Below are 71,298 nucleotides of genomic sequence, written 5' to 3'. Positions count from 1 at the left end.
ATGTTTTTACATGTTTAATATAAAATTCATTGGTTCTGTTAAAAGTAATTCTTTCTTCGCAAACATAGATTTTAAACTTGTATAATAAAAATACTAACGTAGATGTTTTCTTTGAACCTATTCTTTTCGCCGCCACTTACACTTAGTGAGCGTAAAATAAATTTCTAGTCCAACAAAGAATGATAGCGTGGGTTAATTGTTATCAAAGTTGAAGATTTTATTTTTATTATATATGTGGAAAAATACCAAAGTTATCGTAGAATAATATTTGTTCTTATTTTTATTATATTTATAATTATTTTTAGTATTTATATTAGTTTTTAAGACTTTCAATCATTTATTTGCGTGTAGTGGAATCTATTAAAATATATTTAAATGAAATAAAAAGCAGTGCAATTATCTTTTCATTATTTTTGATCCGCTTTAGATGGGAAAGATATAAATATTCTATCAATCGCTACGTGTATTATATAAATCGTGCTGTGACTCTTTTTCGAACGAAAAACACGAGATGAAGAATATTGTTCCATAATAATAAATGCAAATATTTTTTTCAATTTACATATTATTATATTTTCCCTCCGAAACACTTTGAAGCACACTTTAGAGATGCTACGAGGTATATACACTCTGGATAAGTATTAAATTCTGATTTGATTTAAGCATGTCCGTCTGTCTGGTTGCCAGTTTATCGTCTGTATAATGTCCGCTGTAAGCATTCTTCTCTCTACAAAGATGAAAACTATCAGCTTCAGATTTGACAGAAACGTTGAAAGTATTCAAAACACCCGCAACGTAGCGTTATATCGAAGCACCTTTGTTTTTGAAAGCAAGAAAGTGGATATCTTATTCATAACTCATAAAATGCAACAACAAATAATTGCATATTCCATACTATTAGTTAAATAACAATTTCGTTTAAAAACTCACAAATAAAATAAAAGTGAAATCAATTTTGATTTTTGTCGTATATTAGAAAATTAAGGATAAGACGCTTAAAGTAAAAAAGTTAAAAATATATTTATAAATCTATTTTAAAAGCTAAATAAATATATTTATAATATAATTGATAAATATTCTACAAAAACGTAATAATGGTCTTAACAATTTGATGAGTTAAGTGACTTTGTGATAGGTAATATATATTATTTTTTCCACGGATTGTCTAAACAAAGTTTTTGCTTCATTTAATTCATAAAACGCAGATTTTTCAGAACATGCAAAAGAGAAAAAATACTTTTATCCGAAATCAAGTTTCCTAAAATACTTTGTGCCGATCATGAGAATCTACTATCAAGAGAGAGTGAGCACATTGCGTGAGATTTACTATATCAGTGACGTTTTTGTCGCACTCTATATAGACTTCGGATGAAGAATTCGACAAAGACGAATTAGTGTAGATATGACCCGGCTCGGTTTGTAACTCGGTTTCACGGTGGTAGCCTTCTCATTTTTTCATTTACTCCAGATAAATTTGTAAATAAATTTAGAGTTATATTAATTAAAGTTTTTATATATTTCCTAAAGTTTCTCAATTTGTAGAATTTCCCCCTTTTGTTGGTTTTTTTTGGCATACTTAGCTTTACAGGCGCCGAACATGTACCTCTAAATTCGGTTCATTCTTTTTTTTTATTATTAAGTAAGCGCAATCTTTTTCTCTCAATGTTGAGCGGAAATATTCTTCTTCTATTCCTCATAGGGTTTTTGAAAGGAAATTGATAACGCATAAGCAGAACCGTTAACAGAGCATGGCAACCTAATGTAAATATGTATGTAAACAACAGCAATGCAAGCTGACAATTTGTTTTTACCTTCTTCTTCAATTTATATGCATTATAAAAATAGAAGAAATATATTTATAAATTTCATTTTATTTACATATCTTTATAGAGATTGTTATATCGAGTAAAAGTTGTTTATATATGTGTACCTAAAATTTGTACAGAAGTCCATGTGACAACAATGGCTTGTGAAGTAAAAATTTTCGGAAATATAACAAATTTTCGTAAAGTGCAAGAATACTTTGGTCTTGGTCACGGTATATATGCATTTATTAACAATTCGTGTTAAATTTGTACTATTCTTACTCTTGTTGCTTTAGATGACAATTGGCTAAATGCTGTTAATTGCTCGATTTCCCCACTGGGAGAATTAATCGCTTTGGCTCAAGGTGAAAAAATTGCATTGTTAAATTCTTGTTGGAACGACAAATCGCCGGTGGTCGCCTATTCGTTAGGTAAGTTCGAATTTACCTTTATTTAGCTACATGCAGCTATTTTAAAACACGGCAAACGTACCGCATTAGGGTGGTGTGGGGAGTTAGACGATCCCAATGAAATAATAACCTCGGTTCTATGCCTGCCCATGTTTGGAAGCAACGTTAGTTCTGGAGCTGAATGGACTTGCATAGTTTTTGGATTAAGTTCAGGAAAAATAGTCTTCTACACAGATGGCGGTATTAAAATCTTTTCACAAAGGTAAACCATTATCAATGGAGCATTTATTGTTTATTAGCGTCAAGTTTGTATTTACGCAGTTTCCATGAAGGTCCAGTTCTCAATCTGAAGGCCTACAGTCCTCCCCGTGGATCTGAAGCCGAACCATTTGTTTACTTTACTTATGAAGGTTGCTTATGTTTCATGAAGGGCTTGGATTTTGTACCACATCTAAATAATTTACGTTACAATTTAAATCGTACGATGAGACATAACAACTTCTCTTCGGTTAACGCTGAGGCAGCAGTAAAAATTGCTGATCTTCTGACATACCAAAAATTGCATTTTCCCCTTGAACATCGTACGATGATAAACGATGCCGCTATCTCTGCTTTTTATGCACCCAAAATCTTTGATCACTGCATAGACCAATGCTTGAACAGTGGTTATTATACACGCATTACCGAGAATCCCGCACAAAGCTCTACAGTTCTTGGCGTGGGAAATGCACCTTACCTTGGCTTTTACAGTGCCGAAGAAGGCTATAAAATTATTTCTTTAGGTGAAGTAGCGAAAGATGTGATAGGCGTAGCTTATCGCAACATTTTCGGGAATATTTTTGGACGCTCCCCTACAACCGCTTTTGAAGCTGAAAATCAAGCGTCTACAACGGCAGCCAAAGATATACAAATGCGTTCAAAATTTCAATTTTTCGACGACAAAAGAGACGCTTATAGCATTGCCATTGCACCAAATGGCCGTTTAGCGGCAATAGTCGACAATTTAGAGCGAGTTATGCTCGTGGATTGCCAGAAATCAATCATTTTAAGAGTATGGAAAGGATATCGAGAAGCACAGTGTGGCTTTATTGTAGTCAAAGAAAAGACTCTGAAAAATATACAAACCTCACGTAGAAAAGCAATGTTTCTGGTTATATACGCTCCCCGATTGGGATGCTTGGAAATTTGGCCTTTACAGTATGGTCCTAAAGTTTCAGCGTTCACAGTCAGTAAAAATGGTCAACTAATCTACAACACACACGGTTTGATAGGTGAGTAATGTTTAAAGCGTAATGGCAACGTCCACTCTATTAAACAAGTTGTCTTTCAGGCCTCAGCAAAGATGTTAAGAAAACTCGTGCCCATAATTATTCCTGCTTATTCCTAGACCCTAATGATGGCTGCGTCAAGGAAATACAAATACCGTTTCATTATGCTCTGAGTGCTACGAATTCTGCCACATCACGCGATATTCATTTGTTGAGACGTTTGAAAAATATGCTTCGTTCCACTGAGCCTTTCAATTTAAGTGTCGAAGAATTGGAATGTTTTGCAGCCGAATTTCAGACGGTAGAAGTCAGACAACAGTGTTTGGAAACATTGTTAAAAAGCAGACAATTGCATGCCTCCACATTTCAAATATTCACAAATGCCTTTACCACAACTCTAGCGCAACAAATTAAAAATCCCAAAGATATCACCGATCTTGAAAGCTTTCAAGACTTCTATATTACAGTTCAAAATTACCGGAGACTTTGCGATTTCTACTTAAGCATAAAAAGATCCGTTAAATCAGAACAAGTGGAATTGCTGCAATTTTCCGATAATTATTTAGTAATTATACAACAATTGCTCCTCCATCTAAGCGATGTTTTAGTAAGCAGTAAACTTTCACCGCTTTCCGAGATGCAGTCAACGGGTCGTTCAGTTACATTTGATTTAGAATGTGATGAACTTGGTGATTTCTTTGATTTCACATCTATTTTTCAAGTCAATTGTAAAAATTATGTGCCATTGCGACAGGAGAAAAGCTGTAATTATGGTGATATTAGTGGTAAATTGTTTAGTGCCTTTTTCGATCAAGGCTTTTCTGTTGAAAATTTCAAGGAGGCAGCAGGAAAGTCGACGATACCATGTCAAGATTTGCTGGTATTAGTTCTCCAGTATTGGTTGGAAAAACCTTTTTTATATGAAAACACGTAAGTCGACGTTGATAAGATTCAAAAGCAACAAAATTTAAAAAGTATGTTTGTTTTAGAGACCAAATTATTGAGGACATGTCGCGTCTGGGAGCCACAGTACGCGCAATATGTGAGCTAGCCGGAGATGTAGTTAATGATTACGCTTACAATGCTATATCGCCGTGGTGGCAGAAAGTACGAGAATTATTGCTCCAAAGCTCAAAATCTATTGGTCTTCTTGTCGCTATAGTATGTAAAACTGTAGCTAAAGATTTACGCCAAGACTACAAAGAGGTATATCGCCAAAGGTTGAAATAGGAAAATTATTTACAATGTTTTTAATTTTATTAAAGGGATCTTGTGATGAGGGCTCACAACACGAGGAAGACGAAAACTGGGAACAGATCTCACACGATGAAGCTCAATGGGCTTTATTAATAGCAAAATTAGAGGATATAGCCATACTTGGCGCTATCATAGAGTAAGTTGCCAAATTGAAAATTACTCATAGCTCAATATCCATTGGAGGGAAATATTTTCGAAATATGGTATTTATATGTGTATATGTTTGAGCTTTTTGTAGTTCATCCGCTAACGCTACTAAACACTCTTATGTCCTCTCCCTTTAGTGTACAACCCCGCATACTGCACACTATTTATGTGTGATTGTGCATTAACTGTTTGCAACACCAAGAACAATTACAGGATCATTAATGGTAGTCTAGCAGTCCAAGAACACTTCTCCGATTGTCTTAACGACCGTCAGTCTCGGACTAACATAGTCAATATGGTGGCTTAACTTTGGTCAGGTTTCGCCATAAGAAAAGCACTCACGATTTATAAATCATTTATTCGCTTAAAAATAGAATTTTCCCTCTTCATCACTTGTAACCTTTCGAATGTTTCCAAAATTATGATAAAATACAGTCGTTTCAAAACAATCAGCTAAGACCATCTGCGGGACTTATTCCCCCCACACCTATTCCCTTCCTGAGAGTTATTTCTGATGAATTAATTGTCAGTGAGATGGCTGTGCTTCTGACTGCTAAAGAAATTCTAAAAGTTAAAATCATTGGACCGTCACACCAGTTGTTATTTAAAGTTTCATCGTATTTTTGATAAAGTCAACAGTATCTCAATTTGACACAGAGTGTATGTACAAGAGGTTTTATTCCTTTTGCAGCTGTAGTCGGACTTGAATCCGCATGTCGGGAACAACTTCGTTTTTTGCAAGTAATGATTTCCAAATTTATTTATGCTAATGACGGCTCGGTTGGTTTATAAAGATCAGGTTTCGCGTCGCTTAAGTATCCACTGGAACTACTTGGAAAATTCGAAATTCTGCAACAGCTTTCGTCAACCTTTATTGAACTTCTGGCCATCAGACGGGCTGTTCATCTTTCCAAATCAACTGATAACAAGAAATTTTTCTGTTTTTCAGATCGGCCATGCCCCTATTAAAAAAAAAAAATATCCGCGCAATTCTATGTAATTGAAATCCATATTGAGGTGTGTCATCTGGTCTGGATTCCAGCCCACTGTGGCCATCATTTAAATAAAAATGCTGATCTTTACGCTCGTGAAGCTCGGCTTTTCAAATATCCTCTCAAAGACACCTTCCATCTTATTCGTAATTATGTAATGCAAGACTGGAAAGACAAGTATCTGGATTTAGCTAAATATAACGAAACTTTTTTATAAAATTCACCCTTTTACGACCTTTACCCTTGCATTATTGTGCAAACATACATCTGACAAAATTTACTTAAAGATTGCTGTTAGACGGGTATCATCTGATATATGTGCCATACGCCACACAAAACAGTCAGTTAGGCATCTCGTTTTCCCTTACAGCATACTCGATAACACTAGATTTTCTTATGGATTTTTTAGTATCTATACGAAATCTTTCGTGTTCGCAATATACCTCATCTTAAGCAGCTAAATGCCTTCATTAAATCTACTAAATTCTTTCTTTTTAAGTATAATAAGGGTATGCTAATTTTTGTCCCGCTTAATCATATGTTTAACGGTTTTCATATCTCCATAAATCCAAAGCGTGTATATAGCCATAGTTTGAGATTAGTCTTCTGGTCTAAGCTCAAAGAATGGACGATGCTGTTTTGGCCATTACAACTCATACATCATTCAATCGAGGGAGTTAATCAATCTTTCATCGTCATTAAATCATTTTTGGTCATCATCTTCGGAATTGTATCCCATCGTAAGAGATAACCATCTCTGCATCATCATTGCATCACTTTCAATCATCACGTGATCGACATCTTTTTTGTGAACTATCATAATCTTTTTTGTTTTGACATCCTGAAACCTTAAGAAGATTGGGACATATAGGTCCTTCTTTACAGGCTTTGCCCATTTACCATTTATCTACAAAAAGAAAAAAAATAATTATACTAAACGAATTGTTGTGGGCCACTTAGTGATCGGTCTTGCTTGACTATAATGTTTTAATGTTTTAACTTGGTGCCTTTTATCTGTCGTTAAAAGTGTCCTCATTATTATGTATTTGAACATTACTAGTGATGATTTAGAAAATATTCGGTTTAAGCCTATCGCAATTTCTCTCTCTTTTTTTCATTTTTATAACTTAGGTGTCGGATATTATGCTTAGAACCCACAATGCCTGAAATTGCTTATGATCCTCCAAATTGCAGTTTGAAATTCGTTGTGAATGGGGGGAAAGGTATCGTTACGGATTTAACTGCTCAATGGCTTATTAGTACGCGTATACATCCATCGGAAATTGTGGAATTCGAGAAATCGCTTACAGCAGATGAAAGTTCTACTAAAACCTGTGAAAAAAGTAGCAACAAAGACGTTGAACAAATCCCGCTGCAAAAAGAAGAACCTAATATTACGGATATAAAACGAGAAGCAGTGCTAATGAAATTAGCTTTACTTCGTAAACATTTCCCCTTTAGTCTACAATCTGGAGTACTCTTGAGTTTAATGTCATGGCATTATATGATTTACTGGAGTAAGAATTTAAATAGTCTTCAGCATTTCAAAGCAGCATTAATTTGCTTAGAGCAATTTAAACCTGACGATTATGCGTTAAAGCATGGCATTGGTTGTATGTTGTGGCAGGCGACCATAAAATTTCCGCTACAATCTGCGACAAAATTAATAGAAAAAGTTGGTCGTCTGCCAAAAAATAAATTGTGTCAACAGAACATTGACATGAACGCTTCATCGTTGCCCGAATTTCTGGAACACTGCCTCGATTTCATAAAACATTTGAAAGGATCTGTAAATTACGAAAAAAGAGAGTTACACTTTGAAGAATCTTTGATTGAAGGACCTTTAGCTTTAGCATATTTAGCTATGCAACAACACCACGCTGTAAATAATCTACTAAAATTGCATTTTGAACTGTGTGCTGTTTTGCATTTTATTGTTAACTTTCAACTGAAATTTTCAAAACCCTTAACCACGCTTTTCGACGCAATGAGCAATAAGGCGTTCTTTATGGATATTAATAAGGAGTTGTCTTTTATATTACCTGCACCCGACCCGGCTCTGCAATCGCTAAGAACTGATTTTTTATGTAAGGTTATAACAGCGTCGATGGATTTAATACGTGAAGATTTCCTAGAAGTTTTCATTCTCGAACATGCTGAATACATGGAGAAAATCTATACCTTGGGAAAAAGTTGGTGCGTAGATCACTTACCATTACGAAGACGTCAGGTAAATTCCAATTTTCGAAAAAGAAGAAGTAATATATTTAAAATTTCTGTTTCCATGCCATACGCCGTCAGATTGCTGATTTGTATAGTCATGGCTATGATGGGAATGCTGAACCTTTGCTGAATGATATACCTAAAGACGAGCACATGGGGCGTTTGTTGTTAGAAATTGCGGGACATCGTTTAAATCTATACACCAATTTCTCCCAGAAGAGATTCCTCACAGTAGCTTCCGTTGGTCAACAATTATTACAGTATCTAGACCATCTTGTAAGTCTTTTTGACTTTATTCTTACTTACTCTATGGACACGCTTCTAATCATCGATTGAGCAATCGAAAGCAAAATGTCAAAAATAGTTTTCACGATTTCTGATAACTTTTTTCTTTTCATTTTGAGCAGCAAACAATATCGGAGAAAAGCGTTGTAACAACAACTTTACAAGAGCTAGAAATCACCCACTGTAGTATCATCAAATTAGTCGCCAACGCTATTGAGTGCCTCTCAGGTAAAGATTCACCCTATGTACATATCGCCGCCCAAATGTTTGACGCTGGCAATCTTTTGAAAGAATGTGATAATTGAAAGGATATTGATAGACCCGTTTAACCTTAACATGCAAGCACCTCAAATTTTATTTTACGTTTTCATTAGGCTCGTAAATATAACAAATGAAAATCTTATATACTTACTCCTTAAGGAGAGGAGACTTGCATGTTCGCTCCCTTAAACATGTATAGATGAAGAAGAATTGTTTGTTGATTATGGATGCATTCCTGTGCTCCGTTTTTTGCCGATAAATAAATGTGCCAAATTTTATATCCACTCCTCGTGTAAAGGCTATCGAAAAAAATTTTTCTTAACAATTTTTTAATGTGCAATTGAATATTGCGGTTATTCGTGCTTCAACTGATGTGTTTGTCCAATGAGGATTGATGGGCATATGGATAGAGCGCAATCATCTTAGCATCGTAGCCTCATCAACTATATAATATATCTCTAAGAATAAAACAAGGAAACTCTTATATCGAAGAGCGTTTTAGAAAATAAACAAATAAAACTAAAGGAAAACCGTTATTTTCATTTAAGCAGTATATTTCAAGTTTAAAAAGTTTAATGTTTTATATTGATTGTAAATTTAAATTAAAAAACATATATAGCACACATTTCATTGTATTACATATGTAAAAAAACAGCAATAAAATATCTGCCAATCTTTTTTGTTTGTTGCTTTAGTCTACCATAGAAAGCGAGGACTGCCCTGTTATTTACTTTTTTCTAAACCAAGCAATATACTGCTATTTTATTAGCATTTTTCTAAAATGAGATCCTTTTGGAGTAATTTTTAAAGCGGACGAATTTATTCCCACAAAGAGTATTAAAATTGGTTTTAAAAGGAAGACCTTCTCTAAAGCGATCAAATTCAATTTTTACAATCTACCCGTGGAGTACTTCTTACCCAACTTAAAGCAATGGTTTAAATGCAGTAGATATGAGCATGCGTCGAAGTTCTGTGAAGCTAAGAAAGACGGGTGTGTGAACTACGGGGAGTCTCCCAAGCGCGAAAACTGTGAACGCTCTAAACAAGTGCTGCCCGAACAGGCAGTGAAAATTAAATATCATGAAGATTATGGCCGATAAAAATCTTTCCTATAAAGAAGTGAAAGAGAAATTTTCCTCAAACTAGTTGGATTGTCTGGGTGGCAACTCCTACTATGAGAATTTCCCTCCATTGGAGAACTCGTCCGCTATTTTGATCTCAAAGCATACATGATTGTAAGCTGAAGGCAAGCTTATTTAAAAATGTATCTTCAATAGTCGGGAAACTGTCTTCTGTAGTATCCGTCCCCTCACTTTTTGAATTGACTTGGTTTATAACAGCTAACTAGTCATATTTGAATAAAAGAGATTTTGGAGTTTGATCCTAACATTGTCATGATTTCTCCTTTTTTATTTTTTTAAATTCAGAAAACTTCCCGCTTTCAAATCCCTTCCACCGTCTTCGCCCTTTGTCAACCATAATAAAGTAGATTTCTCAAGAGGTTCTTATAAATACTCACAGAATCGGCAGGAAGTTATTAAATTTCTTTTGAAAACTCTTAAAAATTATCCCAAGAAATTCGGATTGCCGATGAAAAGTAGTAATCAAATTTTATTTCTAAAATGCAACTCTTCTTTGTACTTTCACATACGAGTCTTTTAAATGTTATTACAAACCTTTCCAGCGCAATTTGCTTATGAATCAAGTTCTCTTAGTCAAGAAACTCGATGAATAATAATTTCAACATTTAATATTCAGTTTAAGACCTACCAACGAATGTTGAAGAACATAAAGCGAAAATAATAGTAAATATCTTATATTTCAAAATCTCGTGGTTATTCCTGTCAACGTTACGAACTTGCAATCCTGATTTTAGATTATCCTGTGACATCTTTGGAATTGTGAAATCGTACCGAGGTCTTGAATATTTCAAACTAACCAGGAAAGCCTAATTAGAAACGCCGCGTTGTAAGGTTAACTCACGCTGAGGAGTGTTTTTTTAGCTCTCTAGAAAAACAAAACCATACTCAGGTTAAAGTGAGCCAATTTAATATCTAAATTATTCGACATAAGTATAAAGGATCATATAAGAATGGGCTACGCAATGGGGTCAGAGCGTAACGCTACCTGCGTTCACGCGTTTGCAAATAACAGTAAAAAACGATCTAGGTTTTTGAATTGCATGGAATTTATATATATAAATAATGTATATATGTGTATTTAAGCGGCAACATGATGTGTTCCTTATTGGAATGAATGGCAGAACTCGTTGCCTTTGATAACAGCGTGCAAATTGGTAAACTATTGAGTCTTGTAAAACCGTCTGGTTTCAACAGCATTCGGATTTGCATTGAATGACACTATTGCTCTATTCCTATTGAGCATAGTGTTGACAGATACTAAGCGAAAACCATTGCCATTAAGCCAACTATCACATTTAATAAGCTGCATGTTGAGGTACAACATCAAAGTTTTGATTGGTCGCAATCGTGTCATCGTTGATAAAAAAGATTAGTAGTAGACCAATCCAACCTGTAGCTGTTGTAACGTTTTATAAATTTTCGAAAGCTTTTATTATTTATTTGAACCGACTTTTATCCAGTTTTCAATTGCGTCGCTTCGCTTCTTAAGAGGAGTCGTTCGTCCTATCGTTTTTATCGTTCGTTAGTAACTGGAATCACATATTCCCACAATATCTTGCGATTTGGTTGTGAGCTTTTCACGTTATTTGCACAACAAATATTGAGCGAGATTTTGGTTATCGGTGATTTTCTGGAAAAGGTTTACAAATTCAAGTTTTGCGTGTACGGAGTTGCGGTTAGTTAACCGTGTTTCATGCCAGCGTTTTCAATTTTCCCGCTTCACAAAGTTTCGTACGAAGGACTTCGCCTGCAAACCTGAAATCTTTATGTTATGTGAACTTATAACTGGAAGCAGTGGTGCAGTTCTGTTTCGTAAGAATAAAGCAAGCTGTTCCTTCCTACGACAATGCCATCATCATGAGAGACCTTTATTTTTTTACGGCATAGTAACTCGAATCTTGCCTCGAATCGTCCATTGCCGGTTGGGATTTTCATAAGTCACAAATCTATCGATGAGGCCAAGCAACTCGTCTGAGGAGACGCGATGCAGTTTAACTGTGACATTGACCTTCGAGCATTCGATGATTTAAGCCTGAAGCCTTAAACTATCTTGTCCTCGTCTCGTCGGATTCGAAAATGCAGTCTCGTTTATGCAATGCAAATTTGGTATTATGCGACGTTTTATTAAACGGTACAACAAATCCAAATCGCTTATCCGTCCTTTAAAGGCGCGGTTTTTTTATGAAATTCAATCGTCAATCATTGCTGCTCTTTCATTTATTTAGATTCATAAGGGCATAACAACACTTTATTCAGCAGTTACACGAAATTTGATCTTATGTTTTCTTATAATCAGGTAAACCTTTATGGATTGCCGTAATTGGTATTTTGAGTTGTAACTTTTTTAATAACGCTTCATCATGCCATGCATACCAGTCGCGAAAGCTTGTCAAATCTACAAAATCCTGTACGGAGATCCGTAAGTGTCCTAGTTAGTTTTACAAGCAAGTAAAACTGTAAATTGTTAAGCTATCCAGAACCCATGGAATCCACATATGATCCATAAGTTAGAAAGTGAAGCTGCTGCAAGCTTACCGTAGGAAGGAAGAATGTTCTTGCGGATATGTGTAACATAGTTCTTCCGGGTACTGTCATTACATAACACTAAAATATTTCAGATTTAAATGTAAAGTCTTTCATTCGAGGATTCGTGAGGCGATAGAATCAATACTCAATAGCATCAACAAAAAATATTCAGAATATTTTTGGACTATTCAAAACCAATCAACAAGCTCAATTTGAAAGATTTTTCGTCAAAACACAGACAAGGAATGAATTAATTTTAGCAAGGCGTTGTGGCTGATTCTAGCGAGTTTGCAACAATAATAAAGCCATCAATAATTCGGCAAGTAATGTCTATATGCGTGGGAACAAGATATCAACAAGCTTCCGAGGTAACAAAGACAGGGAAAGTAAAAAACGGCGTGAAAAATGATCTGCTACAACTTCTTCTTCAGGTTCTTAACGATCGAAATAACTCGATGGCAACGATCGCTCCAAAGATATGAAAAAATACAGGGCACTAACGCACGCCGGTAAGACGATATTGAATTATAAACATAAATTCCTTCTCTAGGCGTGTTGTTAATAATGAGCTAACTTCTACCTAAATGTGACCTAATCTGCGTGTTATTTGACAAATTAGCGAGAGGCTCCGTGAGTGTAAATAGTGCTTGTGTTCAAAGCGAACGGAAGCTCCAATCGCATTGCAAGAGCGCGAATACGGCAAACATTCAAATGGCGACGCCAATTTTTATTAACATGGCTCTCAAGAGGGCATAAATACGTGTAGCATTGTCGTCAATTCAACAAACAAAATATACCCAGCCATTACTTAACGCAAGTTTTGTCAACGAAGCTAACCGGTATACGGTATAGATGAGTCGGATGTACGAGATTTTTATTGCCGTCCAATTAAACGCATTTATTTCATTTGTATGCTCACATTCACACACGACGACTGTAAGAAGAAGAGTAAGCGAGTTTTTTGGTTTTGATTGAAAAAGAAGAAAATATTTTTGTTTAAGGAAAGCCTATGCATTCTGTGGATCCTATGTAACATACCTCAAGGGCTCGCATAGAACTTCAAGCTAGCTCGCCAAAAATGGGGGGTCAACAACAAAATTTACCTCATACAATTTTTATAAATTTTCTGGGTTTGAATGTGGAGGTGTATGTTTTTGGTTGTCTCAGCTCACCACTCAGGTTCAAAGGACACAAATTTAGTCATAATTATTTAACGAAAGGAAAGAGAACTTGTTATAAAAAAAGATTAGTTAAATAATTAAAAGGTTAATGCTTCATAAATGAATTACTAACTAATTAATAATTAATTAATAATTTTTTATTAGAAATTAGTAAAATTTTGTAATTAAGGAAGCGTTTTGCTTCCTTACAATAACAAGTCCGTCCACACAAATATCTACCCGTAGACCCCAAGCAATCAGTCTGCTTTGTCCATTACATGTCTTTTTTTCTTACTGATTATCATAAGATCACCCTTCTCCCGCACAAACCGTTGACGATTCAATGGTTATAAAAAGAAAAAAAAGAAGAAAATTGTATACACCACTCATTATGGGCTAGGTGAAAATATGCCTAGCAATAAAATATATACATAAGTAGGACACATATAAACAATATACATAAGTCTTTGCATTAGGAAACATGTTGTAATCCGCTGAGCAACATACGAATAGTTGTTTTTAATTGTCACCAAGCTATCTGTGGCATCGAATTAGGCAGAGCCCTGACGGTCTTGTGGTTTTGCAAAATCGTGCTCAACGGATTGTAAAATCATACCTAGATCAGCACTAACAATAAAACAGACAAACAAACATCGCGATAGGAAAAAAATAACAGAGCTTATAAAATCATGCATGTTGATATAATGCATATCACATGAAGACACGCTCAACGGTTTATAAAATCATACAACAACAATAAGTCAGCCATAAAAATATACAAAGAAGCAAACATGGCAATAGAAGAAAAGGGGGTTTATAAAATCATGCATTGTATATATCATATGAAGACAGGCTTAACGTTTTATAAAATCACACAATTTAGTACCTAAGTCAGCACTAGCAATAAGATTGTACGAGTCGGTACTTAAGGTAGTATTAACGATTAGATATACATAAGAGTAGCATTATAATACTTGCACAAGTTAGAGCTGAGATTATAACACAGATGCAGGCAAACATGTTCGATCAGATAATAGTAATAATAGATAATAATAGATGTGTAAGAATATCGTTACAACACATATGCAAGTGAGTATAGTCAAAACATCCATGTAACGGAACAGTGATGTTGATCGCTATACTGAACTATAAAAGAGCGTGTCGCACCATGCTCATCCTTTCAGTTGTGTTATAGCAGCCAGAGGTAAATGGTCACGGACAACATAACTAGCTGACGTTACTGATAGGGCTTTCTTTGACTTTACGGATAGGGAATGGTCGGTTTGGCTTAGCCGTCATCCCTGAATCACAGAAAGACACTCTCTCTTGCGACGTGAAACGATTAGGGACGGACGAGTGGACCTACAGGCCGAGGGTGGCTGCTATAACACCAGCAACGTACTCTTTTCTTTTGCAGAATATCGCGATACGTAAAAGCGTAAAAAAAGATAATAATAATCTTTCAAGACGAACCAAAGCATTGAAAGCGTTCAACAAGAGTCGCGTCACCACGCTGGTTTTTTCCTCCCACTCCTCTTAGAAATCGCTCATCGAATTATAAAAAATCCAAGTAATAAGAACAAAATCCGGAAGTCTAAGTTATTTTTTTTTATATAAATTTCTTGGAAGGAGTCCGGGGAAGCCCTGTCTCCTCTTTTTTTTATTTCTGATAATTTTAGCTTTCGCGTCTACCTATGACAGGAATTTATATTAAATTCATTCTAAATTTTGGAAAGTTTCATTCGAACTCATTAGCGAAATATAAACAAATCGTTTAAAAGACATCTTTGGTATCAGCCAGTTTCGCTTGGATTTAGTATTGCAATGAAGTGAATAATGAAACGAGTAAATTAAAGTAAGTCAATAATAATGCAAAATATTTATAAGGAATCAAAATTGTTCTTTAATAGACCCGTTTGTTCCTCGTCGTACATTTTCCGCAAACTTTAAACAAAAATAATAACAATAACATTCAATTAATAAGCGAACATTTTAAGGAGCATTGGAATTGTAACACTGTATAATGCGTGCCAGACAACTGTATAATGGGACAACGGTCGTGATAGCGACTATAAAAGAGAATGTCACAACACACTCAGTCTTTCATTTCGGTTACAGCTTCTGAGCTTACCCTGCCAAAGAAGACTCGTTACAACGGTACTTCGCGAATGACTACACGATACAATTATTATATAACATTAAGAACAAATTATCGCATACAGTACTTTTTTTTTGTATGTGTAAATTAAACGAGATGTAGTGCGCAGACTTAGTTAGTCGATGATGATGGCGATGCGATGTCAGCAATTGGAGCGATGCTTCGATTATTATTTTGTGTTATCAATTGAGTTTTGGGTGGCATCGTTGTGGGCCTTTTTTTAGCATTATTTATCACATAGTAGTAGGCTTCAAAGCTAATAAATGGTTTTGTAATTTGCAGGACTTTTACTTTTAAGCGCGTTTATAACTATCGTCAAGCAATTCGATGTCACTTTTCAATGGCGTTCTTTCCGTGACATTCGTTTTGGTCATTTCTATTTCTAAGTAAACAGCTGCCGCCGTTGTACCTTCTCGTGTTAGTGGCTTAAACGAAATCTCTTTTTTTCTTTTTTTTCTCTTCTCTTTCAATCAGCTCCCTTTTTCCTACAAGTTATCTATCTATGCTACCTGTCATTTACAAATAAATGTTAAGATTTTAATTATCGTTTTTCGACCAAGTCTGGTGCACGAAAGCGTATAGCGCAAATGGGCAAATGCAGTATTCATTGTTGTTCAAATTTGTACAAGCTATCGCTAGAGTCATTAAACGTTTGAGAAATTTCAATATGCTCGTTGGATCAAATCGATTTCTATTTTCCATTCTCATTTCCATTCAATCAGGTTATAAGCTTAGGCAAAGTTGCAAAACTGCTTTGCCCAAGATGCTAGTATCTACTCGCCTACAGAGATACTCTATTCAAACCTTTGGCACTGTTATTCATAACCTTTTATTATAAAAGCGCAACTCTTTTGTTTCGAGCTGACATTAAAATTTTTTAAGTCTTACTTAGCAAACCCGTATCAGTGGACTTGTGTCGAATGAAGATTTCATATTTCTCACATTTTGCGTTAGTCTGTTATCGAAAACTTGAAGTTAAATCCAGATAAAATCAAAACTGAGTCTGATAGTGGTAGGCAGATATAATGACTGAAGTATTGATTGGCATTGTCAGTCAGATTTACAATTTTGGTTTTGCAATTAACTCTCGTTAAAGTGCTGATGATCATATCAACCTTATGGCCATATATATACCTAATATTCTAAATAAGCCTCCTCCTATGCTCCAACTCAAACCGCATTGAGATTGGCTTGGATTGGATTGTAGCATTATCGATTTATCGTATTCTACCCGTTTATTAATCATTCATACTAATTTTACACTTTCATATATTTCCACACAATGCAAGTCTAGCTATAAACTAGTTAAGATAACCCAATTTAGCCATAATCCGCATTACTTTGTAACTTTAGTAATAACCTAGTTTTAAAACTATTATTTTGCATAAGCTCGCATAGTAATTTGTTATATAAGACACCGATCACTTTTTGGTCGGGTCAGAGTCAAGGAGTGAAATTAAAGTTAATAAACGTCAATTTATCATTACATTTATTCACTACAAAATGTCTTATTATTACATTTGCATGGTAAGAATCCAACGTTTATGGCAACCTTGACTCAACACTGTCCGTCCGTTGGCTTTTAATATGTCCTCAATAACTATAAATACGACAGAATATCGCAATTTTGGTTAAAGACTTCGGACGCTGACCTTGCATTGTTTCTTAATATCGGAAGTGCTATCTTTTTTCTCAAGTTTATTTATACCTGTACTCAGAAATGTCTATATAAGAAAGTACAGTTCGCCAAACGCAGACGTACGGTGAATTCTTATCCATTATAAATATTTAGAATCATCAAAACCACTGCTATAAAGTTGTGAAAATCGTTAGCTCCTAGTACCAAAACTACTGTTAACGTAAATGTTCTTGCATATATTTTGATCAGCGACATCCATTGGTGCAAACAAAAAAATAATGCGAACTATCAATGTACGCTGCGGTTATATTCCATGATTTTGACCTTTATCAAAGTAGAATAGCAATTTTCCATTCCGTTCATTTGAGTTATTCAGTGTATGGAGATGTTAATCAAAATTGCATTTTCAACATTCATTAGTTTTGCTGTTTAATTTGAACAAATCTGTTGCCAAAGCCCATTAAACACTTACGGTGATGCTGCTTCATCATATCCCAATTGCCGGTTTTAGTTTCAATCGTTTAAAAGCAGTGATTTGGACGTCAATGACTAAGAACGGCCTGGAGGACCAAGCAACAGAGGAATTGTCTACCATGCGAATTGACTCAAAATGCGATCTCAATTCGTTTCAACACTGCGGTTTCATTGCTTCCCAGGTAAAAAAAGAAGAGTTTTCCGTTGGTCGTATTGTGACTGGCGAGGAAAGGTGCATCTGCTACAGCAATCTTAAGCGAAAAAAGTCATGGGTTAGTCCAGCAAAATCATCCACATCGAGACCGAAGTGAATGGTTCATGGCCACAAAGTTTTTCTGCGCATATGGTGGGGTCAGCAAGATGTAGTGCATGACGAGATGCTAAAACCGAATGACACTGTTACTGCAGATATCTACTGACGTCGACTGATCAAATTGAAAGAAGTATTGTTGTAAAAAAGACCAGCAATCACGGCTTGGCTGGAATGCGGTTTCGAAACGCTGAAGGAGTACGGAAATGGATCGCCGCCAAACCAATATCGTTCTTTTCACACAATTTTTGAAGTGTTATTTCTCCATTTCCTTTTCTTTTGTTGAAATAAGTTTCTGTCATTGTTCCAATTTTTTCCTGATTTTAAAACATGTGTTTGCGATAATTATCCGCACAGGCTTCTTTCACTTTTTATGGTCGCAACCTAGCGATCGATGACTCCTGCACTCTATAGTCTACGTTCTCACATTCCACATTTTCCATTATTTTCTTCGTTAAAATCCTGTTCAAAGGCATTGCCCACATTTTCTCCAAAAAAACTCAAATTCCGTTGCCAAAAAAAAATGTTTTTTCCATTCTTTCTCCAAAGAAAAACAAAAACAGCTCCTCCCCGTTTTTCTTGACAAAAAAAACCCAAATATACATAGACAGACGGAAAGACAAGCTTAGCAGAATCACTTTCTGAATCAGTCGGTACATTATATAGTGGAGTTGCGGGTATCGTATACATCCGCAAAAGCTTTTAATGTTAAAATTAATATAAATAACGCACACAGCGATTATAATATATTTACAGTGTATACACCAACAATTTATTTATTTCACTTGTTGCAAATGTACGAGTTCACCATGAAATTTCCTTAAATATATTCATCAGTGCTGTTATGGTTGCGATTCTCGATGAAAGGCTGATTCCCTAATCGTTCTTCGTCCACGCTTTAACATATTACTAAATAAACCCGTAGATTTAATGCCTTCGCTTCGTACAGGAATCGGCTCATAAAAGTCCATATAATTTTCGCTCGCAATACGCTTTACGGAACTTGGTGTGGATGGTATTTCGAAAGTTTTTGTTTCATGAACTTTCAAATGATTATAAACCGGTACATAAGAGCTTGTAATGTCCAACTCAATCGGGATCTCTACGCCGCTACGACCCGGTAATTTAAAGTGTTTACCCAAAATGGGTCCGCGCAATGATTTACCACAATGCCCAAGCAATTCCTCCTCTGCGCCTTTTTCATCATCAATTTTTTTCTGAGCTTTACGAATATTCATACGAAAACGGCCTTCTTGAACGCCCGTAATCACCTGTTGGAGAGAACAAGAAGTGTACACAAGCTATACGTGTGCTTGCACTCTGCTAAAAATAAGAAGAAAGAGCAAATTTGAAACCTTCATGGTAGTAGAACTGGCAACTTTTTTAATATCAGGAGGCATACGAAATACATGCTCCTTCTCGCTTATCGGTTCGAATGGCGACAGTTTCATCCAAGGTAATGGCATACCCAAAGTCCCTAGATATCTACCACCTATAGTCCACAGGCGAACTGAGAAATCATGGCTACCTCTGCAAGAGATCCGAAACATTAATTTACTTAAAAAATACCTACAGTGTTCATGAACATGTATACAGCTTACGTAATTAAAACTTTTGGTAAATTAACAAAAACGACCGAATGTATGGCTTTTAAATGCCCTTTATATGAGTTGAGTAATAAAGGCTCTTTTTGGTTGCGTACCGCGCGCTTTGCTCGGGTTAAAATCAATTCCTTGCGCAAAAATATAAACTGTAAACGCAATAACGGCATACTGATCCTAATTTTTTCCTGTTCTGGTATGCTATAAAAACAAACGTACAAATGCTAATATATAAAATATATATATTTATATGTATTTACGTATTAACAATCAGTTTTATTGATACATATATATTACTACTTGTGAACAGTTAAATAAACCTAAAAACATATAATAAATTATTGTTATTGCTTTGGGTAAAAACTTTAACAATTGCTTAGTTAATGGAGATAAATTCATTCGCAAGAATTGGAAGAGGACATGCAAACTTTTTTGACATGCATAAAGTTACTGTTATTGTATTTGTAACGCAGGGAAAGAAAATATCATTTTTACACCCACCATTGTAGGACATATATATATGTTATAGTTACTATATTACTCGGTTATTGGAGCTGTAAACAGCTAGAAAGCATAAATTGCGATTCTTAGTTGATTTACTTATGTTCATCTATTCGTTTCATACGTAACAGACCCCTTTTCATTTGGAAGCGGCAACTTTAGTTTACTCAATTAGTTTGATCCAACTAAAAGTTAATAAACAAAGATGCAACTTTACCACGTCGGAGATTAAGGTTCTCAGCAGACTGAAGCGCAATCGTATATATGCCGAAGTTTACTTAAAGATGGTCGTGGGGAATCACCTGATACGAAGGAAGCGTGTCACTCAAAAGAGTTGAACAAATGAGCGAAAAACTATTGGCGGAACTACCTTCAGTACTTTCCCTCCGTATGTTGCATTTATACCTTTGTATACGATATAATGATGGGTAAAATCTTCCCATATATGATGGAATATGCATCGAAACCTTTAGAGTCGTTTAAAAGTAACGATTAAAATGAACAATTTTTTTTTTCTTTGATGCTGGAAAGAGCGGTATTCTCAGTTTATGCTCCTGGGCTGTAAGCGTGTCCTTTGATCGATTTGCTCCATTTTCGGTATAAGAGCTTCTAAATATGTGTTCATTTTTGCGGCTAGAAGAATTTTTACCGCAGAAAGACAGAGCGGCAGACAGAAATGCTAGAATGAGTGCAGAATTAGAGGCTGAGCAACAAGAATAATTTGCAAGGTATCTGCGCTCACCCTTCACTGGTGGGCATAAAAAGTTGCAATTATGGTTAGAAGAAGGATTCTGAGACTGTCGTGAAAATTTTTTTGTCATTTTGAATGACGAATAGTTGGGATTGGGAAACAAAAAAAAAACAGACTAAAAGAGAAATAAAAATTTGTAAAAGCGCAAAAAACAGAAGAATGCTAAAGACGAAAAAGGACTTAATAGCGCACTTCGTTTTTGCCTTTGTTGCTGAAGCGCATGCATCAAAATTAGAAAGCAATAACGTATATTATTAATAAAAATAACTTTTCAAGGGCGAATAAAATATAGAAAATAAAAGCTCACTAAAAACCAAAATAGTCGTGGCAAGTTAACTAAAATTTAGTGCATCAGGCATAAAAAAGAAGTAGGTTCAATAGAAGTCTAAAGCTAGCTTGCATAATGCTGGGCACACACAAAGCATTTTAGGAACCATTCTTCCAAAATACTATTTTTGAAACGAAGAACTCGTTGCTTGCTTAATAAGATTACCGTAAGTTTTGTGTTAATGTAGTTCGTAATTACTGAAAAAATTATTTTAAACTCACCAATAGTTCTTAACATGCCAAATCTTGATGTAACCAAATGCAGTACCAGTAAAGAGGTAACGATTTTTACGATCAGTTGTCATAGTCAAAACACAATCACCAATTTTATGTATGGCATTGAACTCGGTTATGTAGCTACCGCGTTGATGATGAGAATATACTTGTATTGCACCAGTTTCCAATGCTACGAAAACGCTACCTAATGGAAGATAAATCCAAGCAACATTAACAACGAACGATTGTGTATTCAAGTATAGGTACCATATTCGGGAGTCATGGGACGTGTTTGCAAAAATAAAATTGCTTGCACAGATACGGTCGCACCAGGAGCAACAATTATACCGCGGTGAAAGCTCTCGGCTCTTATTTTGATTTCTGATCTTTGATCAGACACAAGCGCAGTCCATTGTTTTTCCATTTCTCTAATGCGTTCAAATACCGACATATCACGCGTCCTAACATTCAAATCATCCTCATAAACAACTTCCTTACGCTTCTCAAGACGAAGTCCTTTTAGCTTTAATTCGATAAATTTTACCGGTTCTTGGACATTATAACGTCGGTAAGGTTGACCGGTTTCCAATTTCCAAAATATCAATTCGCCGGAATGAGTGGCTGTAGCAACGCCTTCGCCTAGCTTCACATCGGCGCAGGTAATATCATCGCTATGGAACATGGGCCATTTCTTAGGATCAGAATATTCCCGACCTTCTACATCATTGAATTCTGTAACCTGCTGGTCCCAGCCAACAGCTAATATCCTAAATATTAAAGTGCGTAAATTGTATGCGAATACAGATTTTCTCCTCTACTTCATTACCTTTCCACGACCCATATAACAGCAGTTACTTCGTGATCGCTTTTAATACTCATATTACGTACGCAAACGGCGTTATTGTAATTCCAGACCTTGAGTGAACCGTCGCGAGCACCCGTCAATAAAAATTGTTCTAAAGGATCGAAACATGCCGCCGTAATTTCAATATCAATATTTTCCCCGTAGACTTGTTTAGTGTGACAATTTTTCATAATAATTTTGCGTTTGCCAGTCCAAGGATCCCACACAATTATATAGCTATCCAGACCGCAAGTAACTAAATTACGAAATAATTTATTATACAATACGACTGAGACAGGGGCGGCATGAGTATTCCCATCAGTTAAATCTACACGCATGCGTGGATTACACTTGACCGCTATTAATTTGCGACCACCAATCAAAAGTTCCCGTAGTTGCTTATGATAATGATATACCAAATCGGTTTCACCAGGTATTAAACGTGCCAAATCACCAAAAGTTTGCAATAATGAGTGCTCGGAAAGATCCCAAACTTTAATAACCTTGTGATAATCTATGCTATAAAGTTTCTTCTCTTCAGATTGCACAAAGATCTTGACTATGCCTGCATTGTGTCCCGTTAACAAGCCCGTTGGTTGTGCTGGTATGTAAACATCCCAAATTCGCAAACTCGTATCCGGACCTCCAGTAATTACAATATTATTTCGCTCATCAATACAAAACGTAGTAACGCCCTGAAAAAAAGACAATAAAAACGAACAAACAAGTCAGCTACGTTCACTTTTAAGCATATCTCGGCTATCCAACGCCTTGAACATATCACAGAGTATATCCCGGGGCCGCAACCGTGACTCACACGCAATCGTAATAAATGCTTGAGACAAACTTCGGGCAAACGGTATGTGTTAGTTATCACTAAGTTGCATACGATTTTTCGACATTTGTGTCTTGTTTCGTTTTTGTATAAAGAAAGCGCACATTTTTGATATTAAAAACCGAATGACAAAGTAATTATAGTCCTGCACTGCGGTGTTGGATGAAGCAAGTAGATGTCTAAAAACAGATTCTTACTAATGGTATACGAAATACGGCCTTGTCTTCTCCGTACAAACTTATCAGACCGGGACAGCGGCCTCGATATTTTCTTGTATTGCGGTATTCTGCGCAGGCAAACAGACAATTTAAGCGCATGGCATAAAATGCCTGTTGTATCATTTCCGAATGTACACTTAAATGTTCACGGCATTTAAACTGCGGTAATTTGCCCTATAGCAAAGAATATATTTCACTTATTATTACACCAATTATTAATAATTGCATAACCTTTAAAATATCGGACCAGAAAGCTTCCACCAAGGCTGCTCCTGGTTTGCTTTGGAAAGGTCCCCTCAAATATGGATCGAATTCTAACATACGTACATTACCACCATAATCGCCCATAACTAATCTAGAAAATTGTTTCCCACCCGAATGAAAATTGTAGCTCATATAGCACACGGCGTAGGGCATGCTACGAATAACAATACGCAAATTAAACGTAGAGGCCACCGTCTCATGGAAACGTAGCTCACGCTCCGTCGATGACGTACAGACAATGTTAACATCCGATAAGGCGACTATACTTAATATCCAGGTAGATCCTTTTGAGTGCACTGAAAAAGAAAAATTAAACAACTGTAAGAGGAAGAATGTTATAAGAAACATTATATTACAGCTTTCGGATGTGCCAGTACGTATAGGCGCCAAACTCATCGACCAAAAACGAATTTGCCCTTCTCGGCTAGCTGTTATCCATATTCCTGCGGTATCTGGTGACTCCTCAAAAGCCACATTCCTAAGAAGCTTCTTGTTATGTCGCTCTTCATCGTCATCCTCGTCATCGCTACTAAAATGTTTATCATTTTGATTCTCCTCCTCAGCGTCACTAACCGACTTTAATAATGCGATGGCACAAATTGCTAAACGGTGTTCAGATTTTTTAATTATAGGTGGGGTAGATAATGGCAAAATAAGTGATTCTTTTCGACCAGCGGGATCGTCTTCTTGAAACCCGAATATTAAATAAGAAATGAATTCGTTCCAATCACATTTAAAGTCACGGTTTTGATTGATCTTCAAGAAGAGGCGATTATACTCCAGATCAGTGAATTTTATATTAAGATTCTCCAATTCTTCCCGCAACTCGGGATAAGTCAATTGTGTTTTTTTCGAAAATTTGGAATACAGCAGTTCAATTTCTTCAGTCTTCAACCATTCGTGTAAGCGTTCAGGGCGCTCGATTTTATCTAGAGTGAAATCGGACGATAACGTTTGATATTCAATCTGCTGCTCTTTATTATTATCAGTGTAATCGAGCCTGGCTAAAGACATGGCTGCAGGATGTCAAGACTGTTATGCCGCGAATGTTTCAGTTACAATAAAAACACGAACACAATATAAAATAAAAAAAGGAATTTAAACAAAAGCGGCTAAATTCTGCTTAAAAATGAATCCTTAAACTATTATCTGTCATTAAAGTTTGAAATAATTTTCATGATTTGAGGTTTAAGACAAAACCTACATTGTGTCAATTTTGTATTGACTAATTCAATAGTATTTGAATTAATCTCTCTGTATGTTTTTTTGCAGCATGAAATAGCCGATGTACGTGATTATGTCCGTCTTTCTAAATGTTCAAATTACGATTATAAGTTCAGAATTTGTATAAAATAACAAACGTAATTTAATCGCCTCCGTAATATCTAATGGCACTTTCATTCAACTATTTCAATATTTTCGGTTATGATTACGTGGCATCATCGAATGAAAATCTAGTTGCTTAAGACGCAATCATCCCTGTAATTATACTCTATAGTTCTTGTGGTCCAATGGTGTATTCGGTTTGTGCGGGCTGATGCAACACTCCCAAAGGCTTGAGATAAACCCACCTCTTATTGCTTTGACTAATTCAGAGTGACTTTCTGAATTGATCTAAACTTGTTCGTTCGTGTGTCCGTTATATTTTCTACAAGATCTAACCTAAAGGTCGCAATATTTGAAAGGTTTTCATGAAATTTGGTACACCGGTACGTCTTGGCCCGACGACGAACGCTGTTAAAAACCACTATCAATAGAAGGCTTTATTTTCAAGAATAGTTACATGAATAACTGGGTTAGGTGAAACGGTACAGGGTGTAGGTAAGCATGTCCTGCTGTAGCGTTTTTACTTGTTTCTAATTTAAAGACGAGACATTCATATGACCAAAATTTCCACTTCCAAAAAAATTGGTAGAAAAGAAAGTCTTCAAATGATAGATTTCGCTAAGACATCCAAATACGCAAAATAGGAAAAAATTATAAAACGGTTTCTATATGCATTTATCGTTCTAACTGTATTATCTTAGGAGAACGTAATTTTTACTGCTGCATTAGCCCATCATCTATCACCACCACCACGTGCGCTATATATATTGTTGCGAAATATGCTTCTCTTGCTACGGTTTGTATTACAAGATCGTGGTTTTATTTCCAATCAATTTCTTTAAGGGTAGAACTATTTACAGTTCACTTAGTTTCACAGCACTGTTAACATAAAATTTCTTTCCGAGTCAAATCTTTTTTTCCGACTGACAGTTCCCTGCGCAAATATTCTGTTTATATACATTTTTACAAGCATATTACTATTACCTAAATTCATGGCTTCATTTTTAATTCGTCAATCCGCTTTTCCACTAATCTTTTTCGTCGACCGGCAGCTGCATGATTCGCCGCGACTTTGTACTTGATTCTTTTCTGGGAATATCAATCAGTTGGAATAAACTGGATTCAGAATTTCCTTAACAATATATTACACATATTAGTGGCTCCCGTTAATTTTGGCCAATTTTTTAATTGAAAAAGACATTTATTGAGACGAATTGATACAATATATATTAGGCAAAATATTTTTTATCATTTTCTTCAACATTTTACCATATTTCTGACAAAATGGCGATAACGTAAGCATAGAACTTATACTGGTATGGCAGCGATGCAATCGTCCACCCATTTCCGCTTTGCGGAACCGCGTGCCAGCCAAGCCATGCTGCATCGATCTGAACAAGTGGTAATAAGAAGGAAGGTGAAATCTAATATGTGGTATATGAATGAACTGAAGTCTTCTTACTTCACAATTATCATCTAATAAGTTTACAACTAAAATATTAGGATGCACGCTTAGTCTGTTTTCACGGCTTTATTTCATCTTTAACTTTGAGAGCAGCAAGACTGGCATATGAAATAAAAATGCTCACAAACCAAGGAAAATTTTTGGTTGGCCTTAGAATTGTGTCCGCAAGAGCTTTAGAAAGGTTTTCTTCAGATTAAGTTTGAATTTTGTTTCTAAAAGCCAGTCCATTTCGTTGTTTTCATATTCAGTTGTTCTCGTACTAGGCTGATTAAAGGACAATCGTCTTTTTTTAGGTTAAAAAGACTTATTATATTTGACAACATTCACCCTTAAGCGATGCGTGTAATAAAATAAGACAAAAAACTATGTTCTAAAGTACTCTCTAACTCAGTAAAGTTTCAGAGAAACAACTTCGTGTTTTCTGCGAATCGTTTGTCGTTGACTCGCTAATTTTTGGAAAAGGACAACAAACGTGTTTTCTTATCTGAATCACTGTTCAATACGCACCTATTGCTACTTAGTCAAAACGGGAAAGAGTAAATAAAAGATTTTCGCGTGCGTGGTAGTAAATAAAAGATTTTCGCCGTGAATAAGATGGCTACAGAGCCTAGCCTACGCACAACGTTTCACTTCCGTGTATAAAAGGTAATGTAACATAATTTTTTATTGATGAAGTTTTTCTTTTTTTGTATCCTTGGTGCGGAAGAGTTTCGTTGCAAAGAGCAATAGATTGCTTTTAAAGATCTTCTAATAGACAACAATAACACAATACTAACGAGTGCTTACATCAATGAGCTGTAAAATTTATTATATTCGCACCAAAAGCATATTTTCATATTTAGAAATTTCGTATATACTTTCAGTAAAAAAATGCCTTAAGAGTTTTTAACATAACTACTCTCACTCAGCACGTTTTCTTGTGGTTTTATACTCCGTCCATGCTCTTGATTCAGTTAGTTCGCTGCTCAAATAATTTTCGACAGCCAAACGCTTTGTTGCTGATGATGTTGGTGGTAGTTCGTGAGGATTTACTTCATAAACTTTCATATGAGCGTAAACCGGCGTAAATTTAGCCGAAGCAGGAGAAGAAATAGTTTTCAATTTGATTGGATGTTTAGGTTCATTATAAGCAGGGTATTGGAAATGTTCCCCAAGAATGGGTTCATGCAATGGCTTGCCATAATTTCGTATTAGTTCATTCTCTTCCTCCAGATCTTTTTCTTCCACTACCTTTTTTGAACGAGGTCTTATACGATCAAGCTGAACACCTGAAATAACCTAATAAGAAAAGGAAACATTAAGTTTTTTCCTATGTTTAAGCAAAGCCAAATTTTAAACCTTCATAGTGGTAGTGCTGGCGACTTTCTTAATGTCGGGTGATAAACGGAATACTCGTGCTTCCTCTTTAAACGGTTCAAAAGGTGATAATTTCATCCAAGGCAACGGCATACCCAGTGTACCTAGATACCTACCACCTATGGTCCACAAGCGTACCGAACAATCGTTACTGCCGCTGCAAAAAGATCAACGTATTCAATTCAATTTCAAAAAACTTTAGGCAAAAGCATTTAAACAAAACTTACGTAATTAATATTTTTGGTAGATGAATGAAAACCGTAGATGTGACAGCTGCTAAATGAGCTTTATACGAGCTGAGTAGTAATGGTTCTGTTTGATGTCGTACTGCGCGCTTAGCAGATAATAAAAATGTATCCCTACGCAAAAATATAAATTTTAAGCGCAATAACGGCATGCTGATTCTCACCTTTTCCGATGGTGGCATACTAAAAGCAAGAATTGATTGTGAAGATATAATCGTAGTCATAAATAATTATTACCGCTTCAAAAAAGCATTGATTTTTTAGCCATTTTTTAAGGCAATTTTTGTTTGTCGAGGGCGATGCCTGTTTCTTCAAGCCAACACACACAGGAGTTGTATTAATTTTCTTTACAAAACAGTAAGAGCGTACTTAAGTCTTTCTAAAACATAGCAATGTTTACGTGTCAATATAAGTAATTTTTCTTTCTATATCCTGCACCACTTGTGAAGCAAGCGTATATTAGATTTGTACGGATGTAGGCGACACCCACAACGAATCAAATAGACCCATTTTTTATCTTCTTCGTCTGTCTGTCTAGTTTTCATTTGCTCAATCCGCTGGTCGCAATTTTTAAAATATGTTGATAAAACTTGGTGCAATGACGTATTTTGGTCCACGGAGAAACGCTTTTGAAAAAGATTCATATCGGATGACTTTTTCGACCACTTCCCATATGACGCCTTACTTTGTAAAATTGTAATATGAGTAATTGTAGAGTGTTGTAGGGTATTTAATGGCGGGACGTAGCCCACCGGTTTTTTTTAATAAAATTATGCAGTACATGCTTATTCAAAATAAACGTACATAACTAATAACTTTTAATTGTTATAAAATCCAATTTCATCATCTTTGATCATTCGGCCGTTTTAGGACTGATTACGTACCCCCTTCTAGTATTCCAAATTATTATCAATATTTGGAAGACATTGTATATTAATAATTTTTATCCTTTTTTGAATTTGTTCAGTGAAACTCAACTGAGAAGATATATGCTTCGTTTTAGTTTTCAAACCCCGATATTCACGACTTTAAAGGCTTCAATCAAAATCATATGCAAACGGACAATCGCATTTGGTCACATGTTATCTGCGGATGCTTGTCCTTATTATATTCAATCCACAGATATTTTGATGAAATTTGGTAAGCTGACGTGCCTTGGCCCAAGAGCAAATCCTATTGAAAGTGGAAATATTTCCGCGACGATTTCCCACAAAACTGAAAAAAATTCACAATCTCCAATATTTCTCGACATAAATCTCCACCTAATAGTATTTCAGCGTACTAAATGGATTGGGTGTGCCAATTTTACGAACCTCCTTCCTTATAAATACTCCTAAGAGGAAAAAGTACTAATATGGTTAGAAGGTCCAATTTTTAATGTTTCAATTTTGATACCTAAAAATTGGGTATACGAAATGTGCGCTGAACAAATCAACTTTTTAAGCCCACCCCATAAAAATAGGCTCGTGAAAAGTAAGGCTTTGCACGGCAACAAAGTTTAATTTTCGGAACTTTATGATGATAATAGAGAATTAATTTTTCTAAACTCAAATCAGTTCCAGGGCTTCCCCCCTATAAACGTTCCCGCCAAAGGCACATGTCCTTACATAGAACACAGAATGTAATTTTTGGTACTTTTGTACTTTGGCCACGAAAATATAAGGTAAACTAGAAGATAGGATATTTAATGACCGGGCTTACCCGGACTTGTTCTCATAAAACGACTTTTTCCTAAGATGTGAGATCCAGGCAATTTTCAAAAGCTTCCCTCCTTGAATCGAAATATATTTCATCAGAACGTCTCAAAACAGCCTAATAGTTGAACATGAGAAAATGTGGTAGACATGGCTAAATCGCTTCAGAAAGCAATACCTGAATCTATTGGTAAAAAAAATAAATGGATCTACGTCAAGTTCTTCAAGGTGTTGGAAACATTCGCATAAACTTGGCTTGCCCTTAGTGGCGAAGATTGTAAGAAGCCTATTAGTACCCAAATTATCCAAGGTATATGCAAATCGCAGGAAAAAAAACTATTTTCGCGTACTTACTGAAGATAGATTACGCTGCTCAAAATCGTTACAGTCGTAAATATGATGCTTTCAAACTTACCCCAAGTTTTGTATATGCCAAAGTTTTATATAACCACAGGCTGTGCCAGTAAACAAGTAACGCTCTTTTCGATCAGTAGTCATGGCTAAAACGCAATCACCCATTTTATGTATAGCATTAAACTGCGTTATAAAACCACCACGTTGGTGATGAGAATATACTTGTACTGCACCAGTTTCCAAAGCTACGAGAAGATCACCTGAAAGAAATTAAACCAAATCAATTCCATTAATTTATGATGATTTGTTCAATTATTGTAACCATGTTCCTCTGCGAAACGACGTGTTTGCAAAAATAAAACCGCTTGTACAGACATGGCAATAAACACATTTTCGCTACGTCGGCGTATGGTAGCTGCCAATTTTGACTGTTTACGTGCTTGAAGCGTTTTAATCATCTGCTTTCCCATTTCAAATGCTGTAAGACGTATAAAATGTGCCGTGGAGTCGGATGTAGGAAAATGTGCTTCGGTTACAGGAAATATTTCCTTGCGCTTTTTTTTATACCTATTGAAACTTAACTCGATGAACTCCGTTGGTTCTGCCACATTAAAACACCGGTAAGGTTGGCCGGTCTCCAGTTTCCAAAATATCAATTCACCGGAATAACTCGCTGTAACAACACCCTCGCCCGTCTTAACATCAGCGCAAGTGATATCATCATGATGAAACATGGGCCATTTTTTCGCAAGAGTATATTCGTTACCTTCCTGACAAGGAAATTCAGTCACGTGCTGATCCCAACCGACAACTAAAATCCTAAATGTAATTACTTTTAGTTAGTTTTATAGTGGATATGTAGTCTTTTCTTTGTTTCCCTTACCTTTCTTTTACCCATCTAACAGCGGTTATACTTTGGTCTCCTTCAATCCTTAGGTTACGTATGCATACAGCGTTATTATAATTCCATATTTTGAGGCAACCATCGCGGGCACCAGTCAACAAATGTCGTTCGAGAGGATCGAAACATGCCGCAGTAATTTCAACTTTGCTTTTTTCCCCGTAGATATATTCGATGTGGCAATCTTTAATAATAATTCTACGTTTGCCAGACCAGGGATCCCAAACAATAACAAGACTATCCAGGCCGCAAGTAACCACATTGCGAAACAATCTATTATATAGCACCACCGAAACGGGAGCCGTGTGCGTATTCCCATCAGTTAAATCAACGTACACGCGTGGATTACATTTAATTGCTACTAATTTTCGACAGCCAATCAAAAGTACTCTTAGTGCCCTGTGGTAATGAAATACCAAATCGGTTTCGCTAGGTATTATACGCACCAAATCATCGAAGGTTTGCAGTAATGTATGTTCGGATAGCTCCCAAACCTTAATAATTTTGAGATAATCCACACTAAAAATTTTCTTTTCTTCAGTCTGCACGAACACATAAACTATGCCGGCGTGGTGCCCCGTTAGTAAACTCGTCGGTTGAGTTGGCACGTAAATATCCCAAATTCGTAAAGACGTGTCCGGGCCTCCAGTAACCACCATGTCATGTCGTTCATCGACGCAGAACGTTGTAACACCCTTAGAAAAAGGATAAAAAAAAAAACAAAAGAAAGTTAGGCCGAATTTTGACTATATACACCATCTGAAACTATTCCTCGGCTCATCAGCACATCGCAATTTCTTCTGCATATTCGCTATAAATCATGCGAGGACCAAAGTCGAAAATGCGATTTATTCCCACTTTTCAGTCGACTTTATTACGAATATGAATGAAATAAAGTATGTTGTGAAAACGAAACTATATTTTTTACATATATACCTCTTATTTGATTTGTTTCGTACAGACACTCTTCAGTTCAAAACCCGGAATTGTATATGCTTCTGCTTTGCAAACTTATGAGAGAATGTGAGTGACGTCATATCAAGAAACTATTAACATAATTTTCGCACATTCAAACAATAAGAATGAAGGAGCCAGCTGTCAAATGGACTGCGTTACTACTGTTATTGTTAACATAAAGACAAAAAGGCCGTAATAATCTCCCTATTTGAATTTTGAACAAAATGTTGTCATTTAATTGTCTCTTGATACAACATCTGAAACAAGGACTTGCAATGGTTTAGTTATATGTATGTGTTATTAGCTTAGATCAAGCAGAGCTATATGGGGGATAAAGTTCAAGCAAGTGTACTGCGAATATTGAATATATAACAATCAATCCCAGATGCATCCCCATCCGATCGTAGTGTTTTGTACAAGCCGAGAGAGTACGAAATTACGATAATGCGTCTGGTTTTGAAGTAAATCTAACGACAAAAAAGAAGAGATAATTAACTGATAAGATATGAAAAATACCATTTGTGGCTTGAAAGAGGAAATAGTGAATAATTTTGTAAGTGTGTTTACTCCTACACTAGTCGATAATCCCTTAACATAAATCCGCTGGCTGCTTGTATTGGTTTATACAAATACAAAGGTCTTGCGAACACTGCTTTTCCGCCCCTTACTTGCTTGCAATGAAAATATAGTCAACAATTTTTCAATTTTTTATCGATTCCGCATCTAGCAATTGTTGAAGTATTTGCGGGCAAAAAAAAACGGAAATGGTCATTGCATTCTCAGGTGTTGTTCATGTTGTTTTGCGGAGTAAAATTTTAGATATATGTGTCAGCTTTTAGCTTTCTGACTAAATGCTTGTAACAGGAAAATTCGAAAAGTCCACTGCATGTAAGTACAATCGCTCCATTATTCGGACATCCTTACCAATGGTATGCGAAAGGTACTCTTATCATCGCCAGACAAAACTACCAGACCAGGACATCGTCCGCGATACTTTTTGATGTTACGGTATTCTGCGGCGGCAAATGTAGAATTTAAACGTCTTGCAAAATATACCTGCTGTATCATTTCAGTGTGTACGTTTAAATATTCATGGCATCTGAATTGCGGAAATTTGCCCTGTTAGTATGAAGAGAAACATTATTGGTTTTAGACTTAGATTTCATGACTTCTTAATTAACCTTGGCGATATCCGTCCAAAACATCTCCAAAATGTCTCTTCCTGATTTGCTTACGAAAGGGGACTTTGAATGAGCATCAAATTCCAAGATACGCACACTACCGCCATAATCACCCATAATCAATCTAGATGTCTGCGCCTCGTGATAGCTGTATTGCATATTGTACACAGCATAGGGCATGCTTAGTATAACAGCACGTAAACTGAATGTGGAAGTTACTGTCTCATGAAAACGTAGCTCGCGTTCCGTAGACGAAGTGCACACAAGGTTTACATCCGACAAACCACGTATACACAATATCCACGTACGAATTTTCTGGTGTACTAAAATAAAAAGATTGAGTTCGAAGCGATAGAAGCAAAATATGATTGTATAGATGTTTATGCCTACTGCTATTAGACTTTCCCAAGCGCAAAGGTTTTAAACCCATTGACCAAAAACGTAATTGGCCTTCCCGACTAGCTGTTACCCAGATACCTGCCCACTCGGCTGACTGTTCAAGTGCATACTCTTTAAAAAACCTCTGAAATTTTTGTTCTTCGGATTCGCTATCGCTGTCGCTGCGCTCCTCCATCGATTCCAATTTATTGACCTTTAATAATGCGATGCAACAAACAGGCGAACGATGCTCCGATGTTCTAACAACGGGAGGTGTATGAATCGGAAGTGTAATTTCATCATCTCTGGTGGAAGTGGGGTGATCCTCTCTGAACCCATTTAACAGATACGAAATGAATTCGTCCCAATCACATTTGGAATTGCGATTTTCACTGATTTTCAAAAACAAACGATTATATTCAAGATGAGTGAATTTAATATTCAAATTCTCCAATTCTTCTCGCAGATCGGGATAGCTTAATTTTCCCTTTTCCAAAAATTTATAATGAAGTGATTCGATTTCTTCGCTCTTCAACCATTCGTGTAAACGTTCGGGACGCTCAGCTACATCCGGCGAAAAGTCAGAGGAAAGCGTTTGATATTCAAGATCCTCAGTGAAGTCGCGAATAGTTTCATACTCGGTTTTTGAAGACATGGTTTAAAATTATTTTGCAATTAATTATAAAAAAAACGTAAAAAATATGTAAAAAAATATAAAAAAAAGAAACTATAAAATTGTGTGCTAGACGGATGGTGAAAGTTGTTAAACTATTTCTTATCATTGCATTTTCAAAAATTTTTTCATATATTGAAGTTTTTTAATATGGGGAAATTTCGATACATTGCCACCGTACCTTAAGCTCATATAGAAATTGAAATTCATTTTTCGTTGTGAATGATCTTATTATTCTCAACCTATTTTCGTCATAAGGTACTAAAAATTACGTGAAGAATTATTTCCCATAAGATTTCTAATAGGGATTTCGATCCAAAAAATATGTTTACGTTGTCCAAATTTGGAACAATTAACTTTTTTGTCAAATTGCTACTATTGAATAATTTTTGGCATGAAATATTGGAAATTAGGCCATTTTGCCATCAAAAGGTTCATTTTTCATAGTAACGCAAGCATAAAGCAAGAATACAAGACAAACAGACGGAAAGTCGGCTTAGATTGAATCGAGAATCACTTTCTGAAACGATCCGTACAATAAAAGAATGATCAAGTCCTCTATGCGTATCATACATTCACACAAACGTATACGACGTATACCACAAATTGTGTAGAGTATAATTAATATGTGCTTGCATGTATTTTGATCGGCGACATCCATCGATAAAAATGGTAAAGTAATACACAACGGTTAAATTCGATGATTTTGATCTTTGATCTTGATATAAAATAACAGTTTTCCCTTTTAATAGTATTGAGCCATTCAGTGTATACAGGCACTAATCATGTCACGCTCAAAATTGCATTTTCGTCATTCTTTTCTTTTCTAATTTAATTTGAAGAAATCCGCTACCAAAACCCATCATTTGAACTTCATGGTGACGCTGCCCCATCATATCCTGATCGTCGGTTTTCGTTTTAACGCTTTAGAATTGGTAATTGACAAAGAGCGGCCTGGAGAACCAAGAAAATTCGAAGACAATGGATAGCAAGACTTATTGAAAGAAAATCTTGTTCAAACGCTCAAAGAAGTTGCGAGCAGTTTACTAGTCGAGGAATCAATTGTTTCTAGACGTTTGCATGCAACGGTAAAGATCCAAAAAAAGGGAAAATGGCTACCACACAAATTGCCAAGTACAAAAATTCATGGCTAGGCCAGGAGAGCCATCCACATCGACAACGAAACAGAATATTCATAGCCATAATGTTTTGCTGTGCGTATGGTGGGATCAGCAAAGTCTTTTGCAGATGTCCGCCGGTACCAATTGAACAAATTGAACGACGTATTTTTGCAAAAAAGACCAGCAATAGCGGTTAACAGCCGCTCGGCCGCACGTTGCAAAAGTTGTAAAGGGTACAGTGTTACAGGCCGAATAGGGAGTTCTGCCGGACCCAGCGAACTCACCAAACAAAACGTTTCTGATTACCACTTGTTCAGATCGACGCGGTACGGCACGCGATTTCAGAATGCTGAAGAAGTGAGAAAATGTGTCGACAATTGAATCGCTCGCTGCCAAACCCACATCGTTCGTTTGACACGGTATCGCTATGTTGTCAGAAACTTGAAAAAATGTTGTAGAAGAAAGACAAAGATGAATTGTACCAATATTCCCAACAAACGGCTTTTCAATTTTAAAAAATGATCAGAATACACAAGCGCCACAACGAACACAATCTTAATTGATTCAGAAAACCATTTTGAATCGACTCGTTTAATAAAAGGCCCATCTATGCTAAGACCTTCTAGATGTTACATAAATCCGTACGAATTTTAATATACCTTATGCCATAAGCGATCTATAGTATAAAGACTTGTGAAAATAAAATTACGTTACATCATGATGTTAAATAGGCATAACCGATTTTTTTCATGTTTCTACAAGCATTGTAGACGTACTCTCAGTTTATATCATACTGTTGACTAGTCCTCTGACCAATATTTCTTCTTCTTCAGCATGGCGAATCAGTCAGAGGATGGTCACTCTGGTGGCCACAGCCTAATAGGTGTGTTGTAGTGAAACTCAAATATTTATTCCGTTTGATAATTATTTTCATGTTTTGTTTATTGACTTCTATAACATATTTCTCATGTATTTGGCATATTAGTTTGGGGAAAAAGAAATCCATTATTTCTATATGAACTTCAGGATTTTATTTAAAGAAATTTTGCAATGCAAGAAAAAGATGATAATCGCTTGGTGCCAAGTCCGGACTGTATGGCGGATGCATTAAAACTTCCCAACCAAGCTCCCGAAGTTTCTGGCGAGTCACTGTAGATGTGAGTGGCCTAGCGTTGTCCTGGTGGAACACGACACCTCTCCTGTTGGCCAATTCTGGACGTTTCTGGTCAATCGCTATCTTCAAACGGTCCAGTTGTTGACAGTAGAGATCAGAATTTAGCGTTTGGCCATATGGAAGCAACTCATAACAACCTGCACGAGGTGCATCTTTAACATCAAAAATTCCTGAACGGAATCTACGAAACCAAAATTGCACATAATTGGCTGTTACAGTATCGGAACCATAAACACCATTCACAATTTTAGCCGCCTGGCTTGCATTTTCGCCTTTGTCAAAGAAAAATTGTAAAATGTAAATCTATCAGTGCAGCCATCTACCGAAAAAATAATGGATTTCTTTTTCGCCAAACTAATATAATTGTTAATTAACTACGCTTAAGGAAAAAACGAAAAAGTTCGCAAAATCGAAACTTTCGTATGACATTCGACTTTAAAAGAAAAGCTAGTCGTCTTTACGCATAGTTCAACTGAACTATTTTACATTTAATCCCTGATCTTGAAATATTGTCTAAGAGTTGTGTTATTTTCTAAATTTTCAAGACTTTTTTGACATGTTTGGCTGTTACTTTGCATTTTCACGTCCTTATGTAGCTAAAAGGTAGGAAGCTCATGTTGGTGTCTATTGAGGCACCCATTAAAACTTCGATTGAAATGAAAAATAATCCGTTGAAGTTGGACTGAAATGAAAAATAATCCGTTGAAGTTGGATTGAAATGAAAAACAATCCGTTCAAGTTGTATTGAAATGCAAAATAATCCATTGAATAATAATAATATTTTGAACGGCTGACCTTAACTAACACAAAAAGCTAAAAAAGTTATATTCGCACAAGGACGATAGTAGCCATATCCGATGAATATTAAATACGAAGCAAATGTTATATAATTTAACCACAATTGCATTTTATTTTAATAGAGAGGTTAACAGTGAATGGTTTGCCTTTGATCCGTGGAAAAAATGTCTTACTCTGCAAAGCCAATGCATTGCATCCTGAGCGTAAGAAAAAGTAACAGTTATATATTTGCACGTCAAAGTAGAAAGCAAGCATTGGCAAGCTTATTCTCTATACATTCGCAGCCAAAAGAGACGGAACCATTTTAAGGCATACACTGCACTTAATCCTTAGTTTCTTTTGATCCTTCTCGAAAGAAAACTGAATCCCGTGCATAAGAACTACCTCGTCGCCCTGGTTTTAATATGTAAGCCCACAAACTACCCGTTTTAACGGCTTCGCTTCGAACAGGAATCGGTTCGTAAAAGTCCATATAGCTTTCCTTTGCCATACGTCGAATTCCCGGCGGTGTAGGTGGTCGCTCCAAATTACCAGCATCATGAACTTTCAAATGTGAGTACACTGGAGTGTAAGAGCTAGCAACGTCCAGTTCAATTGTTTGTTCCATTGCCCCGCGACCGGGCAACTGAAAGTGTTTTCCTAGAATAGGCTCGCGCAATGGTTTACCATAGAAACGCATACCTTCCTCCTCTTCAGCTACTTCGCGTTCATTTTGCTGAGACTGGCGCATCTTAACAATTTTTGGTTGAACGCCGGCAATAACCTGAGCGCGTAAAAAAGAAAATCAATGAAGAAGAAGTAGAAGAAGGAAGAAGAAAAGCGATGAAAAACACGCAAAGCGTCATCAGCTAAAAACTACAGAATTTTCGCCGTAGTTAAGTTCAAACCTTCATGGTAGTAGAGCTGGCAACTTTCTTGATATCGGGAGGAAAACGCAAACCACGCGCTTCATCAGTTATCGGTTCGAAAGGTGACATCTTTCTCCAAGGCAACGGGGTGCCCAAAGTACCCAAATATCTCCCGCCTATACTCCAAAGGCGTACCGAACAATCATGACTGCCCCTATTAATATATTCCAATTTTCAAAACTATCTAAATTTTTAATTACATACTGAAACTTACGTAATTAAAATTTTGGTAAATTAATAAAAACCACAGAATTTACTGCTTTTAAATGGCCCTTGTATGAGTTAATTAATAACGGTTCCTTTTGATTACGTACTGCCCGCTTTGCACGTGGTAAAAATCTCTCCTTACGCAAAAATATAAATTGCAAACGCAACAGGGGCATGCAGATTTTCACCTTTTCTGAATCTGGTATGCTTGAATTCAAAAAACAAAAATTCTCGATAAATTTTGTAAGCGTAGCGTATTGCTTCATAAACTATAACATCAAAGTTGCTAAAGGGTAAAGCCAATATAGAATTTGCGTCAAGATAGCGAATAAGTGAATATTATGGTACCAAGTAAAAATTATCAATATGGATAATTTTCACGAGAGCCCTTATTTGAAGGATAGCCGAACGTCAACTAACATGGTCCACGTTTACCAGGCATAACTATGCTTCAGCCGCTTCCGTCATAGTTAACCGCAAGTTACCCTTTGTCGTCATGGAAGGATTTGCTTTCTTTATACCCCTGTAAATGATACGGTCCAAAAACTAGACCTAGATGATCCAAATTCCACTTTTCATTAAAAAAACATTAAGAATCAGACCCTTTCGGCATATAAAGACTTTTTCTCATTAGACCCTCTATGAGAGTTGAATCCAAATCATGGTCCCACGGGGTCCAAATTCGGAAAGGTTAATTTCTATGTCAAATTATTATTATGAACGAATTTTCATCAAGAAATACTGAAAAAATTGGACCTTGTTACGACCACATAAGATTCAGTTTGGCTATGAACTGTTGTATAACAATGAGTTCAAAAAATCGCCTCGTTCAATCCAAATTTTTCACAAGAATTTAACATGCCGAAATACTGTTATTAAACGTTAGTATGTCAAATTTTATCTCGAAGAGGTTGAACACAAAAATACACGGAGAAGCGGACAGACGGACCGATAAGCTTAGATCGATTCAAAGAACGGCTCTGAATTCACCGGTATAATAAAAGACAAGTCTATTTCAAGTCCTTCTGCATATTACATGCGCGCGCACAAATTTAAATACTAATTCATCAATCTTAATAAATGGAATACAGGCGCTTGGGCATAAATAAAAAAGACCTTAACAAAAGTTGAAGAATTCGTTTTTAAACTCACCAAAAATTCTGAATATGCCAAATTTTTATATAGCCGCACGCAGTACCAGTGAACAAGTAACGATTTTTTCGATCCGTGCACATGGTTAAAACACAATCACCGACTTTGTGTATAGCATTAAATTCTGTTAAATAGCCACCGCGTTGATGATGGGAATACACTTGTATAATACCAGTTTCTAAAGATACAAGAACGCTGCCTAGAAGTAAATAAAGAAGGCCAACGACTTAATGACTTACTATTGTTTATTCATTTGTAGTTACCATGTTGCTTTGTCATTGGTCGTGTTTGTAAAAATAAGACAGCTTGGACTGACATCGGCAAAGTTGGGGCTAGAATTTTACGTTCCCGTAAATAGTCATCTTCCCTCTGGTCAGCTTCGATTAGTTTACTACCGGTGTAACGATAAGCTTTTATACCAAACTCTTCTTCCACTTCCTTTATAGAATTCATAACCGATCTGCGCAAACTGTGCGACACACTGATATGATAATCAAAAGGCGAATCTTTGGAACCACGGGGCGATCCCCCAACTCCGTGTACAGTTTTAGTATGCTTTAGTTCGATAAATTCTGTAGGATTTTCCACATTATAGCGTCTGTATGGTTGACCCGTTTCCAATTTCCAAAATATTAATTCACCGGAATACGTTGCCGTGACAACACCTTCGCCTAATTTAACGTCGGCGCAAGTAATATCATCAGTATGAAATGTTGGCCATATCTTAGGATCTGTATATTCACGGCCTTCCACATCATTAAACTCAGTGACCTGCTGGTCCCAACCAACAGCTAATATTCTAAATATTCAAAGTTACAAAAGGATATGAAGGAGTGAGTCTCTTTCCTAATTCTATTACCTCTCTACTACCCAAATAACTGCAGTTACTTCATGTTCACTCTTAATGCTCATGTTACGTATGCATACCGCATTATTATAATTCCAGATTTTTAGGGAACCATCACGGGCACCCGTCAGTAGAAATTGTTCCAGCGGATCGAAACAAGCCGCTGTAATTTCAATATCGATATTTTCACCGTAGACCTGTTTAGTGTGGCAATTTTTCATAATAATTTTACGTCTGCCAGACCAAGGATCCCAAACAATAATGAAACTATCTAGGCCGCAAGTAACCACATTTCGAAACAATCTATTATATAATACCACTGATACGGGGGACGCATGCGTATTACCATCAGTTAAATCTACGCGCACGCGTGGATTACATTTAATTGCCACCAATTTGCGACCGCCGACCAAAAGTACTCTTAGTTGCTTGTGATAATGATATACAAGATCAGTTTCGCCATGAAATATGCGTATGAGATCACCAAAAGTTTGCAATAAGGAATGTTCAGATATATCCCAAACTTTAATTACTTTTTGATAGTCTATACTATACGCTTTCTGGTCTTCGGATTGTGTAAAAACTTTAACTATTCCACTGTTATGCCCAGTCAAAACGCCCGATGGTTCACCTGGAATGTAAACATCCCAAATCCGGACAAACATATCTGGTCCGCCTGTTACCACAATATTATTTCGTTCATCTACAGAGAATGTAGTAACACCCTTAAGCAATTAAAAAAAAAAAAATAAACGCAATCAAAATTCACTTGACCATAGATTACTTCTTACCAACGGTATGCGGAAGGAAGATTTTTCATCGCCATAAATAACTACGAGGCCGGCACAACGGCTACGATACTTCTTCGTGTTGCGGTATTCGGCGGCAGCAAATAAAGAATTTAAGGCAATGGAGAAAAAAGCACATTGTATCATTTCCCTATGTATTTTTATATATTCACGACACTTTAATTGCACTAACTTTCCCTATCGATAAACAAAATAAGTTATTTGATTGCGGATGCGTCCAATGTTTGTTTGGATTACCTTTAACACATCGGTCCAAAAAAGTTCTATCAAAGCTGCTCCTGGTTTACTTTGGAATGGTCCTCTTAAATGCGGATCGAATTCCAAGACACGTACATTACCCCCATAATCGCCTAGAACTAATTTTGAATTGCTTTTTCCACGAGGATGAAAGCTATAGCTCATATTGCAGACTGCGAAAGGTAAACTGCGTATAACAATACGTAAACTAAAGGTGGACGCTACCATCTCATGGAAACGTAGCTCACGTTCCGTAGAAGAAGTACACACAATATTGACGTCTGACAAAGCAATTACGCATAGTATCCATGTGGGCATTTTAAGGTGTACTACAAAAGAAAAAACAAAAGATAAATGTTTTCACTTAATCTAAACCACACTAATAACGGCTGTGCATATCTCGAGGCAAACATTCCCAAAATGACATTAACTTCACAACAGTTTTTTCGCGAAATGACGATTTATATCAATCATCGATTGATCGATTAGTTCTACAATTCAAATTTCTATCTCGCCAATCGTGATTTCTAATACCCGTTGACAATGCTTGGAGTACTACTGTTATTAAATAGACTCTTTTTATGTTAAAAAAGATGGCAAAAATATTGGTGTGCATTATTAGGCGACTTAATTATAAATATACTTATTTACTGCTTTCAGACGTTGAGGTACGCACTGGTTCCAAGCCCATTGTCCAGAAACGTATTTGCCCTTCCCGGCTAGCTGTTATCCACACCCCTGCCGTATCTGGTGATTCTTCAAATGCTACATTGCTAAGGATCTTCTTATTTTGTAGCTCTTCTTCATTTAATTCCTCTTCTTTCTTTTTCTCGTCTTCATCGAACCCGTCCATATCGCTTGTTGCCTTCAATAGTGCAATGGCGCAAACAGCCGAACGATGCTCCGACTTTCTAATTATGGGAGGTGTAGATATTGGCAATATAAGTGCTTCTTTCTGACTGGAGGGATCATCTTCTTGAAACCCAAATATCAAATACGAAATGAATTCATTCCAATCGCATTCGAAATCACGATTTTGATTTATTTTCAAAAACAAACGATTATATTCAAGATCAGTGAATTTAATATTAAGTTTCTCTAATTCTTCTCGTAGTTCGGGATAATTTAACGTTTCTTTTACGCTAAATACAGAATAAAGCATCTCAATCTCTTCGCTCTTCAACCACTCATGCAAACGTTCGGGACGATCAATTTGACCCTGAGAGAAATCAGAAGACAATGTCTGATATTCAATTTCTTGCACACTGTCCGAGCCAGTGTAATCGAGCTTAGCTAAGGACATGTTTCTATATAAGTTTATCTACTGCGCAGTTTTATTAATTGCGAACAATACAATCGAATTAAATTTTATTAATTGCGAACAATAGAACAATTGATTAAAAAAATAGATTATAATTCTGTGAAAAATATTGCTTTCAAAGTTTTAGGAAATTTAAGGTAAACATACATACATACATACTTCATGAATATATTTGAAAATAAAAGAAAATTAATGTCATCACTTGATTCCATTCAACATACATACTTCATTGATAGGAGAGTTTTTCTTTTTTCATTTTTTATTCACTTTTCATATTCATTCAATGGTAATAAATAAACATTGTATATAAATATTTATTCACATCCAAACAAACAAAAAAAAAAAAAAATATTTATATAAATTGGAAATAGAATATTTGCACATAAATAATGAGAAGATATTACTTTAAATTTTTTAGGTTATATGGCTGACTTCGCAACAAGTCACATTATCAGTTGTTCGGAGCCAAGAGGCGTCATAAGCAGAAAAGAAGTGCGCGACGGCCACGTTACTACGGAATTTTGACGAATCTGCTGATCTTTTGCATAAAATTCGCAAAAGGTACATTTTGAAAGACTTAACTGACAAATGGACCTTGTCCGTAAGTATGAGATGACGAGCATTGAACTGAGCGCTGTTCAGCCGTTAGAATTAGCTGTCGATGTTGGCAGGTACATCCGACTACCTGTAGAAACCAAAAACAACGCCAAATTGTTTACAAGAAGGTCAAGGATTCCAGCCCAGCCGTGTGATCAGACATCTGTGCACCAGTGATAGGACCAGGAAAGACAATGAACTAAGATTCTTGCTCAATATTATCTAATTGTTAACATTTTCCAAGTTTGGCTCTTAAACTGTCATGGGTGAGTAACTATTTCCTCTCATCCATTAACTCCTATATTCCCAAGTCTTAAGGAAAGTATGACAAGGTTGATCTAATGCTTTCGAAGGGAGAAGAGGCCCCTGGGCGGATCGATAGCTCGTTGAATATGATTAGGTTGCGATTAACACGCGTTGTTTAAGTTTTCTGTTTGTTGGAATACTTGTAAATTTAGATTAAGCGGTAGCAGTTAGACGGACATGCAAGGGCGACACTATTGTGTGGGCCACTTAATGAGCATATGGAAATTAGCTAGTGAATGGCAGTTGCCCTGCATACACGCAGCGACAGAATGTTTTTTGAGTTTTGGATTTTCTGCTCAGTACGTTAAGAATTTTTATATGTTGTACGGGCAATCCTACGTTTAGAAAAATGGAAAAGAAGTAGAAGAAGTATAGAAGATTCGACGGTTTGCGGTTTCTTCCCTATTTTCTTTGTTAGTCCGTTGAAATTCTCGTCTTTACCCATTCTCTTACACATCTTTACTTTGCATTTATTCTTCTCTAATCTACACATTATTTAAAAGGTTCACAACCTCATGGCTGAAAGTTCTCTCACTTTCGGAATTCGAACGTTTCTTTCTATTTAGTGTCCAAGTTTACTCTAATCGTAATAGCTTTAGTTATCGGCGGCGTTAACATCGCTTCACTTCCTGGATAGTATATAGCGAAATTTTGAGAAATGTTGTTTGGATCGGATAAGCCGATGATTTAAACCTTTTCCTATCCTCCACTTCCTACAAAGGACACGGCCAGATTATCTAATTTTTAACATTTCAAGGTAAGTTCTAATACACAATGCTACTGTGATATAAAAATCGATCATACCGAATTTCGAACATGTAAATCGTTTTCTTATACCCGTTTTTTTATATTCGGTTTCTTGTAAGCCTTCGTGAAATGGGGTTTTGGGTTTTGTAAGATTTCTGGAAGGCTACTATATACTCTTGGTAACTAAACGCAAGTGTTGCGCTCATTTGGGTATGTGTTTAATCTGCACCATCAAGGACACAGTGATGGTCAAAGTAAATGAGCAAAATGAAGTTTGAAGCTTGCACGCAGGTTGGTATCGAGAATGGGCCAAATTGATTAGAGCACAAGCCCTCAGTAAAGTGTAAAATGAATGCAGCTCACAAATTATGAAAGATAGAAGCCTAAAATTCTTCACAATTACTTGTCGAGAAACTCTACTATTTATGCGCAAAAATCGAACGCGAGTTATGAGTGATAAAATTTCTTTTTTTTCACTTTTTTGAAGTTTTGCGCTTGTTAATCGCAAAATAAAGACAGAATGTTCAAAACGAAGTACTTTGTAACGTTCTCAAATATATATGGTCAACAACACGACGGTATCAAATAAAAGTGCTTGAAGAGTAGAATGCGAAAGGCCAAGTGTGTTAATTCTAAATTAATTATGGTGGACGTCGTAACGTGGGATATTGACTTTTCTTAACAATGTCTTTAATGAATAAATTTTATTTTATTATATAATTTTTAAATTATATTTTTACGAATTAACTTTCAACTTTTTTAATACAACTATTCTGTTTTATAGAAAAGCGTGATAAAAAGATACAAATCGCCACAGCTAAAAACCCATTTGGAAAAAATAAAAACACGCCGCTTCGTTTGCAATTCTAGTTCGAGCACTTGAAATTCCCAAATAGAACAGGCACCGAGGATGCAAACGACAATTAAAGAAAAGCTTTGAGCAACTAATTTTATGACAAATTCCGCGAAATAAATATTCCTTTCCAAATAATAAACGTTATGGTCCGATTTAAATAAGGCTTATCAATTTGGTTCTGGTCAAATACAATTTATTGATAAGCAAAATTATTTACATACAACGTGCTATCAACTCATTAATGCCATTGCCTCGATCACCATATTCTCCTCCACGTTTATAAGGAACTGAGACTTTGTTCTTCCAACCGTCTCGGGGACTTGAAAGCTACATATATAAATATATGGAAGTATATATAATGTGAAATTGTTTAAATTGTTGTTGATTAAACAAAACTCACCAAAAATGAGCACAAAAAATTGATTACGCTTTCAAAATTCGTACCAACGGTGTATATTTCATGTATAATATCTTCCAAACAGATTATGCCCTTGTCGCCTAAGATATCTTCAATCACCGTGTTAGATTGTATGGCTGTTTTTTTTCCCCCGATTCGTGCAAAGCCTTTTTTAAATATTAATTCACGTATAGTACTAAGTGTAGGAAAGCCATACGCAACAAATGGTTCAATCACTTTTAGAAGCATTTGATTTTCTTTGGAGTTCTCCAAAAAGACGGCATTATGACGTACCGGCATTCTTAATGTGCGTAATATTGTGTTTGTAGTTTCGTCGAAAACCTTCTTTCCTGCGTGCCTCATAACAAGTAATAGCTTCTGGTTCGTTTTCTGTGCATCATTAGTTTTAAGTATATTTGTTCGTAAAACACGCTTGATGCGATTCGCTGTACGTTCGGCCTTAATATAGTTCATCACAAACGACTCCGGCCTGCGGAATTTGGGATACTTTTTAGATTTTGCAATTCGCTCAGTCCTAAGCTTTTTTTTCTGTTCAATCGACGCTTTATCTTTCAAAATACGTCGCTTGCGATGAGCTAATACAGAAACAGTTTTTCCGGGCAATTTGTTAGGTACAACGTATCTACAGGTCAAAAAATATAATTTCATATTTAAGACATACTGAAATAGTTGCAAACGCTTACTTGTCGGACATTTCTTACTAATTGTTTCTAAAATGTAATGTTTCTAAAAAAACTCTCCGCCTTTTCGTTTGAAAATACGAAGTTTTTTGTATAAAAATACAACACGTGTTGCAGTAATCAAAACAAATCCACAGTTGCATTTTATAGTAATTTTAACATAGTTTCCGAATATAAAATATTTAATCGACCTGAGGCGGCCAGGTGGAAAGCAACATAACCCCATAAATAAAAACCTTGCATATTTTATTGAATGTAAGCCTATCGCTTAATTCCAATCTCGCTTTGAATACTATGTTAAATAATAAATAAATAAATAATTAAATACTACAGTTAAAATATGTAAAATAGACTGAAAAAAGACAGGCGATTTTACTTATACCTACCTCATAAGCATTTAAATAATTTGATCCATCAAATTTTAAGTAATAACACTGACATTTTATCTTGCAATTTTTTTTCAAAATTCCTGTGCATCCTATGATGCAATAGTGGATTTGCCGGCACTATTAACAAAGACATAACTACGCCCATTTAAGGCTCCAAGAAACTGCTTTAGGCACGCTTTAGCGCAATTATTTCCATAAAGTCAAGTGAAGAGAAAAGTCAAGATTTTATTCATCACCCTACAGCCCATTGTTTACACGCTCTCTCCTTCTCTCTCTCCCAATATTATGGTTAATACATCTTGTTCCACCGTATGTAAGTGATTTGTTATTACCACCTAATACACAAATTGGTGTAAGTTTTATTAATAGCATAGAAATTTGAAATTCTTTTTCAATCGTGTATGTAATTTCTAACAAACTGTAATATCGACGCATAAGACCTTAAAATTCATAATGCGGTGATTAGTGGCCACATATATGATCCAGCTTACTTTTCAAAATAAGTGCCATTTCTTCTGAGCATTGAACATCTTAAAAAACAGGTTACCTTTTGGAAAGAATGTAAAATCACCAATTTATTTTAATTTCATATTATGAGCCATTAACCATTTTCACCAGAAATACTGGCGAAACATTTGAATTGGTTTTTTTTCTGATTTCATTAGATGGTGTAAGTTTCGTGTTCTTCTTATTTTTTGGCCGAGGTTTCTTATTCTTCTTATTTCTACATTAGTATTGTCAAAATTGAAAGTCAATAAAATGCCTTATGTGCCCTTGTTCAAACCATAGGCAACTCTGCTACAAGATGTTTTTAAAGCTACTATGTTTCTTCTATGCCTTCTTCTTCTTTTGTTATTCAGCATTTCAGTAACCGAGAATTCGTTGAGATAAGTGCAAATTTAGTTATATATCAAATGGTGAGTATTGTATTGGAACAAAAGCAGCCTGTGAAATACCTAGAGCATACAGCGACATTGGTTGTCAACATATCTTAAATTAACAATAAGAAGAAAAAAAACGAAAGCAAGTAAGTAAATCTTTGGAAATTTTAATTAAACAATTTATTTATTTAATGAATTCTTCAACTCATAGTACAATATGGCTGATGCCGCCGCAAGACAATTGCAGTATGAGTACAAGGCTGTAAGTAAATAAAATCAAATAGTCTTATACACACGCTCCATTCTGATTATTTGTTATTTTCTTTTTTTTAACAGAATTCGAATTTGGTTTTGCAAGCTGATGTGCGGCTTATTGAGCGGCCCCGAAGAGATGAAGCGACTGGTGAAGTAATGTCTTTGGTGGGCAAACTAGAAGGTACACGCATGGGTGATCGTTATCAACGCTCGAAACCAGAAAAGACCGAAGAGCGCAAAGCCAAGCGTCAAAAACGAGACGAAGCACAATACGATTTTGAAAGAATGAAAGGTGCCACGTTATTATCTGAAGGAATTGACGAAATGGTTGGTATTGTTTACCGTCCGAAAACTCAAGAGACTCGTCAAACGTACGAAGTACTTTTGAGTTTCATACAAGAGGCTTTAGGGGATCAGCCACGCGATATATTATGTGGTGCAGCAGATGAAATTTTAGCAGTATTGAAAAATGATAAGCTGAAAGACAGAGAACGAAAGAAGGAAATTGACAGTTTATTGAGTTCGGTAACAGAGGAAAGGTAAAAATATTGTGCACAGATGTTTTTCACAAAGCAATCATATATTCTTATTACAAATTGTAGATTCGCTTTGTTAGTAAATTTGGGAAAGAAAATCACTGATTTTGGTTCAGATGCTGTTAACGCTTTAACGCTAAACAACAATGAAGAACAAATTGACGAAACATATGGCATTAACGTGCAGTTTGAGGAATCAGAGGAGGAAAGTGATAATGACATGTACGGTGAAATACGTGATGAGGATGGTCAAGACGAGGGTGAAGAGGCGCGCATTGACCATACTTTGCATGCTGAAAACGTGAGTGTAAAAATCGTGATATTTAATATTTTCGAGCAAATAATATGACATGTTAAGTCATAAGCGATCGGTTAGGTTTACAATAATTCAATGCAAGAAAGCGTTGAAAAATATATGATTATATGTAACTAAATCCACTAATTAAAAAATATAATTCTTTTTCAGCTTATAACTGAGGAATCGGCAAATGTTAAAAAGGAACGTTCTCTACATCCTTTGGATATCGACGCGTATTGGTTGCAGCGTTGTTTAAGTAAATACTATAAGGATGCAATAGTTTCTCAAAGCAAAGCTGCCGATGTTTTACGTATTTTAAAAGATGCTGCTGATGAAAGGGAATGTGAAAACCAATTGGTCCTATTGCTGAGTTATGACTGCTTTGATTTTATAAAGCAGTTGAAACTTAATAGGCAAATGATCCTTTATTGTACTATGTTAGCCTCTGCACAGAGCGAGAGTGAGAGCCAGCATATACGTAAACAAATGCGTAACGACTCTCATTTGGCTAAAATCTTGCGTCAATTAGAAACTTGTAAGACGGAGGATGAAGAAGGTTATGGAAATACTTCCCGTTCACACAAAACTGATAAATCGAACAATGATGAAGGTAGTCAAACTAAGGGCGGTCAAGTCAAAGGAGTACGGCAAGTTCTGGAACTGGATGAATTATCATTTTCACAAGGCTCTCATTTTATGGCAAACAAGAGATGCCAGCTTCCAGATGGATCATTTCGTAAACAGAGGAAGGGTTATGAAGAAGTACATGTACCCGCTTTAAAACCGATACCCTTCGAAGACAAGGAAGAACTGCAGAATATAGACAAGCTACCAAAGTATGTACAACCAGTGTTTGAGGGTTTTAAAACTTTAAATCGCATACAGTCACGCCTATGGCATGCCGCTTTAGAATCTGATGAAAATGTGCTGCTTTGTGCTCCGACTGGAGCAGGTAAAACGAATGTAGCCTTGCTTTGCATGATGCGTGAAATTGGTAAACACATCAACGAAGATGGTACTATTAATGTAGATGATTTTAAAATCATTTATGTGGCTCCAATGAAATCATTGGTCCAAGAAATGGTGGGTAATTTTGGACGACGTTTGGGTTGCTATAACTTGACAGTGTCTGAGTTGACTGGCGATCATCAACTCACACGTGAACAAATAGCAGCTACTCAGATTATTGTTTGCACTCCCGAAAAGTGGGACATCATAACTCGTAAAGGCGGAGAGAAGACTTTTACATCTTTAGTGCGATTGGTGATTATCGACGAAATTCATTTATTGCATGATGAGAGGGGCCCTGTTTTAGAAGCTTTGGTAGCGCGTACCATACGCAATATTGAAGTTACCCAAGAAGACGTTCGTTTAGTAGGTTTGTCAGCGACTCTGCCAAACTACCAGGATGTCGCAACTTTTCTGCGAGTTAAACCTGACAAAGGTCTATTCTATTTTGATAACAGCTTCCGCCCTGTAGCTTTGGAGCAGCAGTACATCGGAGTTACTGAAAAAAAGGCTTTGAAGCGTTTTCAGGTTATGAATGAAATTGTTTACGAAAAAACCATGGAGCATGCTGGACGTAATCAAGTTTTAGTTTTTGTTCACTCTCGCAAAGAAACTGGAAAAACAGCACGAGCGGTACGAGATATGTGTTTGGAAAAAGACACACTTGGCAGTTTTCTAAGAGAGGGCTCAGCTAGTATGGAAGTGTTACGTACCGAGGCCGAGCAAGTGAAAAATTCTGAATTGAAGGAATTATTACCTTATGGCTTTGCCATACATCATGCCGGCATGTCAAGGGTAGATCGCACTTTGGTAGAGGATCTGTTCGCCGATCGACACATACAAGTGCTGGTTTCAACTGCTACTCTAGCTTGGGGTGTTAATTTACCAGCGCATACTGTTATTATTAAAGGCACGCAAGTTTATAATCCCGAAAAAGGTCGCTGGGTTGAATTAGGTGCTTTGGATGTATTGCAGATGTTAGGACGCGCTGGACGACCGCAGTACGACACGAAGGGTGAGGGCATACTCATTACTAATCACAGTGAATTACAGTTCTACTTGTCTCTCTTAAATCAACAACTTCCGATTGAATCACAGTTCGTTGCAAAATTGCCGGATATGTTAAACGCTGAAATCGTTTTGGGTACAGTTCAAAATCTCAAAGATGCCGTGAACTGGTTGGGTTACACATATCTATACATTCGCATGTTGAGAAATCCTACTCTGTACGGCATAAGTCATGATGCGATTAAGGACGATCCATTACTCGAACAAAGAAGAGCCGATTTAGTGCACACAGCAGCTTTACATTTAGATCGGAGTGGTCTGGTTAAATATGATCGTAAAAGCGGGCAATTTCAAATTACTGCTTTGGGTCGGATAGCCTCGCATTATTATTGTGGTCATGAAACCATGATGACATACAACCAACTTCTGAAACAGACACTATCAGAAATTGAGTTGTTCCGTGTTTTCTCTTTGTCGTCAGAGTTTAAACATATTGCCGTGCGAGAAGAAGAGAAATTAGAGCTGCAAAAATTAATGGAACGCGTGCCCATACCAATTAAAGAGTCCATGGAGGAGCACAGCGCAAAAGTAAACGTTTTGCTCCAAGCATATATTTCACAACTTAAATTGGAAGGGTTTGCTCTCATGTCTGATATGGTTTTTATAACTCAATCGGCATCACGTTTAATGCGCGCTATATTCGAAATAGTGCTGTACCGTGGATGGGCACAATTAGCGGATAAAGCTTTGATTTTATGCAAGATGATCGATCGCCGTATGTGGCAGTCCATGACTCCTTTGAGGCAATTCAAGAAAATGCCAGATGAAATCGCCAAAAAACTGGAGAAAAAAAATTTTCCTTGGGAACGACTTTATGACCTGGAACCTCATGAGATCGGCGAACTCATACGCGTGCCGAAATTGGGTAAAACCATACATAAATTTGTTCACCAATTCCCCAAATTGGAATTATCCACTCACATTCAACCTATTACGCGTTCTACATTGAGAGTGGAACTTACTATAACGCCAGATTTTCAATGGGACGAAAAAGTTCACGGCCTATCTGAAGGATTTTGGATTCTTGTAGAGGATGTGGACTCTGAAATTATACTACATCATGAATTTTTCCTTCTGAAAGAAAAGTACTCTCAAGATGAGCATCAGTTGAAATTCTTTGTGCCCGTCTTCGAACCACTTCCTCCCCAATATTTTTTGCGGATAGTTTCAGATCGATGGATAGGTTCGGAAACCCAATTGCCAGTTTCATTTCGTCATTTGATACTGCCAGAAAAGAACATGCCGCCCACTGAATTACTTGATTTACAGCCCTTACCCATTTCAGCCTTACGAAATACAAAGTTTGAAAAATTTTATGAAAAATTTCCTCAATTCAATCCCATTCAAACTCAAGTTTTCAACGCTGTTTATAACAGCGACGACAACGTTTTTGTAGGAGCGCCGACTGGATCGGGAAAGATGACCATTGCAGAATTCGCCATAATGCGCTTGTTTTCTCAGCAACCTGAAGGACGCTGTGTTTATCTAGTATCTAAGGAAGATTTGGCTGATTTAATTTTTGCTGATTGGCAAACGAAATTCGGCACATTAATCAACAATTTAGGTAAACGCAGCTTGAACGTGGTTAAATTAACTGGTGAAACCGGCACGGATCTTAAGTTGTTGGCCAAAGGACAATTGATAATAACAACAGCAGATAAATGGGATGTATTATCAAGGCGATGGAAACAGCGTAAAAATGTCCAAAATGTCCAACTGTTTATAGTGGATGAACTGCAATTGGTTGGCAGTGAAGATGGTCCCGTGTTGGAAGTGGTTTGTTCACGTATGCGCTATATATCATCTCAGATCGAAAAACAAATACGTATTGTAGCTTTGTCCTCTTCCCTTGCGGATGCTCGTGATGTCGCCCAATGGCTAGGTTGCAATGCCAACGCTACCTTCAATTTTCATCCCAGCGTAAGGCCGATACCATTAGAGTTGCATATACAGGGCTTCAATATCACACATAATGCTACACGTATTGCCTCTATGTCTAAACCAGTATATAATTCCGTTCTGAAATATAGTCCCCATAAGCCGGTGATAGTGTTTGTCTCGTCACGAAAACAAGCGCGTCTTACGGCTATTGATATTTTAACTTATAGTGCTTCGGATTTACAGCCCAACAGATTCTTTCATGCCGAGAAGGAAGATATCAAACCTTTCTTGGATCGGATGACGGACAAAACTCTTAAAGAGACCTTGTCACAAGGTGTAGCATATTTACATGAAGGCCTAACGGCTGCTGATCATCGTCTAGTGGAACATTTGTTTGATACAGGCGCGGTGCAGGTTGTTGTCGTAGCTCGTGACCTGTGCTGGGGCATGAGTATTTCTGCCCACTTAGTCATAATAATGGATACACAATTTTATAACGGCAAAAATCATTCCTACGAGGATTATCCTATCACTGACGTTTTACAGATGATCGGTCGCGCTAATCGGCCTAATGAAGATGCAGATGCTAAATGTGTGCTGATGTGTCAATCATCAAAAAAGGATTTTTTTAAAAAATTCCTTAACGAACCGTTACCTATCGAAAGTCATCTGGATCATCGTTTGCACGATCATTTCAATGCCGAAGTTGTAACTAAAACCATTGAAAACAAACAAGACGCTGTCGATTATCTTACTTGGACTTTTCTTTACCGACGCCTTACGCAAAATCCAAATTATTATAACTTGCAAGGCATTACTCATCGCCATCTCTCAGATCACTTGTCTGAATTTGTCGAAAACACTCTTTCCGACTTGGAGCAATCGAAATGCATTAGCATAGAAGACGACATGGATACTTTACCTTTAAATTTGGGAATGATAGCCGCTTATTATTACATCAATTATACCACGATCGGTGAGTATTTATAAATGATGGACAAACTCAGAACGAAATGTAAACATTTTTTATTTTCATTCCACTTTCAGAATTATTCAGTTTATCGCTGAATAGTAAAACTAAAATTCGAGGACTGTTAGAAATCATTTCTTCGGCAGCTGAATATGAAGACATAGTAATACGTCATCACGAAGAAAACATATTGCGTAATTTATCACAACGTTTACCCAATAAACTTAGCGGTCCCAATGACGCGATGCCAAAGTAAGTTTTTATTTGCATTGCCTGACCTATATTAAATATGTTAAAATCGCTCTCTTTTTTTATTGAAGATTCAATGATCCACACATCAAGACGAATCTCTTATTGCAAGCGCATTTATCTCGCTTACAATTGGGTCCGGAATTGCAAGGCGACACTGAAATCATATTAGGAAAAGCGGTCCGACTTATACAAGCTTGTGTCGATGTTTTAAGTTCAAACGGATGGCTATCGCCGGCTGTGGCTGCCATGGAATTGGCCCAAATGGTTACACAAGCTATGTGGAGCAAAGATTCGTATCTCAAACAATTGCCACATTTTAATGCGGATATAATCAAGAGATGTACAGAAAAGGTGCGTAATTTCGAGCAGAAATGTTGATGTTTCTTTTAATGTAAAAAATTTGTTTATATAGAAAATTGAAACTGTTTTCGATATTATGGAATTAGAAGATGATGATCGCTCACGTCTTCTACAATTGAACGATGATCAAATGGCTGATGTGGCCAGATTTTGCAATCGATACCCCAACATAGAAATAAACTTCAGGGTAGAAGATAAAGACCGAATACGTCCGGGTTCCACTGTTAACGTGGACGTACAGTTAGAACGTGAAGATGAAGTCACGGGCCCAGTTATAGCTCCCTTCTTCCCTCAGGTTAGTAAAATGCTAAATTGTTTATTATGCTCAAATTTTTAATTTTTTTTTTATATCTTTCTTTTTTTTAGAAACGAGAAGAAGGCTGGTGGGTTGTCATTGGCGATCCAAAGGGTAATTCCTTACTTTCTATTAAACGTTTAACATTACAACAAAAAGCTAAAGTCAAGCTGGATTTCGTCGCTCCAAGTCCTGGCCGTCATGAATACACTTTATATTTTATGAGTGATTCCTATTTAGGCTGTGATCAGGAATACAAATTTCTAATTGAGGTGGCTGATTTTCAGTCCGATAGTGACAGCGGTTCGGATTAAACACTACTGCCACGTTTTCTACTACTGAAATAATTTATCTCGTGGGGTGGGATAATAAAATTAGAGGAAGAAGGCTAGCTTATCGCATGAAAATGTATTTTGAGATAGTGCCGCGACATTGTAGGCTTTTTTTTTTTATTAATGAAATATATGAACATAAATATGAAATTATAGTACATTTTACGTATTTAAATGTAAGCTATGACACAAACTCAAAAAAGTTGAAAGATATTACATGTTGGGCAATAATTTGAAACTAAAGCGTTCAAGTGAATCTCGAAGAAGCATGTGTAATTTACTTGTACATGTACCTCTGTACACTTGTGTATCTGTATTACATTAAAGAGGAATTTAACAAATATGGATTTTACAATATTTATCTGTCTTAGGTTGCACACTAATATATTTACGTTAGCAATATGTATAATGGAATCTGTGATCAGTTTGCTGTTCTCCTTATCGTGGAAAGTCGATATCAAATTTACATTTTGGATAGCTCGATAGTTTGCGCGATATCGAATGCAATATCACACTTTAGGTAGAAAGCATAATAGCCATCGTACTTCATTTTCAAAAGGAATATAAAGTGAAATATGGTTATGAAACCACATCTTTAACAAAATTAATGGACAGAAACAGATTACTTAACCTCAGATATTCCAAAATATTGGAAAAAAATGACAATATAAAATAATTATTTTCGTTTCTTTTACCTTTTGGGGTCGAAAAATTTGAAAACTGATAGATGAATATGGAATTGAAAAAACTTGTGAACAGTATTTAATGAACTATTACAACTTAAATATCAACTAATCGAGAGAATTTTAACATCATTGTATCAGCAATAAATCAATAATAATCATCTTTATTGCGGGTATTAACCTAAACCTCGTAAACGTCGTAACGTTACTGCATATAAGGGTTTTGTCATTTACAGTCTTGACCCATTTCTTTTATATATATATATATAAAAAGGAGAAAAATTATATAATCAACATTGTTAATCTTTATCTTTTATGATAAATCCTAACTTTTTGTCCAATTTCTTTTCTAAATTTTATATTTAATATATATATTTACTTATGTGACTTTTTTTGTATTTTTTTTTTTATACATCTGCCAATGATATCAGGCGTTTTCCCTTACTATTCCCTTACTTTCCTGGAAATTAAATACAAATGAAGGCAATAAACTTATTTCCATTAAAAACAGATTAAATTTTAATAAATAAAACTTTTAATGTCTCTATAATGACTTTTTAAAGGTTCAAAGCTTTTTATCATAAGTTTTCTAATCAAATTTTTCGCAATTTCGTAAACTTAATTTCCTAGTTGCTAAAAATTTTGTTATTTCTCAATTTGGGTCATAGAAAACTAGAAAAGTGACTTTCGCTACATATAAAGACTCGCTTTTGCAACAATCTTGTTCACTTCTTCACTTGAAAAAGGCATTTATTGTGGAAAAGTATTCATTAACCAAAACAGTTTCCGTCATTTTCTACATTTTGCAATATTTTTGGCAACGCGGCAATAGCATGTCGACAGAACTTATATTAGTTTGGCAACGATCCACCCACCGATCCATTTTCGCACTTCTTCAACCTTGCGGTATCTCGGGCAACTCTCGCAACAACTGAACAAAAAATGGCATTGGCAGTAGAACCAAAACCGACAATCGGGATGCGATGGAGATGCACGAGCGTAAGCCTCTGAATATGTTTGGCGGGTTTCGGCAGCAGTACGAAAGAAGGTGAATTTTGAGCGCTCCATGATTAGCGTCATCACACGCTAAGTTAATCAATAATATTAAATGAGAAGCTCTTATTTTATATAGAGGATCGAATTCGACAATTATGTACATTGGTATCATTTATATATATTAGTATCACTTTTACATATAAAAGTTCCTGGTCAACATTTTTGCAAACACCTAAAAACCCCTACATGGGCTAGGGTCCAAAAAGTAGATCTGTGCGATCCAAATTCTCTACCATGAACTTTTTTGCTGCTTTGCTATTATGGACCAATTCGCATCATAGAATATTTAAAATTAAAACTTTTTGCTGAATGGTTTACTATTCATAAGAAATCTTACAAGCAGTACAGTCGAAGATATAGATTAATGTGGTTCAAATTTGCTCTACTTAATTTTTATGCCACATTACTAGTATGATCAAATTTTCAATGGGACATCTCTGGCTTATTATGGTTTACATTTCGTGAGTCTCCTATATGCTGTGATACCCAAAAAATAGATCTACTTAGTTCAAATTAGTTGAGGTTGATTTCTATGCTGTAACGAACATATTTCCACCATGAAATATTAAAAATTATACTTTTTTACACCATAACGATTTACTTTTCGGTTATATGAGAGGGTACAAAAAATTGCCCGCTCGATTCATTATTACATACCGAGCCTAATCGCAAAATATTAGATATTGCAATTTTTTCCACATAAGATATTTCAAAATAAAGCGTTATGACGGGACTCATCCAGAAAGAGGGCTGATCGGAATCATTTTCAACAGCGTTCATCGTTGTGCCAAAAGACGCCAGCGTGACAAATTTCATCAAAATATTTCAAAAATTGCGGTCAAGAAAACAAAACGGACAGATGGACAGACAAGCTTGGATCCATTCAAAAAGCGATTCTAAATTAATCGATTCAAAAAAAAAAAAAAAAGATGTGCCTGTCTCAAGTTCTTTTGTATTTTCCACACATCTCCACAAACTTTATATATACTTGTACCGCAACGGGTGTAGGTTGTAGAAATTTAATATACCGTAAGTTAAAGATCTTAAAAATTTATAAAATTTTTCTAAAACTTGTAAACAGTTGTATAAATTAAAGAGTCAGTGAGAACGAATTTAAATTTGTAAAGATAGAGAAGAGGGAGAGAATTACATCGCGTGTTTTGCAAGATGTTACGAATTTTATAAATTTTATTTTGCGTATATGGTAAGCGATTAATGTAATGATTTGTTTACTAAAGTAGAGTATTATGAAAAAAACTTGCAATTATTACCAAATAAATAGCATTTAAAGGTGGAACAAGGTGAACACATTTATTTGAAAAAAAAAAAAACAAAAAACTTATATTTGGCGTGAGCGAAGTCCTTTGTCACTCACCAATCAAATTTGTTGATTTTACTTTTAATATTTTAATCACAATATATGAAAGTACACACTGTACTATAAACATAAATTACTATGCAACCCAATGCACCCGTAATGAGCTATTATTATAAAATATACATTCTGGGAGTGACATAATGTAGGCAATGCAAAGTATGGACAAACATAGTTGAATGATTTTGAAGCAAAGAAGTTTGTGTGTTTGATTGAGATTTGTTATTATTGGTATGCGATTGCATTCGGAACATAACCTCACGTGAACAAAACTTCTTGTTCAATATTTTAGACGGGGTATGCTGCAGTAAAAGCGCTTTTCCAACTGTTAAACAGTCAGACTGACATAGCTTACGAAAGAGTAATTTTGTAGATTTTCATTAGGAATGCACTACAGCGAAATTCATTTCGAATAGCAAGGATTCTTCCACGGCTCGCCTGATACGTTGAATCTTTTTAATACTACGGATCGAAGACAGTTTACTCCTAGCTGGAACCGTTTCGTGAAAAAAAGTTCAGCATTTTTCCATCGACAGAGCCTTTCCACTTAGAATTCATTTTGGGCGGCTTGATCAAATAAAATCAATTTTGCAAATTTTACTTAAGTCATTTCGTGGCCGAATATGACTTTTTCATGAAAATCGTTAAATTCTGGTTTACGCTTTCTTTAGTTACGCAAGTATGAATCCATCTCCAGAATGCTTTCTTTCTGATAATGGCGTGTGTTCGAAATATTAGGAAAAGCAATGAACCTCTCTTATGTTACAATACTCCCTTCACTTTTTCCACATCCCCGTCTTATGAGGCAAAAATGAAACCTGCTTAACACACTACATAATCAGTAACCTGAATGATTATAGAAACAGGAGATTAGCGCTAGAGTAGAGAGAGCTACGTCATATATCATTTCATGTTTAAACGATAGGCTTTGATAAGTACTGATGCTGCCATAAAAAGGTAGACACACACATATTTTATGAATATTTGGTAAACTTAATAAGGGCATGTGACAAACTACACACGGTGTGTAGCATTTAGGCTCGTATGTGTAGCTTTATCTCATGCATATTCTTTATTTGGAACATTGCAAAACGAGTGGTGCTGGTTCCCTTACGGTGATATTGCTAATTCGAGAGATGAATTGTGAGCAACACACATGGTCTAAGGTTTATGACAAGAGTTTGCGTTCGCGCCCATTTTACGTAGATAGATTTAGTGGCCTTTTGTTTTGTCAAAACGTACGCCACGCCCAGAAAGACTTTAGAAATCCTTTAAAATACATATATTTTGAACTAATATCAAATTCTGCATCGACTTAGCTATGTCTGTTAATTTTTTTGCTCGTCTGCGTATTTGTTTGCGTTAAAAGTACTGCGAGCGGCAAAGTTAAGATGTCGGTTTCAAAATTGACGAAAATATTGGAAATTCTTGGAGGAGGATTTAACTTAATCTGAGAACATGCCTGCAGTAAAACATCAACTAAGAACGCTTCTGTTTTTAAAAGCAAGATAAGACAGGAGTTTTTTGTCAGTGCTTATGAATTGCACAAGATACAATGATACAATTTCCATTGCATATTCTACGATTGGTGCTGTAGGGCCTGTACAAAAGTATGAAAACCGACCACACCCATCTAATATAAAATGCACATACTTCAATTTTCCCGGTTTCTTTTTATTTGGGCTATAAATGTTGATAGTGAGTGATTCGGCCATAGAGGTACATAAGTTTCTTACTTCTTAAAGTCAACTTTGTCTCCCTAGATAACATTTCCAGTTTTTGGATATAAGATCGGTTAAAAAAATGACAGGCTTTATGAGAACGTTGTCAGGTTGATGGTTGCTGCACACACACACAAGTTGGCGAGATCGATGTATTAAAAATGTACGGTTTTATTAAGGCCTAAAAATGTCTTTAGCTTTTAAGAGTCTTGGTGAGTGGATAACGTCCAAATTTAAAGAAACTCATCAAGGACGATAAGTTGTGACTTCAAATTTTAGCTAAGTAAAAAATTTATATAGAGTTGCACTAGCACTTGAACTAAATAAGAGTGACATGTAAAATTTGGCAGTAAATTCCGGAAATGAAAGAGAACGGGACGGCGATACATAAAAAGTCGACAATGGGAAAAGGTTAGCCATTTTCCAAAACGGAAGAGATTAGAGAAGTGAAGAAACGCGATCAAGCCGCATTCTAATTGTGGAAATTGATTTAAATTGATGCCCGAAATCGGTTATGCGTAAAGTATACTAACATTTACAATAAGACTTAATGGTTAAAAGAGAGCTTGTATGTGTGTGTGTGTGAATTAAGATCGATCACGATTATTACTATTTCTTCTCCTTTTGTGTTCATTCTTTTTGATATTGATTTGTAAATTTTTATAGCAGACGTCAATATATGTCATGGTTACAATAGCTATTAAAAATGCGCAGGAAGCAATATTAAAAGAAAAACGTGAATAAAATTGGGTTAAAAGGTTACTCAACTAATCACATTGCTGTAAAGCCGACCAATCACAGCAATTATAGTAATCGCCAACGAGTAGGATTCGTCAGCTTCTAGAGAGCTTCTATACGGTTTTAAGACTGAGGCTAATTTCCATCTGCAAGTATTCATGGATTCGCTAAAGGATTTCAAAGTGGGTGTTCCAATATCGAAATGAGCAGACAATAATCATTGTTTGCCATAGACTGATCTATACACGCGATATAAATGTATATACTTGTATATCCTTCTACTGTAACCGTTCCATTAAGAATCTAGACGCTTTGGATGGGGTGCTTTTAAAAATGACAGATCTGGAATGTAAATTCCAGGCATTTGAAAATGACATGAAAGGAGGAGCATTGATGCTGCGGTCTCCCATTTGGATCATATAAACGAAACGTATAAGCAGTTGATAGTAAATTTAAATCAGTCTGATATAATGGACGGACAATCGGAAATAACTTTAATACAACAGCTGACTTGCGACATGAGGATAGAATACTCAAAAATATGTTTAACGTAAAGAGGCAAATGCGAATTTAAAACTAGAGTGCACGATATTTGTAGCGTGAAGCAGACTTTTGCAGACATACCGTCAGTGTGTAAGCGACAGTTAAGTTTATATTCAAGTTCATAAAATCAATAGTGTTATCTGTTATTACAATATTCCGGTGAGCCGTTCCGCTTCGAGTAGGGTTCGTCCCACTCGTTTTGGCACCGAAGCTGTTATTATCATCGCATACGTAGAAGTTATGGAGAATACGTGATGCAGAGAGAAAAAATAGATTTCAGAAAAAAAATATTTATTATTCTCGTCACCAATATATGGTCTAGAAAAATAATCCGCAAAGAAATTAAATAATACGACACTCAAAATGAAATCTTTATTAAACTAAGGCACACAGTAAACCGGACATAATTCCAGTCATAGGAGAATGCGAATTATTCACCTAAGCAAACTGTTTATGGTCATTGCGATGTCTGATTACAATGACTTAACAAAGAAGTAAAAACATTATAGTGAGTCGGGGCCGACCATTAGATGCTCCACGGCACTTGGCTTTGCGCAGGTACTCATATAACGACTTTTCAAAACAAGGCGTTCTATGCGATCTGAATCATTTTTAATAACGTTCATGTTTGGGCCAAAATATGTCGGTGCACCGAACTTCATCAAAGTATCTCAAAAATTGCACTTAAAGCTTGGAAGCTACAGAAGCAATTGAGGGACAGACAAGCTTGGATCGATTAAGAAAGTGATTCTAAATCGATTGGCATAATAAAGAGTATGTCCATCTCAAGTCCTTCTGGATGTTGTATAAATCCGCATAAACTTAATACACCCTAGCGCAACAAATGGTGTATAAGAAAAGCTTAAGGACGGGATTAGAGAAATAAAATTTTTCGTAAAAGTTATTAATAAACTCAACATATGAGAACGAATGAAGTGCGAAACTGTAAATCGTAAATTAAGAGGAAGAAGAACAAAAAATTTTCTGATATCAAGGTTATACCTAATTAGTGCGGTGGTGGGGATCAAACTCTTGTAAATATCGCGGTGTGAGCTAAAATTACGTTGAGGTTCATGCTGAACTTTAAGGCGGAAACTAACTCTCTCTTCGTTCAGCTGCAACACAAAAGCCATTTGCCGGCCTGCTTTCTTGCCTACTATCAATTAAGAGCTGAGGGACTTTTAAAATGTAAACTAAACTAAACAACCGACTAACTGACATTCCCCTCGACTTATCTCTGACTATAAAATTATTTAATGTAATGCTGCTGTAACGCGGACATTCAACTCGCGTAGAACGAGAATCTCCATTACGAAACAATTTCCATTCCATTGGGTCCGCTTGCTTAGAATTAAGATTGTCCAAAAAATTTGTGTGGGGTTCACTCTGTCCATTTCTCTCCAGGTTTTTCACACGATTACGTAACTAGTAAGAAACCGGAGGTAGTGTTTGCAGGCAATGCATTACTCAGCAACAATATATGGGTTTGAGAAATCTTGGAAACTTTTTCTCCGACATTAGAAGATTTTTGTAACTTTTCGGGTCTTACAAAACTTATTCAAACAGATATTATTTAATTGTGCCGAGAGTAACAAAAGAAATATAGTCAACTCACATATCGGCCCATTTGGGGGAATGCAAATCGATACACATTTTTCATTCTTTTTTCATCTTTTATTATTAATTCTAAGACTAAACATCTAGCATTTAGTACGCCCCGGCTTTATTGAAAACCCTACATCACTTGACATTCGAACCCACGACCATCGAATTGTTAATCGATATCTTCTGTCTACTCGGCCACTCAGACACATATTTGTTGCTATCAGTGCGATTTAAGGAAAAATTATATCTGAATGTACAAAAACCCATTCTTATCGTGAAAGCTCAATATGTTTAAGGTCTTTCAGGCTTCAATTCAATCAAGTTTTTAAAGACGTAAACGTCATTCTTATCGTTATTTACCGTAACTTATAGTACACAAGATTTCTGCCTTTTTCAGACATGCTTGGTAAGTTTAAATTTGCCTTCAAGTGATGAGGTAAATACGGATCCTTCCATGCATACATGCATTGTTTACAAACATTAATAAGTACATAGGTGTCTTTGTTCGATATAGAATTAAATTTAATCGGTCACAAAGTTACTCAAGTCATTAAATAACACAATTTCATCACGAATAGAAGAACTGCAAGTTAACACGTCAACAATGTATTGCTTGTCAGTAGATTCAGGACTTGCTAAGTGATAGGTAGTCTTCGTCTTCAAAAAAAAAAAAGAAAAAAGAAGCGAATTTTATTGATTATTATGTCGAAAGCTGAAGACGCAAAGAAAATACTCTGCTATGAGGAATTTTAATGCTTTGCTAGCTTTTACAGCCACTATTGCTGTTCTTGCCCTATATAACTGTAAAGTAAATGGTCAGACAAGTCAAAATATTAATGTTTGTAAGTGTTTATTGAATTGAATAAATTATTTAACCCTTTTATTCTTTAATTAATTTCTTAATGTGTAAATGTATGAAGTTTTTATAAACGAAATTGATAACGATCCAGCCTCGAAGGCGGTTGAGGTCGTTGAAACATATTTAAAGAAAAACGCTCAATACGGTTTAACGTTACGAATTGAGAGGATCGAAGCGAATAAAACCGATGCTAAAGACTTGCTGGAAACAAGTAAAAAATCAATTTTCTGATGTGAAATTAATTAGTTAAAATTACATTATATGAATCCATCCACACATTTACAGTTTGTACTAGGTATGCGGCAAGCATTGAAAACAAACAGCCACCGCATATCGTACTTGACACCACAAAATCAGGCGAGCTACCGTCGGCTATCGTTTCCAATTTCGTGATATAATAAATTCTTTTCTATTTAACAGGTGTACCATCGGAAACAGTGAAATCTTTTACACAAGCATTGGGCCTACCTACGATAAGTGCGTCTTATGGTCAAGAAGGCGATTTGAGGCAATGGCGCGATATAGACGCTAATAAGCAAAAATATTTATTGCAAATTATGCCACCGGCTGACCTTATTCCTGAGGTCGTACGTAGTATAGTACGCAAAATGAATATTACAAATGCGGCCATACTATATGACGAAACTTTTATAATGGATCACAAGTACAAGTCACTGTTGCAGAATATACAAACGCGTCATGTCATCGCTCGGATTGCGCAAGGCGATCGAGAGCGAACTGAAGAAATTGAGAAATTAAGAAATCTGGATATTAATAATTTCTTCATATTGGGCAGCTTACGAACAATAGGGCAAGTTTTGGGTACGTATAAAACGATTAAACCGTTAGACATGTTCATACCTAGTTGTAGGCTGGTCGGGAATATTTTTACTCTAAGCATACAAGTAGTCTCGTTGCTTTTAAGATATTGTCAAACATTCTTTTTTCGCTTTCTCTTTCTCTTTCTCATTCTTTTTTTTTCAATTTTTGAATGAAAACATGTTTACATGTATAGATTATCTTAGAACTTGATATATAAACTAAGTCTAAGTTGTCTATTATTATTTATTTGAACACTTCTGAACGTATATATAATGAGAGCGTGAAGTTTTACGTACTGTATCGGTATGAAGTATAGGTCGCACGCATGTTTACGTAACGCTTGGCCTTTTGCTAAGCGAGTGAATAAACGTAATACATCGTAGACCTCGCAGGGTACAGATGTAGCCAAATGTATTTGATACTCTAAAGTTTGCTTCGTTTTTAGCTGTTAACACGTACAACGTCATTGTCTCTGTTGTCTCAATTACTATGAATTATGAGGAAGTATGAACAAAATTTCAGGATTTGTGTATAATGGGTCCCGCTTAACAGCACACGTTTCAGAAATTTTGGAAAGGAAAAACACGTTTTCAATAATTCCCGTTGTGCTTGCGTTGTGAAAACAGTAACATTAAGATAGAATTCACTATTTTAGTATTTTGTGATGAAAAATAAGTGACGAATAGCTTGCAGGACTACTACTCTTTTAGCTCAGCGATCGCTTTAATAGAGTCCAACATCTGTTCAACTCGTTAACATATTTCCATTCGAACTCGCAACTACTGTTTTGACTCAGAGTGAAGGTGAGAACTACTGCACGTACATACTTCACAACTTGAATTTATTCAGTACTTTTTAGAAGCACTTAGTATCACTTACTGTACTTAAAGTACGATTCCATTTACAAATATTTAGCGATACATTTCTTAGAATTAGAAAAACATTTGTCTTTCGCAATTTGGAATATTTGCTTTGTTTTTGTTATCCACCTCCGCATGCATTGCCCTCTCTCTCTCTTTTTAGAAGCAGTAAAATCCGCATATTTTCAACGTAATTTCGCTTGGCATGTAATCACCCAAGATGAAGGGGAAATCGCCAGTAAACGTGATAATGCTACCTTAATGTACTTGAAACCCGTTGTGTATGCTCAGCGACGCGAACGCTTAGGGCAGCTAAGAACGACCTATAACCTAAATGAAACGCCACAAATTATGACTGTTTTTTATTTTGACTTGGCCTTGCGAGCTTTTTTAACCGTCAGGTGAGTGATAAGCAAGCGTTCGATTGATTGTACAGCAAATGCAGTGTGTACATTTCATACAGAGACATGATTCAAGCGAATGCTTGGCCTAAAAATATGATATATATGGGTTGCGATGATTACCAAGGCGAAAACACTCCAATAAGAAATCTCGATTTAAAGGAATATTTCATTAAGGTTTTCAATAATTTCAGATACGCACAAGTGTGTATAAATCTTAAATATTATATCGCAGGTTAGCGAACCTACTTCTTACGGACAATTTGAATTGGTAAGCGAACAAGGAAAGCCATTCAATGGCTACAGTTACGTCAAATTTGAAATGGATATAGATATGGTAGAGATACGTGGAGGAAATTCCGTTAATAGTAAACCAATCGGACGTTGGACCTCTGGCTTGGATACACCTCTAATGATTAAAGACGAAACAGCCATAAATAATCTAACAGCAGATACGGTCTATCGCGTTTATACAGTTTTGGTAAGAAAATATTTTTCGCTTGTACGATGATACAACTGATGCAACTGCACTACTTGTTATTCATACCGGAGTGAGTAACATAACATTTTTATAAAATGATACTAATACTAATACAACATTACTGCAAATACATATGTTCCGTTTGAACAGAAATCATCAAGGGATACAAACATGATATACCTAAGAAGTTATACAAATTCTCGAAAATACCATAACGTGACGAAGATTCATAAGACAAAAAACATGTAAGAACATTCTAACCGGGCAAGTGCTTAGGCAGCAAAGGGTGTAACACTTGCCGATTGGACGTAAGCACTATGCTGCGGGCCACTACCTGTCTATCTCTTAGCTTTTCCTTCCTCATTTCTTTTGGACCATAATCGTCGTTTACGAATATGAAACATTTCCTGACTGACTGGTTATATTAACTAAAACCACCATTAAATACCCTACGTCACTTCGCCTTATAAAACTATCCATTCATTTTCCTTATAATACAGCAAGTACCCCGTTTTCATGTAAGAACTAACTACTTATGAAGACACTTAGCGCACAAGCAGGGGGTAATTACGTATGTTAAAGCCAACTTACGCTTGTGTATTGAGTCGCTTTTGCCAAACAGCTGAAAATAACAGCGGAAGCTAATTTACTACATGATTATCCTTCAGGTGAACGCCTGTCACAACAGTTAGAATGGAAGCCTGATGTTGAGCATATATTTTCTCTGTTGACGTTCGATTTCTTTAATTCCTAGTGGAAACAAATTTCAACAAATTGCGACTTGTAGATTGCATACATGAACATAAAACAGGGAGACGGACGGACAGGCAAACAGGCAAGCTTAAACAGATCCGGAAATTGGTTATGAATCGACGATTTAACAAAAGTGCTTCTGGATATTACGCCTAGCATACTTACCTGCAGTCGGATCTAAAACATAGGTTTTTATGATACAAATTTGTCACGATTTATCTCATGTCGAATAGCTATTGTGGAGCAATTATTAAAATTTAGGCATTTTTGGCACAAAAGAACGTATTTTTTATGAGAAATTTTAAAGAGGGTGGTTCCAAAAAATAGACCTACTTGGTCCAAACTTGACACAAACTAATTTCATAACCAATTTTTATCGTGGACGGACTCTCATTATACAATACACAAGAAGTAGACTTTTCTCCCAAATAAAGGTTTGTTTTGCGTAAGGGCCCTTTTAAGGGGGGGGGCCAAAAACTTGATCTACATAGCCCAAATTTACTGAAATTTATATTTATGTCAAGTTACCATTGTAGACTACCTTTCATCACAAAAGGTATAAAAAATTGAAAGCATTTGCCGTGTAAAGCATTACTCTTCGTAGAAATACTTTCATGATTCAAAAGATGTCCACATCCGATGCAATTTTTCACGTCAATTCGAAATGTGGAAATGCTATCATTTAGCCATTACTGGGGAAGAAAAACGAGAATTGTGTTTTTTCCTGTATAAACACTTGTCTAAAATAGAGTGTTATATGAGGAGCGGCCACAAAAGTGATCCAATTTATCCATTTTCAATAGCGTTCGTACCGATATCAACTAGCGTGAACATACCTAATTTCACAAAACAAAACGAAAATTGCAATGTGCAGCTTGAATACACAAACACATGAATAGAGAAGTTTAAATCGATTCGGGGAATAATTTTGAGCCGATAATAAGAGCTGCACCAGTTCTAAGTCCTTCTGATTATTACACATAACCACAAAAACTTAATGCATTCTATAACATATGTGCTATAGAATGCCACAAACAGGAGTATATGTGTTCTCTAATCTAATCAAGTAAGTACACATTGTCTAAAGTTCATTCGTTCAAAGGCAAAAATGTGCGAAATTGTTTTACAATGTGATCAGCCTTGAGGGTACGTCTAGTCTAGCCGATCATGAACGTTTTTGCAACATTTTTGACTTGTGGACGTACGTCTGAAATAAGTCTTTAGGGAGAGTGTACTGGTCATTACCTATGTATTGCAAACGAAATACCCTGATTATTATGGTGGGCGTAAAAAGATAATTTAAGTCAAGCATTGGGTATCTGTACAAACAATGATTTGTCCGTAGCCTTTTTTTGTTCCCAATTCAATTCATCTGTTTGTGCTTAAGGGTACGTTCATTCTATTTATTTTATGTGTCGCTTAGCAAGCTCCCTTTATAATGAGAGATCCAAAAGCACCCAAAGGCTACAAGGGTTACTGCATTGATTTAATTAACGAAATTGCGGCAATTGTTCATTTTGATTACACCATACAAGAAGTAGAAGATGGAAAATTTGGAAATATGGATGAAAATGGCCACTGGAATGGTGTTGTCAAGAAACTGATTGATAAACAAGCCGATATCGGTTTGGGTTCAATGTCTGTAATGGCCGAACGTGAAATTGTTATAGATTACACAGTACCCTACTATGATTTGGTCGGTATTACGATAATGATGCAACGACCCAGCACACCGAGTTCTTTATTTAAATTCCTAACGGTACTTGAAACGAATGTATGGCTTTGCATATTAGCTGCTTACTTCTTCACTAGTTTCCTGATGTGGATTTTCGATCGTTGGAGTCCGTACAGTTATCAAAATAATCGTGAGAAATACAAAGACGATGATGAGAAAAGAGAATTTAATTTAAAGGAGTGTCTATGGTTCTGCATGACATCTTTGACGCCACAAGGAGGCGGGGAAGCTCCGAAAAATTTATCGGGTCGTCTAGTAGCAGCCACGTGGTGGCTGTTTGGGTAAAAATTTATATTTCTTCAAAATTGGCCACTAATTAATTTCATCCGAACTATTGTGCGTAGATTTATTATCATTGCTTCTTATACTGCCAATCTCGCCGCTTTCCTCACTGTGTCGCGTTTAGACACACCTGTAGAGTCCTTAGATGATTTGGCAAAACAATATAAAATTCTGTATGCCCCTTTGAATGGGTCCTCAGCTATGACGTATTTTGAACGTATGGCTAATATTGAGCAAATGTTTTATGAAATATGGAAAGATTTGTCCTTGAATGACTCCCTGACGCCGCTCGAACGATCTAAGCTGGCTGTATGGGACTACCCGGTTAGCGATAAGTACACAAAAATGTGGCAAGCTATGCAAGAAGCTCAATTGCCAGCCAATTTGGAGGAAGCTATAGCTCGGGTGCGCAATTCAACATCGGCAACCGGTTTTGCTTTTTTAGGCGATGCCACCGATATTCGCTACTTGGTAATGACAAATTGCGACCTACAAGTAGTAGGTGAGGAGTTTTCACGGAAACCGTATGCTATAGCCGTCCAGCAGGGTTCACATTTAAAGGATCAGTTTAATAATGCGTAGGTTTATTTGTTTAAAAGATACTTAACTTACGTAATCGATTTTTTACATCCCATCACAGCATCCTAACTTTGCTTAATAAACGTCAGTTAGAGAAACTCAAAGAAAAATGGTGGAAAAATGATGAAATTCAGGCCAAGTGCGATAAACCCGAAGATCAATCAGATGGCATTTCCATTGAAAACATTGGCGGTGTATTTATCGTTATATTCGTGGGCATTGGTATGGCTTGCATTACTCTGCTATTCGAATACTGGTGGTATAAATATCGTAAAAATCCTCGTATTATCGATGTGACTGAAGCAGCGCCATCCGGAAAACGGGGTAAAATACCTGAAGGTATCATTTTGGGCCGGACCGAAAAACGTGGAAATATCAAAAGTAACATTGTCTTACGCTCTCGTTTTAATCAATATCCCTCGAAAACACCCAAGCCAAAATTTTGAACAATGCTTTGTAATGTTAAAATTTTTCCCCAAATTTTATGCTTAGCCACGCCCATTTGGGCTCATGGAATGTCATAAAGATACATAAATAAATACTAAATTTAAAAAAATGTGAAAATCCCGAGTAAAATTCTAAAAAATATTATTTTAAATTTTAATAAAACCAAGCAGTTGAAAAACACAAATAAGAACACCACTACGCCTAGTAGTTCACTCGTTTCGGTAATAATACACTAAAATTTACACATTATTTTCATGCAAAGCCACAATTTTTTGGAAAGTCCGAATATTGGACGATTAGACTTTGTCTCCATATATGAACTTGCTTTTGTGATAACACCTGTTTATGTTAGAGTCCAAAAAAATAGATGCATTTGATCTAAGTTCCCTGTCGGTAATTTTTTTGCTCAATCCCTTCTAACTCGCCGGACTCTCATATTTCCTCCCAAACGTACGATTCCTATCGAGCAATTTATTTAACGGGAAAATAAAATAAAGCATTTTTGCGTAAAGCACATTTTCATGGACATGGAAAGAAGAAAATAACGAAAAAAATTCCCAAATGTTAAAAAATTAGTATTAAGAAGAAAATTTTCGTAAATAAATAAAAGTAACATTCAAGAACAACCAAAAACTGCGAAACAAATCTATCATTTTGAAAAGTCCAACACGAGATACAACGAAGAAACTCGGGCTTTGAAAATACAACCATTTGAAACAGTTATTTGAAAAAAGAATAGCAAAGACTGAAAGAATTTATACGCTCTGAGAGAAAAATTTTGATTGCACAAATAGAAAAGCACGACTTCAAGATTGATATAGAACTAAAACGAAAAAAAATTTCCGATAGCCGTTGAGAAAACCGAATGGAAAATTTCAAATATCACTTTCGAGCTATGAAACTGAGGCAAACCTATGGATTGGATTGGTTGACAATCCGAAAATGTATATACTGCAAAACCAAAACTAGTTAACTTTTTCTTTAGAAATACTTGCACTGCACTTTTTTAGGGATTTTAAAGGCACATAGTTGCACAATTATCGCAAAGCTCACATAGTATAAATATGTTCTTTTTATACACCCACCATGATGGTGCTAGTGCTAGAAAGCATTGCTACATCATTCAAAATATTTTACATTTATTTTTGGATTCACAGTATTTACCACCATATAAAATGTTCTTAGGATTTGGCTAAACTTATTATTAAAGCTCGACGCGAAGGCCAACGAAGGACAACGAAAAAGAAATGTACCAGAAGATCCTTGGTCAAGCTAAAAATAATCATATATTTCGATTATTATCACGGTTTTCCACGCCACCGTTGAGGTACCGTGATAGGCGCGTTGCCTATTTATATACTTACTTTAAAATTATATTAATTATATAAAATAAATATAAAAAATTATATTAATTATAATAATAGTTGAAGTAATAAAATAGCCTTGAATTTAAGAGATGTTCATGAAATACATTTACAAAATTATTTACTTACGAAAAATATATATAATAT

The 71,298-nt window shown here is 36.0% G+C and overlaps 7 protein-coding genes across 7 annotated transcripts; 3 read left to right on the top strand and 4 right to left on the bottom strand.

Annotated features, from left to right (window-relative positions):
• The first annotated feature begins 1,796 nt into the window (after positions 1-1,796).
• On the top strand, positions 1,797-9,142 carry LOC119632878 (rab3 GTPase-activating protein regulatory subunit). The gene is made up of 10 exons (XM_038026024.1): positions 1,797-2,038; positions 2,102-2,236; positions 2,306-2,477; positions 2,537-3,486; positions 3,546-4,413; positions 4,473-4,689; positions 4,749-4,876; positions 7,011-8,109; positions 8,181-8,378; positions 8,510-9,142. Exons 1-10 carry the CDS (start codon positions 1,963-1,965, stop codon positions 8,690-8,692), a joined length of 4,026 nt encoding a protein of 1,341 aa, XP_037881952.1. The 5' UTR covers positions 1,797-1,962; the 3' UTR covers positions 8,693-9,142.
• Positions 9,143-18,899: 9,757 nt separating this feature from the next.
• Positions 18,900-24,628, bottom strand: LOC119632966 (WD repeat-containing protein on Y chromosome-like). Its single transcript, XM_038026135.1, has 9 exons — positions 23,971-24,628; positions 23,582-23,910; positions 23,330-23,524; positions 22,280-22,992; positions 21,721-22,220; positions 21,460-21,658; positions 19,659-19,859; positions 19,413-19,587; positions 18,900-19,328 (listed from the first exon to the last, which is right to left on the bottom strand). Exons 1-9 carry the CDS (start codon positions 24,626-24,628, stop codon positions 18,900-18,902), a joined length of 3,399 nt encoding a protein of 1,132 aa, XP_037882063.1.
• A 2,677-nt stretch (positions 24,629-27,305) lies between these two features.
• Positions 27,306-34,126, bottom strand: LOC119632965 (WD repeat-containing protein on Y chromosome-like). The gene is made up of 9 exons (XM_038026134.1): positions 33,484-34,126; positions 33,094-33,416; positions 32,837-33,031; positions 30,938-31,650; positions 30,377-30,873; positions 30,116-30,314; positions 27,989-28,189; positions 27,744-27,918; positions 27,306-27,683 (listed from the first exon to the last, which is right to left on the bottom strand). Exons 1-9 carry the CDS (start codon positions 34,124-34,126, stop codon positions 27,306-27,308), a joined length of 3,324 nt encoding a protein of 1,107 aa, XP_037882062.1.
• A 3,336-nt stretch (positions 34,127-37,462) lies between these two features.
• LOC119632964 (WD repeat-containing protein on Y chromosome-like) lies at positions 37,463-42,700 on the bottom strand. The gene is given in 9 exon segments (XM_038026132.1): positions 37,463-38,000; positions 38,125-38,299; positions 38,356-38,559; positions 39,505-39,703; positions 39,768-40,303; positions 40,364-41,076; positions 41,143-41,337; positions 41,398-41,726; positions 42,049-42,700. Coding segments are annotated over 9 exon segments (3,444 nt in total). The 3' UTR covers positions 37,463-37,559.
• A 2,673-nt stretch (positions 42,701-45,373) lies between these two features.
• On the bottom strand, positions 45,374-46,449 carry LOC119633643 (60S ribosomal protein L7). The gene is made up of 3 exons (XM_038027285.1): positions 46,326-46,449; positions 45,625-46,264; positions 45,374-45,551 (listed from the first exon to the last, which is right to left on the bottom strand). Exons 1-3 carry the CDS (start codon positions 46,334-46,336, stop codon positions 45,438-45,440), a joined length of 765 nt encoding a protein of 254 aa, XP_037883213.1. The 5' UTR covers positions 46,337-46,449; the 3' UTR covers positions 45,374-45,437.
• A 1,119-nt stretch (positions 46,450-47,568) lies between these two features.
• LOC119633164 (putative U5 small nuclear ribonucleoprotein 200 kDa helicase) lies at positions 47,569-55,049 on the top strand. Its single transcript, XM_038026510.1, has 9 exons — positions 47,569-47,738; positions 47,804-47,854; positions 47,929-48,386; positions 48,450-48,684; positions 48,850-53,614; positions 53,686-53,860; positions 53,929-54,211; positions 54,273-54,515; positions 54,587-55,049. Exons 2-9 carry the CDS (start codon positions 47,810-47,812, stop codon positions 54,827-54,829), a joined length of 6,447 nt encoding a protein of 2,148 aa, XP_037882438.1. The 5' UTR covers positions 47,569-47,738; positions 47,804-47,809; the 3' UTR covers positions 54,830-55,049.
• Positions 55,050-63,214: 8,165 nt separating this feature from the next.
• On the top strand, positions 63,215-69,789 carry LOC119633996 (ionotropic receptor 25a). The gene is made up of 10 exons (XM_038027890.1): positions 63,215-63,410; positions 63,489-63,638; positions 63,713-63,784; positions 63,848-64,249; positions 65,273-65,510; positions 65,573-65,687; positions 65,746-65,991; positions 68,168-68,760; positions 68,824-69,339; positions 69,402-69,789. The coding sequence occupies exons 1-10, from the start codon at positions 63,308-63,310 to the stop codon at positions 69,784-69,786; spliced, it is 2,820 nt and encodes a 939-aa protein (XP_037883818.1). The 5' UTR covers positions 63,215-63,307; the 3' UTR covers positions 69,787-69,789.
• Positions 69,790-71,298: the final 1,509 nt, after the last annotated feature.

The sequence above is a fragment of the Glossina fuscipes genome, unplaced genomic scaffold, assembly GCF_014805625.2.
Source record: "Glossina fuscipes isolate IAEA_lab_2018 unplaced genomic scaffold, Yale_Gfus_2 2, whole genome shotgun sequence".
Lineage (NCBI taxonomy): Eukaryota > Metazoa > Arthropoda > Insecta > Diptera > Glossinidae > Glossina > Glossina fuscipes.
This window is presented reverse-complemented; position numbering and strand designations above follow the sequence as displayed.

Excerpts from the sequence above, each read along its gene's own strand:
- LOC119632878 (XM_038026024.1), top strand. The coding sequence starts at position 1,963 with ATGGCTTGTGAAGTAAAAATTTTCGGAAATATAACAAATTTTCGTAAA. Across the intron at positions 4,414-4,472 it reads CCTTTTTTATATGAAAACAC|AGACCAAATTATTGAGGACA; the intron begins GTAAGTCGACGT and ends TGTTTGTTTTAG. Across the intron at positions 8,110-8,180 it reads TACCATTACGAAGACGTCAG|ATTGCTGATTTGTATAGTCA; the intron begins GTAAATTCCAAT and ends ATACGCCGTCAG.
- LOC119632966 (XM_038026135.1), bottom strand. The coding sequence starts at position 24,628 with ATGTCTTTAGCCAGGCTCGATTACACTGATAATAATAAAGAGCAGCAG. Across the intron at positions 23,911-23,970 it reads TACTGGCACATCCGAAAGCT|TGCACTCAAAAGGATCTACC; the intron begins GTAATATAATGT and ends TTTCTTTTTCAG. Across the intron at positions 19,860-21,459 it reads TGGCATGTTAAGAACTATTG|CATACCAGAACAGGAAAAAA; the intron begins GTGAGTTTAAAA and ends TTGTTTTTATAG.
- LOC119632965 (XM_038026134.1), bottom strand. The coding sequence starts at position 34,126 with ATGTCTTCAAAAACCGAGTATGAAACTATTCGCGACTTCACTGAGGAT. Across the intron at positions 33,032-33,093 it reads TTTGGACGGATATCGCCAAG|GGCAAATTTCCGCAATTCAG; the intron begins GTTAATTAAGAA and ends TCATACTAACAG. Across the intron at positions 27,919-27,988 it reads CTACCAAAAATATTAATTAC|CGGCAGTAACGATTGTTCGG; the intron begins GTAAGTTTTGTT and ends ATCTTTTTGCAG.
- LOC119633643 (XM_038027285.1), bottom strand. Across the intron at positions 45,552-45,624 it reads ATTTTTTGTGCTCATTTTTG|CTTTCAAGTCCCCGAGACGG; the intron begins GTGAGTTTTGTT and ends TTATATATGTAG.
- LOC119633164 (XM_038026510.1), top strand. The coding sequence starts at position 47,810 with ATGGCTGATGCCGCCGCAAGACAATTGCAGTATGAGTACAAGGCT. Across the intron at positions 48,685-48,849 it reads ATACTTTGCATGCTGAAAAC|CTTATAACTGAGGAATCGGC; the intron begins GTGAGTGTAAAA and ends ATTCTTTTTCAG. Across the intron at positions 53,615-53,685 it reads CATCAATTATACCACGATCG|AATTATTCAGTTTATCGCTG; the intron begins GTGAGTATTTAT and ends TTCCACTTTCAG.
- LOC119633996 (XM_038027890.1), top strand. The coding sequence starts at position 63,308 with ATGAGGAATTTTAATGCTTTGCTAGCTTTTACAGCCACTATTGCTGTT. Across the intron at positions 63,785-63,847 it reads ACTTGACACCACAAAATCAG|GTGTACCATCGGAAACAGTG; the intron begins GCGAGCTACCGT and ends TCTATTTAACAG. Across the intron at positions 65,992-68,167 it reads ATCGCGTTTATACAGTTTTG|CAAGCTCCCTTTATAATGAG; the intron begins GTAAGAAAATAT and ends TGTGTCGCTTAG.